This window comes from Malus sylvestris, chromosome 15, assembly GCF_916048215.2.
Source record: "Malus sylvestris chromosome 15, drMalSylv7.2, whole genome shotgun sequence".
Classification (NCBI taxonomy): domain Eukaryota; kingdom Viridiplantae; phylum Streptophyta; class Magnoliopsida; order Rosales; family Rosaceae; genus Malus; species Malus sylvestris.
In genome coordinates this window covers 26316497-26377444 of record NC_062274.1, presented here as the reverse complement: position 1 = coordinate 26377444, position 60948 = coordinate 26316497, and the positions used below count along the sequence as shown (strand labels likewise).

The window sequence follows — 60948 nt, the reverse complement described above, 5'->3', positions numbered from 1 at the left end:
AATAAGCAACCTTAGAAGCCAAGGTTGTGTTATTAGAAATGAGCCTTCCAGGGATAAAGCGCTCTGCTGATAAAAAACGAGGCGGGAATGATTAGTTTCAAACGATTGGTCAAAACCTTGGATGTGATCTTGTAAACTACGTTGCACAAACTGATGGGGTGGAGGTGAGCCATCTCGGTTGGTTTCTTTTTGCTTAGGGATTAAAGCCATATAAGTGTAATTAATCTTCTTTAGCATTCTACCCAAGCCCAGAAATGAAAGAACAACTGAGAAAATATCTGGGCGGACGATACCCCAGAATTTTTTGAAGAACAGGGGAGGAATACCATCCTTATATGAGTTGTCTTGTCAAGAGAATGCACCCGTTACACTTGAGTTTTTCTCACTCAATTGACCAAAATAAAGGATGAGGATCCCTAGGATCCTCATATCCTATATCGTACATCGTGTGACCAATTTTCGTTGGGTACTATTTGTGTTTAATTTAAAATAAAAAATTCAAAATGATTTATGGCCGCACAACGTTCGATGAATGGATAGGATGTGAGGATCCTCACAAAGAGGGTCCGGATGGGATCCAAATCCAATAAAAAGCACATAGATCATCAACATCAACAACTATACATGTAAAGGGGAATTCAAGACATCTACAAACATAAATTCAAGACCACATATACAAACCTAAAGCTAGCCACCGCCACATGTAACGGCATAGCAAAAAGCAAAATTCTAGTACTCATTTGAAAGTTTTTCTAAAATGACTGAAAGCGTTTTTAATAAAAATGCTTTTAGAATCAATCATTAATAAAAACGCTTTCAGAATCAATCATTAATAAAAACGCAAGTGAATCCTGAAAGAAACACATACTTCAAGTACTTTTGAAACCCAAAATCATTTTCTCTAAAAGCTATGCCAGTCATTTTAAAAGTACTTTTAAAATGAACCCGTTGCTGAACCGAAAATGTGATCAGGTAAATATGGTTAGAAAATATAATCCATTCGTTACTCTTTTGAGTTCTCGACATATATATGGACCCAAAGAGGAAAAAAATTTCTTTGATGCATGACGGAATGTGACAATAGCTACAACATGTAACGTTAGAAGGTACCTGGTAGAAATGAAAAAGAATATGAACAACAATTTAAACGTCGGCTAAAAAAAAAGGACCTTATTGGGGAAAACTATTGATTCACTTGTATGTTACAACATTCACATACAACTTCAATGATGTTTACAGAACCAAAGTGTGAGTAGTTCTACGTATACCTCTCGTTCTACTATCTGGGTTTTATGGGTATTGCAAAGAATGATTCATCATATGGCACAAGAATCTTGACCAATCGAGCAAATTGTGATTCCAGAATTTTGGTTTTGGTTATCATGTGAATCAAAATGCAAATGGCAGACGTGCCAACCACGAGCAAAGACAACTCCCGAATTTTCATAGGGGCTGGAGTTCTTGCTCTGGTACGGCAACATTGACAGGCTTGTAGGGATTGACTGTTTGTTGGCGACGTTTCCACATAAACCAAAATCCAACAACTGCTAGTGCAATAACTAGAATTCCTAACATTGATAGAATCACCAGATAACTCCGCTGCCACCATGACCTGTTGAATTTTGGGAAGAACAAGATATTACAAAAGAGGCTACTTATGATACTGTGATCTGTATATAGATAGCTAATTCGTTATCTATATGCCAACATTCATGTGGGAGATTCTGTTTAGATTCTTGTATAGAATGGGAAATCATCACAAAAGAAATAATGTGATCTCAGACAAAAAAGACCTTAGAAAGTAAAAATAATATAACGTACCGTTTGTCCTTAGTCTCAACATTCCATCCAAGCAACTCATAAGTTCCAAACATAACAGGAAACTTCAAATGATGTTCGGAAAGCTTGGAAATTATACCCTGCAGGCAGAACAGATCATCAAGCTTGCAAACAGTTATAAACCTCGGCAATGGCACAGTCACTAACTGCAATTCATCAGGGCAAACTTACCACCGCAGTTGTATTAGAAATACTGTCAGTAGAACCTGCAGGAAATATGGCCCATCTAACGAGGGAGTCGTTTCCACTGGTAGTAAATTTCAACAAATGGACCTGAAACCATCAATTCGAAATTGACAACTTAAGGTTAAGGTGGACTTAAACATCATAAAACTTCATTATATACAGATATGAACTTGAACTGTTAGTAAGAAATTATAAAGCAAATATCAATTGAATGTTCGCATATGGTTTTTTGCCAGACCTGTGATGTATTAACTTCTAATTCCTGAGCTATAAATTCAGCTAGTTCTGTGATGTGGGGCTTCAGATCAGAGTAGCTGATGTTCAATGACATGTCAAATGTTATTTTTCCAATTTTCTGTTCCCCTGTTCATCAAGGTTAAGAAGTATTATAATTCTGTCTTAACACAAAACAAAAAAGAGGTTGCAAACAGACGTACTTTCATTTATGAAAACAGTGCAGCACAAAATCACAAAAAAAATATAAAGATAATGAGAAATAATTAACAGACTGGTGCAAAAGTAGAACTGAAGTAGAGAAGAGTGTCCACAAAAATATAATTTTCACTTTAATCTCGTTTTATAATGTATCTCCATTTTCACAATTTGATTTGGGTAAATGGAAAAGACACCTAATAACTTTGATTAAACTGCTATAACAACTACAGTATGTTATAAATAAAAGTTTACTTTAAGGTCAAGTGACAGATGAATCATCCACATCTGCGAAAAGAGACTCAGAATAGTTTAGAACCAATGTAGCATAAAAGCCTACTCAAAAGGTCGCAAGTTTACACCACCTGGAAGTGCATAAGGTGGTGCTCCATTTGGAGCTAATGTAGGCATTCCTTCTGTAGTTGAATTATTTTCATCTGAAGCAGGAGGCATTGGCCGAGGCGAAACAGATTCGTTAAGTCTTTCCCACAACTCTGAACAATTAGTTTTCCAGAAACCAATCTTGGAATGCTCACGGTCATACGTTACAAGAGTATTGCGGACAACAATTCCTATCAAGAAAATGATTTTTGCATGACAAAATTAATTAAAAGTACTGTAAAAACCTAAACGAGACAAATTTGATACTATTACATGAAACAGGCAACACATGTACACACACACACACACACATACAAGTGGGATGGAGAACTATGGACCTTTCTAAAGCATATACCTCCAAGAAGAGTAGTTGGATCCTTTCCGTTTTGAAAAATCCCCAGGCAGTATGCACCCGGGACCTTTGAATGCTTCATAATTGATAATAATACAACACAGCAGAAAAACAAATAATTAGTGACAAAACCAATGGAAAAAGCACAAAGTTCTATAATAAAAATTACAAATCGTGTTTACATTTCCAAAAAACAACTATATTCAGAGAGGTACAGAGCTTAAACTTCAATCACTTACCCTGAATAAATAATTTTCAGGAGATAGTGTCAGCTTCTGCCCATTGCCAAATACCATGTCAACTGCTGGAAAGGTGTCTGATGGGTAGGAGATATCACTGAACCAACATTGAGAAATCATTAGAAAGAAACTTGAGCATTTAGTGGTTGGACCTTACACACAATTTATTTGCATATTTAAGCAAATAAAAATTTAACTCCGCCTGTGTAAGTTTATCTTACATTGCCGGTCCCAAGCCTGGATAAAGGAGGAGGAGGAGGGCGTCAGGTAGTCGACAGCCGGCACTCCTAGTTTACGTCGAATTCTTATGGAAATGAATCTAGAACGAAATCGCGCTAAAGCTAGGGCGTCACCCGTAAGTGGCGCGTTGTGTGGCCCGAGCACAATGATAAGTGAGTAAGGGTCGCTGTATCTCCATCGGCACCCGGATGCAGTGTTAAATGAGCAAGGGGGCCATAGAAACTTCTTCTCGAACGACTCCACTCAAAGTTGTTTGGGAGCATATGCTCCTATCAACTTTACACAGGACACACAAAAGAAGTACTTTGATCCTATTAGACGAGGGAGGTTGAAGAAGTTAGGACAGAAGGGTAGAGTTCAAGAGAGTAGAATGCGTTTAGGAACATCGAATATAGGAACCCTAACGGGAAAATCTATGGAAGTAGTGGAAGTTATGGTGAGGAGAAGGATAAATATTATGTGCCTACAAGAAACTAAGTGGGTTGGTCTTAAGGCAAAGGATCTAGAAAACTCAGGGTTTAAACTCTGGTATTCGGGGCACATATAGAACGAGAAACGGTGTTGGCATCATCGTGGACAAGACCTTGACATAAGATGTTGTAAATGTTAAGAGGGTAGGAGATAGAATCATGACAATCAAGATTGTAATAGGACAAGAACTCATCAATGTGATTAGTGCGTACGCACCTCAAGTAGGGTTGGATACGAGTTCGAAGGAGAAATTTTGGGAAGACCTTGGAGACTTGGTGCAAGGAATTGCTCAGATGGAAAAGTTATTTATAGAAGGAGATTTAAATGGACACGTGGGCAAGGAGACACGCAACTATGGAGGTTTTCATGGTGGCCATGGTTTTGGGGAGAGAAACGAGGATGGGGAAGCTATCTTGGATTTTGCAATGACATATGATCTCTTCTTAGCCAACACCTTCTTTAAGAAGAGAGAAGAACATGTGATCACCTACAAGAGTGGGTCGTCAAAAACACAAATAGATTTTCTTCTAATGAGGAAAGGGGATCGTATAACTTGTAAGGATTGCAAAGTTATACCGGGAGAGAGCTTGGCTAATCAACATCGCTTGTTGGTGATGGATGTACATATCAAAAGAGTGAGAAAAAAGAACAAGACTTGGAAGTGCCCAAGGACTAGATGGTGGAATCTAAAAGGAGAAAAACAAGCCATTTTCAAAGAGAAAGTAATCACCCAGTGTGTGTGGGATAGAGAGGCGGAAGATAGCCAAAGGTGGGATTCCATGGATAGTTGTATCCGAAAAATAGCAAAAGAGGTATTAGGAGAATCCAAGGGCTTTGCTCCACACCAAAAGGAATCTTGGTGGTGGAATGAGGAGGTACAAACAAAGATGAAGGTTAAGAAGGAATGTTGTAAAGTCTTATACAAGGATAGGACCGATGAAAATGGTGAAAGGTATAGAAGAGCGAAGCAAGAGGCGAAGAAAGCTGTGAGAGAAGCTAAGTTAGTGGCTTATGATGATATGTATAAGCGACTAGATACCAAAGAAGGAGAGTTGGATATCTATAAACTAGCTAGAGCAAAGGAAAAGAAGACAAGGGACCTAAACCAAGTGAGGTGCATCAAGGATGAGGATGGAAAGGTTCTTGCTATAGAGAACGCGATCAAAGACAGATGGAGAGGTTATTTTCATAATCTTTCAATGAAGGACATGAAAGGAGTACTTCTTTAGGGGAGTTGAGTAACTCAGAAAAGTGTAGAAACTACTCATTTTATCGTCGAATCAGGAAGGAAGAAGTGGTTGTAGCTTTGAAGAAGATGAAGCATAGAAAAGCAGTGGGCCCAGATGATATACCGATCGAAGTGTGGAAAGTCTTGGGAAAGACAAGTATAGCATGGCTCACTGACCTTTTCAATAGGATTTTGAAAACGAAAAAGATGCCAAATGAGTGGCGAAAGAGCACTTTGGTGCCTATCTACAAGAATAAGGGCGACGTACAAAATTGCATGAACTATAGGGGTATTAAGCTAATGAGTCATACAATGAAGCTCTGGGAGAGAGTCATTGAGCATAGATTGAGGCAAGAGACATGGGTTTTGGACAACCAATTCGGGTTCATGCCAGGACGCTCAACCATGGAGGTAATCTATCTCTTACGAAGATTGATGGAAAGATATAGAGGGAAAAAGGATTTACACATGGTCTTTATAGATTTGGAAAAAGCGTATGATATGGTCCCAAGAGACATTCTCTGGAGGATTTTGGAGAAGAAAGGAGTACGAGTAGCATATATCCAAGCTATAAAGAATATGTATGAAGGAGCAAAGACTGCCGTAAGAACTCATGAAGGACAAACCGAAAGCTTCCCCATAACTATAGGATTACATCAAGGCTCATCCTTAAGTCCTTACCTTTTTGCGTTGGTAATGGATGAGTTAACAGGACATATTCAAGATGATATTCCTTGGTGTATGCTTTTCACAGACGATATAGTGTTGATAGATGAAACTCAGGAAGGGGTAAATGTGAAGCTTAACTTTTGGAGAGAAATGTTGGAATCTAAAGGTCTTCGCCTAAGCCGATCAAAGACAGAATATATGGAGTGCAAGTTCAGTGCAAATGGAGGCCAAAATGAGTTAGGGGTGAGGATCGGAGATCAAGAAATACCAAAGAGCGACTGCTTTCGCTACCTAGGATCTATCTTGCAAAAGAACGGAGAATTAGATGGAGATCTCAACCATAGAATACAAGTTGGATGGATGAAGTGAAAGAGTGCATCCGGCGTGTTGTGTGACCGCCGTATGCCACTGAAGCTCAAGGGAAAATTTTATAGGATGGCAATAAGGCCGGCGATGCTGTATGGCACAGAATGTTGGGCGGTGAAGCATTAACACGTACACAAAATGGGTGTAGCAGAGATGAGGATGTTTCGTTGAATGTGTGGGCACACGAGAAAGGATAAGATTAGGAATGAGGATGTCCGAGGTAAAGTAGGAGTAGTCGAAATTGTAGGAAAGCTGAGAGAAAATCGGTTATGGTGGTTTGGACATGTGCAAAGAAGGCTTACTGACGCTCCGGTTAGAAGATGCGACTACGGGATAAGAGGTTCAGGGCCGAAGGGGTAGAGGAAGGCCTAGGAAAACTTTGGAAGAGACTCTAAGAAAAGACTTAGAGTACTTGGATCTAACGGAGGACATGACACAGGATCGAGCACAATGACGTTCTAAGATTCATATAGCCGACCCCACTCAGTGACTTGGATTTTTCAAGTCTCCAACCGAGAAGTTTTCCTCATTCGAGAAATTAAGGGAATACTACCTCAACCTATATGCTTCACTCACAAAGCTTCAACATACAAGCTTCAACAAAAGAAAAATTCAAAGAACTTAGTGAAGAAGGCTTTGGTGTATTTAACACAATACGTTGAAATGAAGCAAAGCTTATTTATTGATATCTCCGATAAGTTACAAATATGTACATATACATGAGTCAAAATAAACAAACAAGAGGGGGCCTTCACAAAGGTTGTTTAGGAGAAGTCTCAGCAGTCGGTAGAGCCCCATAAAGAGAAGGCACTGGAGGGTGATCATTCGAAGCCTCAGTACTGAACAAAACCCTAGAAGGAAGAGGCATCGGAGGCTGATCATTTGGAGCTTCATTACGTGGTACAGCCCCAGAAGACGAAGGCAATAAATGCCTTTAGAACAAACCCACAAACCTCTGATGATCAAGTAAAATCAGACCATCAGATTCCTTCATATGGTCAAGCTTCCTCTTCATGTTTGTAGCATAGTCATGTGCGAGCCTGTGCAACTGTTTATTCTCATGCTTGAGCCCTCTAATCTCCTGCTTGAGACTCATTACTTCAGCCACCAATGATTCAACTTGGCGGGTTCGAGCAAATAGACGTTGGGCCATATTCGACACAGAACCTGCACACTGAACATTGAGAGCCAGAGAATCCTTAACAGCCAACTCATCAGACCGTTTGGAAAGAAATATGTTATCTTTGGGAGTGAGAATGTTCCTGGCCACCACCGCAGTGGTCATATCATTCTTTATCACGGAATCCCCAATAGTAAGAGGACCAGTAGGGGATAAGAAGGATGGGCGCCATATGTTGTCTAGAGAAGGCGCGGCTGCGTCTTCACCAAGGTTCAAGTCAAAACGACGGTCGGAAGGGCCAGACATTTTCAAACGTGTTGAAAAGAGAAGAGGTCGGACAAATCAAGATCTTATAAGTGCAAGAAGGGAGCTTCTACTGGTGGAGATTCATATGTGCTTTGGAACTTAATGCCAGCCTCTATAAAAATCTGCACTCGACGGAGATTCAGAAATCGAAGAGGCGCCTGCTCAGAAATCGAAGAGGCGTTTGCTTTCTCAAAAGCTGGGCTGCTCAAAGACCACGAGGGCTGATCTCAGAGATCGAAGAGGCGTTTGCTTTCTCAAAAGCTGGGCTGCTCAAAGACCACGACGACCGATCTCAAAAATCGAAGAGGCTTGCTTTCTCAAAAGCTGGGCTGCTCAGAGACCACAAGGGCCGATCAGAGAAATCAAAGAGGCACCTGCTTTCTCAACTTCGAGAGCCAGATCTCCTTAGATAAAGCTTGTCTGTAATCTTCACATGCAACATCAGCTTTCCAGATACCACAGACCACTTTTTCAAAGTGCTCTGACAGAGTTAAAACACGTGAAACTAGCAGCTCCCACTACAGTGCTATGACCAAGAAGGGTAAATGAATAGCATTAGTACTTGTTGTTAGGGACTGACTGCCTGGAACCCCTTACCTGATTACTTACTTGGCATTGCTCTCGAGTACTCATCTTCAACATCTTATGCTTCCAGAGAAGATACCACATCTGCCTGAGGAATAGATAGGGCAAGTGAGAAGGATACAAGGAAGCATGTGGAGACAAGCATAACAGAACACGTGCCGATACTTCCACTACTTTGTCAACAGCAAAAGTATCCCATATCAGCAGGGTCGAACGTACTCTAGATTTGATGGACTTGTTTTGACCCTCAAATTCTTCAGTCGGCCTTATACTCTGGAGGTAACCAGAAAACCCTCCAGCCCAATTCAAGAATAAGCTTGTGGAAAGTTACTTCTTCAAAAGCAAAAGTATCTCATATCATCTCTTCTCATTTTCTTCTCTTTATCCTTCATGCTGCCTGCAAGATAAGAAGAATGAAAACAATCAGCCGGAACTCGAAATCAAACTTCTGATCTGGGACTGATTGCTTGGAGCTCTGATTGCTTACCTTGTCTGTCACCTCTTTCAGCAGATCCCCTAGCTCGGTGACTTGGGGGACTCCTACTACATGGTTTGTATCGCGCTTGACCAAGCCTGAAATTACAAGCTTCAAGTGAAATTGATACATTAACTTGTGCATCTCCACCAGTTAAAGATACCACCCCTGGACGGAGGAAGAGTACTTCCAGAGAAGATGCCACATCTACCTACGAGACAGATAAGGCAAGTGAAGACGATACCACACTTCGATACTTAGAAGCTTGGATCTTGCAAGTCCCCAACCGAGGAGCTTCCTCTCCAACCAGGAGGCCAATCACAGAGCGACACGTGTTAACATCAGAAGCAAATCATAGCGTGACACGTGTTAACATCGAAAGCCAATCACAACACGACACGTGTCAATGTCAGAATAAGGCTAGAAACTCTCTTCTATTAAAGGAGATCATTCTCCCAAAATATTTCCTAATGCCATTTGTACTAAATCATTCACTTGTACCCACTAAAGGAGAGCTTGAACCTATGTACTTGTGTAAACCCTTCACAATTAATGAGAACTCCTCTACTCCGTGGACGTAGCCAATCTGGGTGAACCACGTACATCTTGTGTTTGCTCTCCTGTCTCTATCCTTTTACATACTTATCCACACTAATGACCGGAGCAATCTAGCGAAGGTCACAAACTTAATACTTTCTGTTGTACCAAAGTCCTCACTGATTTTGTGCATCAACAATCCTTAAGTCCTTACCTTTTTGCATTGGTAATGGATGAGTTAACAGGACATATTCAAGATGTTATTCCTTGGTGTATGCTTTTCGCAGACGATATAGGGTTGATAGATGAAACTCAGGAAGGGGTAAATGCGAAGCTTAACCTTGGAGAGAAGTGTTGGAATCTAAAGGTTTTCGCCTAAGCCGATCAAAGACAAAATATATGGAATACAAGCTGGATGAATGAAGTGGAAGAGTGCATCCGGCGGGTTGTGTGACCGTCGTATACCACTAAAGCTCAATGGAAAATTTTATAGGACAACAATAAGGTCGGCGATGCTATATGGCACAGAATGTTGGGCGGTGAAGCATCAACACGTACACAAAATGGGTGTAGCGGAGATGAGGATGCTTTGTTGGAGGTGTGGGCTCACGAGAAAGGATAAGATTAGGAATGAGTGGGTTGCACATGTGCAAAGAAGGCCTACTGACGCTCTAGTTCGAAGATGTGACTACGGGACAGAGGTTCAGAGCCGAAGGGGTAGAGGAAGACCTAGGACAACTTTGGAAGAGACCCTAAGAAAAGACTTAGAGTACTTGGATCTAACGGAGGACATGACACAAAATCGAGCGCCATGGCATTCTAGGATTCACATAGCCGACCCCACTTAGTGGGAAAAGGCTTTGTTGTTGTTGTTGTATTTAAGCAAATAAAAATTTGAAAATGTTGATTTTACATTTGTGGCCTCAATACAGTTTCTTATAATTTGGTTTTCACTAGAAAAGGCATTTAAATTATCTGAACCATTTAAACTTGTATACCTTCCAGCAGTTGAAAAACATATATCGTTATAATTTGGATCAGGGCCACGGATTTGCTCGAGGGAATTAAGCTCTTTCATGATCTGCACACATGCATACCAGGGAGAAAAAGAAGTAAAAACAATAAATTTTGAGACCCTGATAATACTCTGATTGTGCACTCAATGAAAAAAAGAAATTGAATAATACGATGAAATAAATGATAACTAAACCTGCATGCAGCCAGCCAAAAATAAACAGGAAGGAATTTTCAGATAAACCAAAGTGTTTCATATGCTATGATTCATTTCAAATGAGGAAGTGCAAGTATTCCACCCTAACTACAATGAAGTGTATAATGTAATTTCTAGTTGATTTAATTATTTCCATTAACTCAGACCAGATCGTCCTTTCTGTCAGTTCTAGTTGACCAAATGCTCATTTACTTAAAATTCAAAAAGTGAATTTTCAATCATTATCAATTAGAAATAAATGCAAGGTATCATCTAAAAGATTGAGTATTAGTAAAAATATTGTATTATATGGTCTTGTATGAAGATTAAGTTAAAATTTAATCTAAAGGGCAGAAAAATCTTACAGCATCCTTAAATGCAAGAAATGCTGCTTCTGGTAGGTATGCATATGTTGTACCACTGTCCAAGACTGTTCCATGTTTTCCATCAAAGACATTTGGATTCAAAGGCAATCGCTTTCCCGCGACATGCATCTCCTTCAAATCAATATTGTAGTATGGACTGTTGCCATCCCGAAACTAGAGTAAATGTGTGAGATGTATAGATTGTAGTTTTTAGGAAATTGGACATTTTGCAATCTATGTAAGATAAATTTTTCAAAACCACACACCTTCGTACTGGGTTTGAATGAGTGAAGACCATGTCTGATGGGGCTGAAAAACCACCAAGAACCATTGCACCTCCACCAATGTCCATTCCACCATAACATAATGAGAAAGAATCACTTATTACACTTTTATCAACTAGTTGGTCAACCACACTAAGATCACCACGGCCCAATCCCATTATGCCATCAGCAGGCTGGCTGTAAAGGTCACCAGTTTCAAAATTTTCACAACCGAAAACTGCACGTTGAGGTGGTAGTTCACTTTGATTGCCAAATGATATAAGATCCTCACCAAGCACCCCACTGCTACTACTCATTTCGGCATATTGCCTCTCGTAAATACAATTCACCCTCTGATTATCACAATTGCAATCTATGTTGCATTTGACAGCTTGGTAAGTGTTCGAGGCTTCTGGATCAAATTTGGGGTCCTGATGGAAAATTAAAAACAGAACATTAACAGAGTTTAAAACCTGAAATCTATCGAGTTTCCCCTGCATACAAAAGGTACTAAGTATTCAAGAAACTTTTACTAAACAGAAATAAGCAACTTCAATGTTGTTAATCTGACTATTGTATTTGGTTATAGAGTGATCATGATCGACTGCCTTCACCCAAAAATAGTCCGCCGAGTCTTCGGTCTAGTTTTTCCGTGTGATTATGTAATATCTTGGGTTATGTTTCTTAGCCTTAACAAGGTGAGCATCATTTACATTAGCCTCATTACTCAGTGTAAGACTAAGATCTGATGAGAGACTCACAATGTAGCTAGCTGCAACTAACGGCTTTGAAATCAACAGAAGACCCTACATCAACATTCCTATTTCGCATCACTACATGAACGTTTCCAGAGTAGAGAAAATTCAGTAGTGGATGAAGAAATTACCTGGTGTCTGCCGCACTGTTTGCAAGAAGAGCAAGGTACATAGGTCACAGTGCTCCCGGTATCCACAATTAGAGCAAACTTCTGCGGAGGCGTTCCGATCCAGAGCCGCGTTGTATAGTACCTGTCTCCGCCACCACCACCACACAAATTTCAATCCCAATCCAAAAATTACCGATCATAAACTCAAACCGAAAATTAAAAGGAGAAATGTAGCGTACCCGTTGCGGAGGAGATCGTCGTAGAGGCTCATGCGGGCATTGGGCCGGCTGAGGGACTCCGATCTCCCGAGGAGGCGCCGAGGATTGGATAACGATGAGGTCCGGGACGACGAATTGGGAGTGAAGTGGTAGAGAGGTAAGACCATGGCTGGGAGTGAGTGGAGAAGGGGGGCGGGGCTGCTGGGATTGGGCGAGACCAGACACAAAAGCTCCATCTCTAAGAAGAATAGGAGGAGGACGGCGGAGGTGGGGAGGTGGAGCGGTGTTGCTACCATTGGTGCAGCTGGAAAATGAGGAGTGGTGGCGGAAATGCCAGATCAGAAATCGAGTGGAAAGAAGAGAGCTTTTTGAGAAGGGAGGGAAGAGGGAAGCCAGCGTGGTCGTGCACAACACCAAATTTCGTTTTTTCAGTTTCTGACCAAATTAAGATTACTCACATAAAAAAAGATGTTGTAAATATTATGTGGATGTCCACATGAATAGTTTGTTACTATTTATGCACAGTATTATCACTATTCATTTGTGGAAAATTTGTAAAGTGAATAGTGCTTTATTTTGTTTATATAAAGGAAGAAGAGGAGATGAAGTGAGAGGAGTTTACGGGAAAGGAAGAGAGGAAGGAAGGAAGAGGAAGAGAGAGAATAGAGGAAGATAAGAGGAGATAATAGAGAGAGTTATCTTTGTACTCCTATTATTCTAAATTATAATGAAAGCACCACTGCCCCGAAGACGTACTCCAGTCACACTGACTGTAGAGGAACCTCGTAAATTTTGTGTCTTGTTTCATTTATTCCACTGCACCCACAGTCGATTTTACAACACGTTATCAGCACGAGAAGCTCTCATGTCGGTGGAAAGCACTACTTACCTCTCACATCTATCGGCTGGAATCTCACAGATAAGAAAATCTTTTCATTTCATTCTCATATCTCTAAATGACTAATTTTCTTGAAGTAAATATACATGTGGTTATATAAGTATTGTCATTATTATTGGCAGAAAATCCGACGATCATATGAGCTTTGAAACTTCAACTTCCAGTGCTCATACAGAAACCATTCCTTCATAAAAGTTGTTCCTTATCCTCTCTCCCATAACATATCAAAATTCCAGAACCATCCAACGGTTAAATCATTCCATATCTTAGAAATAATACTACAGACTCAAAATCCGCAGAAAATTTGGCAGCCATGTAAATAGCCACTGAACTCCAACTTCCTGACATCCGATTGAAATACTTTCTTCTTGAAAGTTGTTTGTCCGCCTAGTACCTAGAACATATCCAAATTTCAGAAATTGTCAACGGTGCGATCGTCGTAGATGACTGAAACTTCAACTCAGCTTCCATTTCCGCAGAAAACTGGACAGCCATCTTATGAGTACCAAACCTTCATTTTCAGAATCTCAGCTCGAAACTGTTTCTTCACGAAAGTTGTTTGGTATCTTCTTATCCATATCATACTAAATTTTGAGTTAAATCTAACGGTTTGATCTTCTTATAAGTGGCAGACAAAGAAAAGTGTGATTATTTTGGGTAGTTGGAAAGAAAGAAAAATATACATATATAAATTGAAAAAGGGAGCAAATGGATGGTGTGTCGGTTGGACTATTTAAAGAAAACAAAAAGGTTTTGGAAGTGAGTTGCACCATTCTGAAAAGAAAAAAAAAATAAAAAAAATAAAAAAAAAATTGGAAAGGTGGATTTTTGGTGCATGATGTTGTCACAAAAGGAGAAAAGAACAAATATTATTGGATGGTACACGGCACCATGTGAATGAATAAGAAACGAAAATATATATTTATTTATGTGAATGGTGTTGGCTTAAAACACTTTCACAAGCTCTATTTATTTAAAGCAATTTATTTACAGTGGGTAGCATTATTACCCTGTGCTTTAAAGCTTTGATATTTATGTGCATGGTGTTGGTTTAAAGCCCATGTCACAAGTTCTATTTACTTTAAAGCAATTTATTTATCATGGACGGTTTTACCACCTACTGCTTTAAGTTTTGATTTATGTGAATGGTGCTGAATTAAAGCCCTTGTCACAAGCTTTATTTACTTAAATGCAATTTATTTACTATGGTTGGAATTACCGCCTAGTGCTTTAATTTATTTATTGTACTTATCTTTTGTTACTATGAGTATATACAGGACCTGAAGTTCCTTGATCAGATCAGAACCTGCAGTTTCTTGATCCTCATCATATAAAATGATTGGACCCGAAGTTCCATCATACAAAAGGATCTGGCATGAAGTCCCTTGATCCTGAAGATCAGGACATGAAGTTCCTAGATGAGTACCGTAAGTTTGAAGTGCCGCAGTGCCTTAACTTAATTGTAATAAAAGCCATAAGAGTCTTAGTTTACAGACTATTAAATAAGGACCAGAAGTTCCTTATGTCCATACTCAAAATGGTTTAGCAGAAGCCTTTATTAAGCGAATGAAATTGATTTCCCGCGCTCTGCTCATGAAAACGAAATTGCCAATTTTCTACATGAGGACATGTAAACTTTACATGATGCATTATTAATTCGGTTGAGACATGTTACCGACCATCAATACTTCTCAGTACAACTCGGGTTTGGAACCAACCAAACATTATACATTTACGAGTTTTTAGTTGTGTTGTCTATGTGCCTGTAAGACTGCCACAACGTACTGAAATGAGGCATCATTGCAGATTAGGCATTGATGTTGAACACCATCTATCATTCAATATTTGGAATTCTTGATTGGGGATATGTTTACCGCATGGTTTGCGGACTGTCATTTTGATAAGACAATTTTCCTGCCATTAGGGGGAGAAAATAATATTGTTCCAGAAGAACGATGAGAAAATATCATTCCAAAAGAATGATGAGAAAAGACCGTTCCAGAAGAACGAAGAGAATTTGTCTTATTTTGATTCACGAAGCAATCAATAAGAAAATGAAATATGAATAATTGAATGATGCAACGAAAGTGATGAAATCATATATACTTACTGCAAATGTGCCTACAAGAATTGATGTCTCTGTTGGATAAAATAATGAGACAGTAAATGATTTATCTGTTGCACGCCTGAAGCGTGGCAGATTTTTAGACTCAAAAGGTTCAGTTATTCGAAAAAGAATAATATGGCACTACTGAACTATTGCATTCCCGAAGCATAACTGTTGCATGCCAGAAGCATGACAGTCGCCGCGTGGATACACGTCCCAGATAGGACAATCCACAGACATGGGAATATTGATGTCTCATGCATGAAGCATGATTGACGTATAGGTTCTAAATGACTCAACTCTTGGAAGTGGAGATTAAAATCCAAGCTCTATAACGCTCAAGAAGAGGTTATGATCCGCATTCTCTAAACTATGACTATCCTGGAAGAGATAGTGTAATGCCCTTGAAGAGGCAATGGATATCCAAAGAAATGAAAAGCTTTTATGCATGCGCATGCACATGAGAATATGGGATCACGGATTGATGATAACCAATGGTAATTTTGGTTTTTACAAGTAGCTACTAAATTCATCAATGAGCTGTGTTAATATTGAGTCACGTTCTTTTGTTCGTCGACAAAAGGAAAATTATTGGCCAAAATGGAGAAAGGTAATTCCATTACAATTTTGTAAGAACGTGGGCAAATGAACCTATATATATTTGAATACAATACAAATAGCCAAAAGATGTTGAATCAAGGAGATTATATATGGCATTTGTAATACAGTGTAATACACTTACATGATATGACACAAGGTTGTAAACGAGTTCATATAAATGGAGAATTATATATGAAGGATTGTGAGTCACCCACATCATATCTTCATAAGTAAATCCCTCAAATATACATGGGAGCAAATTGCTCTGTATAAATTCCAAAGGAAAATGTGTCATGAAGTGTAGAAAATCCCTGAATGATTCAAATTGCTTGAAGTAAGCCCCCGAAGGGTAAAGCATAAATTATGTACTCAATATCAATGGATGATATAAATTGCCTTAGTGAGTACTATCATTATGATATTGTTGCAACATACTAAAATCTCTTGCAAGAGTCAATGACATTAAATTAGAACTCTTGAAGAGTTGATGATATTAAATTGGGACTCCTGAAGAGTCTAGAAAAATTATAAAGTGTTGAAGGAATTATTGTCTCGAGCTGCAGATCGAACAATCTACCAACACGAATCTTATCCATGATATTTATGATATTAAAAGAACCATATGGATTGAAGATTATGAGTTGAATACTCATATGATGAAGACATTAAGAATAATCATTTATCTTCGTGAGGGTAAAGATAAATTAATACTTGGTCCAGAAGTACCACATCTTAGTGAAGTATATGCTTTATTGTATTTGGCACAATACATTGAATGAAATAAAGCTTATTTATTAATATCTCCAAGAAATTACAGATATATACATACACATGAGTTAAAATAAACAAACAGGATGAAGCCTTCACAAAGGTTGCTCATGTGCAGCCTCAGTACTCGGAAGTACCCCAGAAGGGGGAGGCACTGGAGATTGATCATGTGGCACCCCAGTACTTAGCAAAACACCAGAAGGGGAAGGCATCAGTTGCTTTCGGAATCTAGCAACGAACCTCTGGTGATCACTTTGAATCCGACTTTCGGATTCCTGCAGTTGGACGAGCTTTCTTTTCATGCTCGTAGAGTAACTATTTGCAAGCACGTGTAACACCCTATTCTCGTGCTTGAGCCCTCTGATCTCTTGTTTAAGACTTGCCACCTCCGCCATCAATGATTCAACTTGGCGAGTTTGAGCAAGTAGGCGTTGGCCCATATTGGACACAGAGCCAGCACACTGAACACTGAGAGCCAAGGAGTCTTGAACGGCCGACTCTTCAGACCGTTCTGAAAGGATCTTGTTATCCCTTGGAGTGAGAAGATTCCTAGCTACCACAGTAGCGGTTATGTTATTCTTCATCATAGAGTCCCCAACCGTAAGAGGACCATTAGAAGATAAGAAGGACGGGCGCCATATATTATCTTGACGCTGCTCGTCTGTATCACTCCTAAGACTCAAATCTAAGCAAATGTTAGATGGGCAAGTCATTTTTCAGAAATGATGAAGGAAAAACAGAGGTCAAATAAAATTTCAGAAGTGCAAGAGGTGGAAATTTCTCAGGCAGCAACTTTCTGAGCATACTCTTGAACGCAATTGATGTCTCTATAAAAGAAGAGGCAACAGAGCCGCTTGTTCAAAGATCGAAGCGACACGGCTCTCCGAATTTCAAAAAGCCAGATTTTCCTGAATAAAGTTCGTTGGCATTTTTCAGACATAATCCCAGCTTTTCAGATATCGCGTGCAACTTTGTCAAAGATCTCTGACAAAGTTGAAAACGCGTAAATCTTACTGTTCTATTTACACCACAGTTGCTGACAAGAGTAAAAGCACAGCACCACCACTTGCTATTGAGAAATCTCTATATATGTCGACCTCTGTTCTCCATAACAAGGCAGACCTGCAACACTACAAGAATACCTAACTCTTCCTCATCTCCGAGAATGCATCTTCAACATAGCATCTCGAAATATTCAGTTTTCTTCCTCTCCGAGAATACCTCTTCAAACATGTCACACCAGAGCAAGATTATCACATATCTTCAGGGACCAAAGCAAGATTATCTCATATCATGCAATCTCCCTGTCATTTCTTTTGTCCTTGTTCTTGCCTACGAAGACAAGGATAAAGAAAGCAATATGTCGGAACTTCCACTCAAACTCCCGGTAAGGAACCGACTGCCTGGAACCTTTCCTGATTGCTTACCTAGTGTTGCTCTCGAGTAGTCATCTTCAACGGTTGGAGCTGGGTCTCCAGTCACCAAGAAGTGATGAACCATTCAAATGCAAGGGTTTGCATTCCTCTCCTGCATCAGGGGACAAATCCTACAAGAGAAGATGCCACACATGCATAGGGGAAAAGCAAGGAAAATACTACTTAAGCAAGGGGAGCAAGTAAGGAAAGTGAAAATGATACATTGAAGCATGTGGAGACAAGGGCAACAAACGCGTGCTGATTCATCCCTAACAAAACTGAAGATCACTTGCCACATGAAGCTCCTCATGGTCCAATTTCATTCAAGATCAAGCCTCGAAGGTCCTTGAAGAAATCACAAGTCCGATTCAAGATCAAGTGTCCACCACTTTTGAATCAAATTCCGCTCCAGATAAAAGGAGTAAATTCCGATCTTCGATGCTAGTCTAGCAGAAAGTCCTACAACCCAGTTCAAGAAAAAGGCTGTGGAAAGTTAACAATAAGTAAAGTAACTCTTTTAGCAACTCTTCTTACTAAGAGACTAAAGCAGAACAATCAACGATCAACCTAAATGATTTGAAATCAGGGGGAGATACTCATCAGGGGGAGCATCCAAGACATATCAAGATTTTAACGAGTCAATCGAAGACTTGTGGCCATCCAAGGGGGAGTGTTGTAAATATTATGTGGATGGTCCACATGAATAGTTTGTTACTATTTATGCACAGTATTATCACTATTCATTTGTGGAAAATTTGTAAAGTGAATAGTGCTTTATTTTGTTTATATAAAGGAAGAAGAGGAGATGAAGTGAGAGGAGTTTACGGGAAAGGAAGAGAGGAAGGAAGGAAGAGGAAGAGAGAGAATAGAGGAAGATAAGAGGAGATAATAGAGAGAGTTATCTTTGTACTCCTATTATTCTAAATTATAATGAAAGCACCACTGCTGCCCCGAGGACGTACTCCAGTCACACTGACTGTAGAGGAACCTCGTAAATTTTGTGTCTTGTTTCATTTATTCCACTGCACCCACAGTCGATTTTACAACAAAAGAGAATTTTTATTTTGTTTGTTAGTAATTTTTTAATTTATGTTTGTTTGAGTTGGACACTTAAACCGAAGTTGATTGATCAACGACTTTTTCTGGAATATATATATATATATATATATATATATATATATATATATATATATGAAAAGATACTCATGAGCGAAAATATCCTATTTTATATTGTAGCGATATTATAATGTAGTTTAAATCACATTAACAAATTTTAGGAATTGACTACAATATGTATTAGATACTTCCCAAATCACCGAGTAGCGATTAACTATAATCAATGAGAGCTCTCCATTTCTCCAACTCGAAGCCCACTTGCTCAAGGACATGGGGCAACACTGCAACAACGTTCGTAGTGTCCCACATCAACTACGGACAAGAATGGCGACTCTCCTCACGTATAAGAGGAGACTCTTTCCCATAATCAAGCTCTTTTGAATCTTAGGACCCCTAATCCAAGCTTAGTCCTGTACTTATACTTAAATATTGTAACATGTAAACACTACATTATTAACAAGAACTTATATACCCTCGTGGATGTAATTCTAAGTTGAATGAACTACATACATCTCATGTATACTTCTCTACCCTTACCTTTTTATATATCACCATTACTTAGCGATTAAAGCACCCTCACGAAGGTCACTTTACTAACCTTTGCGTTGACTCAAGGTCCACCTCAATATCTAGCATTCTCTTGTTACGTAAACACCACAAAATCTTTGTTATTAGTGAACCACGGTGATCAAAACAACCAACAAACAAAGAAAGTTTGAACATACAAAAGAAAACATGTACACAGGAAAGGTGAATTTGGAAAAGAAAAGGACACATGGCGACGTGTATTAAATTTTGGAATTAAAAAAAGTAGGGATTTTTAAATCCCACAAAAAGTTGGATGTTAATCTCATTAAATGGGGTAATGCTAAGGAGATTAAATTTATAGATAAAATTTTGAAAGCTAAAGAACATGAAAGTTGATAATTGATTTATTATTTAAACGTTGATAAACATGTTCATTCTTATTGGAGATACTTCATTTAGTTTGCAAATTTAGTTTACTAGCATTACCTCATAAAATAATATCAAAGTTAATTTTGAAAGGAAAAAATACAAGTGTGAACACATTAAATTTTGGACTTGAATCAAAAGCTAAAAACAAAGCAAGTAACCCTCTACTACAGTGGTGGAGAGCAGTGTTGTCTTTGCACCACAGCATGGCGTGACCGTGATATTGAACCCCGTCACTTCCCTAATTTAATATCTAATTTATTTTAATTATTATTATTATTATTATTATTATTATTTTTTTTTTTTGTAAATGAAAAATGTTAAATGTTGATTTCCCACTTAATTTTTATAGTTTATTTATTTATTTTTTAACGAAAGGTGCGATATTCATTAAGATACGAAAAACCATACAAAGTGAGGATAGGTTGCATACATAGGCTTCGATAAAAATCTTGCCGCGACTTTCAGCCCAGTCAAAGAAAAAAAGAACGTCCCGCACAAACAAACTAAAGTTAGCCATCCTCACAAACCAAATCAAATAATACATTTTAATTTGAAAAATCTTCAAATAGCGCATCCAAAATTAATCCCGAAGGTTCATCACGCCACACAATCTCCTAAGCACACCCTATTCCAGCACGTGCAAGTCTGTGAGCAACTTGATTTGCCTCCCTTCTAATACGGCATGGCTTCGCATGAGAAAAATCTTTGAAGAAAGACCACATATCATTAATTATAGGACCTAGAGGAGATGTATCTTCTCCTTGGCCATTCATGGCTGCGATGGTGATGACTGAATCTCCTTCGAAGATACGATTATACCGATGCCAAATTAAAACATACCAACGCAGATATGATATGTACCCATATCAATTTGAAATGTACAAATATATCGTCTAGAAATGTACTTTTGATGCTAATATGAAATGTATCCATGCCAACTTAAAACTTACCAACATATCGGCTAGAAACGTCTCAATACTAAATGGAAACATACACAATACCATCTACCACTAGAATCTATTTTCCAAATGTACCATAGTACGAATACTCAAATCAAAAGGTTTGCATAAAATGAAAATAGAAAGGGAATGAACATGACAGCAAACAAATGGCACAAAAAGATTGTGGAATGTTCATGAAAGAAGATGACATAAAAATATATATCACGTTAGAAGCATAAATAAATCAAATTTGATATGTTTTAGATTTTTAAAACATACGTCTACTAGATTCTAGAAGATTTGGATAATTATTAACTAATTGGTACATTATATATGGCAAATTGTGTAATTTTATTTTAAAAATGCTGTAAGAAAAGTTTAATAAAAATTCTAAAAAATATAGATGTTTAATCTAACAAATAGAACAACGAAGTATTTAAATCTAAACGCCTTCATATATTAAAATTTGGCAGCAAATAATTCTCGCGGGTCAAGTAATTAAAGGCCCAGGTTACGCCAGATTCTAGCAGAAAAAGAAGTATATATTCTAGGGTTTAAACTCCACCCTCAAATATAACAATAGGAGAGTAGGAGAGTTGTTTCAGGGGTACAAAATCTAGATAGCAATGCCGTCCTTACGTCGTATCTCATGGCAATCCGACGGAGCGTGAAACTGTTTTCCTCCTTCAACACGCGACCTCTTTCTCCTCCTCTTTTACCCTCCTCTATTCACAACAGCAGCATACAAACTCTTACCACCACTGCGGCTCCTCCAGCAACAAAAACGGAGCTCCAAAATCCATAAGCATCCAAACCGACGTCGGATTAAGAATCACAAAGCAGTTGTTTCTCACTCAAGTCCAAGTCCACCGCCGACCTCAACTCCCTTGCCTCTGATATCGTCCCTCTGGTCTTTGCTGACCGATCTCCCAGAGGCGGGCCTTGTTTGTCCTTTGTCAATGGCCTCTGGGTGGACTAGTCAACCCCTCTCAAGCCTTGTTTCAAAGAGGTGGTGGACAGTTTTTACAAGGCGGCTCGAAAAGAAGTCGATTTCCAGACCAATGCCGAAGAAGTGAGAATCAAAGTGAATTTGTGGGCCAAAAAGGAAATTAGGGGACTGATCACAGAGGTTCTTCCTTTTGGATCGGTTAACAACATAACGAGGCTCATCTTTGGGAATGCATTGTACTTCAAAGGAGTTTGGGATGACCAGTTTAATGCATCAAAAACAAAGAAGTACGACTTCTACCGTCTCAATGGCAAACCATCGGTTAAGGCACCTTTCATGACCAACTATCAGCACCAATATGTTAAAGCCCTTGACGGCTTAAAAGTCTTAAAACTCCTATACCAAAAGGGAGATTCTCCATGTGCTTGTTTCTTCCGCATGAAAAAGATGGGCTGCCAGCTTTGGTTGAGAGGGTTTGTACTGAGCCCGGCTTCTTGGATCACCATCTTCCGAACACAAGAGTTAGAGTGGGTGACTTCAGAATTCCAAAGTTTAAGATTACTTCCAGTTTTGAAGCTTCCCAAGTTCTCAAGGAATTAGGGCTGGTGTTGCCTTTCGAAGTTGATCCATATAATGGAGGTAATTTGACAGAGATGGTGGACTTACCTCCGGGTGAGGTCCCCTTGGTTTCAAGTTTATTTCATAAATCCTTCATCGAAGTTAATGAAAATGGATATTTCATAAATCCTTCATCGAAGTTAATGAAAATGGAGCGGAAGCTGCCGCCGTTACTTTCTCCTCAAAGGTGGCTGGGTCATGCCGCCCTTGTCATCGTCCAAAGCCGATAGAGACTTTGTGGCAGATCACCCGCTTCGAGTCTGACTGTTACTGGAGGAGCGACGATGCTGTTCCTGTCGATTCAGTTCTGATTTACCCGCTGAAAATAAGTTGTTTAAATTTGAAGATCCTTATTTAATCTAATTTCATCGTCGATACAGAAGTTAGTTTGGGGGTGGTTTAATCTTTAACATGCATTGAAAATTTGCAATAGCTTGTTTCTAACTTTCTGCATTTCAATCAAACAAGCATAATACTATATTCTATATATAGATTTCGAATATACAATGGGCAATCATGACTTTGAATAAGCACTTTTGCTGAAAGCACTTTTATTTGAAGCATAATAAAAAAATTATGAGACATCTAACTGCTTGAAAAATATAACCATTTTGTTCTTTAGTACAAAAGAAACATAGCGCTTATGCTTCTAAATCAGCAACGTACTGAGTATATGCAGTCCGACAACCTTTGAGGTGCGTCGATTACTAATACAGCGCGATTCTTTTGCATCTGAAGTCAGCATTGGTGATTACTCAGTTCACTGTATTTGCGATCTCCTTGATCCACACAAACTTGATACGTTGATGTCACGCAACACAAGGTAAACTATAAATGCTACATACCCGGCAGTAAAAGCAAACACTCCGACACTAAACAACCACCCAGTCACTTCAGAGGCGAAGAAGTCGAACAGAAGGTATCCGTTGATTACCATCACTAGGGCCGCCACAAGCCATGCAACCATCTTCATAAAATAAAAATATGTGAGCATTCTAATGCATGAACAATATAAAAACAAAATCAAAAGTCAAAGAAAAGGGAAGAACGGCTTGAACACATAATTCACGGTGTTTTCATTTAATAAGGAACTGAAAACTGCCTCAGCACAATAAGAAACTGATATATCAAGCAACTATTCACCTCAAATGTAATATTTCCTTTGATTCTTGATCAAATAGATCCACTCACTAATAAAGTTTATCTAACACGAGGGCAAGAAAGAGTAATCTAGATTCCATTTTCAGCTAGACTATGAAATTCAATGCAGGGAGACGGTTTCTTTTCTCAAAACACTAAGCGAAAAGTGGCATTACAAAAAACTAAACGAAAAGCTTGAATGCTGGAGCAACTACCAAATTAGTGGTCTAAAATGCTGTTCTATCGTCAAATCTGCAGCAAATAGTCATCATTTATCTTAAAATTAGACTACATTGACTGTCACCATAGTATCCTATTTGTGCACGAGTATATGATAGATTATCGAGTCCGTAGAAAGAAACTACCAGTAATCTATCATATACAAATAGGAAGCAGAAAGAGTATAGTGGCACCATCCTTAAAGACACCATAGACCAATGGGTCCAAAAAAGCCAAACCTAACTTGATTCATTTGCATAGCCAAAAAAATCACTAGGCATTATTTTTCAAATCTAGACATTGGAAATGCAAACGCCATCATTGACCTTACGGCCTAAATGAAGTAGAAAGGAAATGACAACATACCTTGAGAACAGGGCCAATTTTAAAAGATCCCATGAGTTGCTCCTTTGACACCAAGAAAAGCAAGGGAATAAGTGCAAAAGGGATCTGAACTGACTGTAACACATTAAGCCACTCATTTAAAACATCCAGTGTGTCCTCCGAGGAGTCAAATATAAGAGCAACTGTTATAGTTGGGATAATTGCACAGCTTCGTGTAATCAATGACCTCATCCATTTTTTCAATCTCAAGTCTAAGAAACCTCCCATGATGAACTGCCCAGCATAGGTACCTGTAATAGTACTACTCTGGCCAGCTGCTAATAACCCGATACCCCAAATGTACATAATTGGGAACAACCCACCCCCATACTTCTCTTGAAGATACTGCCCTGCATTTACAAGTCCTATACTATCTGCTATCTTCGTACCATAAAACCCCTTAGCAAACACAGTGGTAACAAAAAGGTTGATGACGAAGGAGATGACAAGGGCGACGGTTGACTCTATGGAGTAGTAATTGAGAGCTTCTTGAACTCGTCCTTTCTTGCTGTGGTCAACCTCCCTTGACTGTACTAGAGCTGAATGCAAAAATACATTGTGAGGCATAATTATGCAACCCACAACTCCAACAGCCTGCTTTATTGTTCTGGAGCTAAGTTTCGGGACAATTATACCTACAAAGAGGAAAACACATGACAGTTAATTAGATGCAGAGGAACATTGTAGTATGTTAGTTCGAAACTTTGTGGCCTGAAACAACCATTTAAAACATAAAAACGCAATCAAAAATCATAAATAGAGGAGTAAATCAATTACCAATCAGAAGTTCAATGCCGCTAGGCTTGGCTTCACCGAACATCCACGCAAATGAGAGCGCCATTGTTGCAATTAGAACCGCAAAAACAGCTTCCAGCTTCCTCACTCCATAGTTCTCAAGAAACAGGAAGATGAAACTGTAACATGGCAACATAAGAATTAGTTTAAAAGTTAACAATGCCAATATAGTTGCAGGTTCTTCAAACCGCAAGGCTTCGGTTCAAGTCAAACACAACGCAGGAACAGAAGAAATTTTGTTTTTTTTATACCTCAAAAAATAAAAAATAAAAATCTCAGTAACAAATATAGAAATATGCAGAAAAAATTATAGAAATCAGAGACTTTCCAGGCAACCAAACAGAGTCAACAGATTGATTAAGAGCTTCAAAAAATTAGCACAGTAATTCTTTACTAATTTCTCAAAATTGGTAAATAATCAAACCAATCCTCAACCAAAAAATGTAAATTCTCGGAAGAAAAAAAAACTTGACCACTGAAACCCAGAAAATCAAATTCAGAACAGAAAACCCAATTTCTAAAACCCAGAAAAATTCAAAGAAAACGATCAAAAAACACAAAAGGGTAAATTCCAAAATATTCGAAAAATACCAATCCAAAGCAGTTATGAGGACTCCAGACCAGAGCGGCAAAGCCCCATTACTCAAAATTTTAATAGCAATCGCACTCCCAATCACCTCCTGTATATCCGCCCCAATCAGCGCCAGCTCCGCCATCACCCACAGCACCATCCTCGCCCACGTCGGGTACTCCTCCCTACACAGCTCCGCCAAGTGCCGCCCAGTCGCCACCCCGAGCCGAGCCGACAGCAGCTGAACCAACAGCCCCATCGCCGTCGCCCACATCAGTAGCCACAGCAGTGAGTTCCCAGCTATCGCCCCCGCCTGAAGATCGCCCTCCAAATTTCCCGGGTCCAGAAACGCGATGCTCATCAGGAACCCGGGTCCGGTAAACAGCCACAGCTTCTTCCATGAAAACGGCGGCGTTCTGCAGTCGTCGTCTCCGACCTCGTCGATCCCCACGACGTGGACCTTATTGGCCTCGTCGTAGGCCGCCTCGGGATGGTCTTGGTCCGAGGCGAGTAACAGTGGCTGCGAGTGGTCGTGAGTCGAAACCATCGCGCCGTGTGGTGTATGAATTCCCTGCGGGCGGTTGTACGGAGTGTCGCCGTGCGCTCGCGGGAAGGTCGCTTGTGTGTTTTTTTGTGCTGCTCTGCTTTTCTCTTCAGCTTGGAAACGAAGCTCTCTGAAAACTGCCAGTCCTCCCCTTCCTCCCTATTATTTATTTCTTTTGCTTTTCACTTTTTTGTTTGTATTTTTTTTTTCTGAGACTTATAATTTATAAATGTTTTGTCCAATTGAACGGGCTTATTTCAAATATAGTTTTATACGAACGATGTTGCTCCACGTGGATTTGTAGATGGTCTGCCCCCACTAAGATGGCACACGTCATCTCTCCACATCGTGAAAGTTTCATTTGCTCTTTGTGACTAGGGCTGGGAAAAATATCCGAGAAAATCTAACCCAACTCGAATCATGCCAAATTCGACTCGAACCAAATTGAGCTCGGCCCGATAAAAATCAAACTCGATATAAACCGAATCCTTTCGTATTTGGTTTACGTGAAGGATTTGTTTAGTAAAATCGAATAGAACTGAAATATTTTTTATTTACATATTTATTAAATAAATAAACATTAGCCGTTGAATTTCATTGAACAACTCTATCTCCCTTAGGGTTTAGGAACGGAAAAATTAGGGACTTTCACCCTAAATAATTTCGTGTTTTTTTATTGGATTAAAGTATGTAAGGTTTCTTTTAAATATTACTATAGTAATATTTCCCTAACTCTATGTTTGGATGAAGAAATTTAAGATTACTAATGAATTTTAAAATGACGGAAATTGAAATGACAAGATTTTATTTTCGAGAATTTGTAAATTTTCTTGTTTGGTTAATCTAAAACAACAATGGAATTGAATACGGAATTTGTTATTTTTAAACTCTCAATCATAGAAATTGGGAAATGACATATATTTACATGGAATTTGAACTTGGGAATTGGAGGTCCCAAATTCCAAGTTTTTTTTCCACATGGAAATTCTAAATTTCTATGTTTATGAATCCAAACAAGGGAATTAGTGCATGTCAATTTATAAATTCTAACTTTTACCAAAATTTCAAATTTATTTCACTCATCCAAACATAGCGTAAGTTTCTTGGTTGACCTAAATGAGAAGGGTATAAATTGTTTGTAGAACCAAAATATATATATATATATATATATATATATATATATATATATATATATTAAAGAGATTGGCACGCTAAAGCTTGGTGTTAATGATTGCATCTTATATATTTTAATAAAAAAATATTATTACTTACATATCATAATTAAGTAAATTACAATATTGAATCACAGTTTAACAAGTTAAATTGTCAATATAAATGATGACCGAAAAATTATAAAACTCCGACGGAGACATAATTGCGCCTAGTCATCCAATCAAAGCGTTGTCTCTAAATTCTGTTATACATCATACATCCACTTCAATACACCTTAATTGCACCAGCATTATTCCACATGCAAATCCTCAGTGGACCCCACAAAATAGTGATGTAGCCAATGTTATCCACGGTTTATCCGTAATTGGATTTTGAGCACCATCGTAACTATAATGTATATTCACCATATTCACCATATATGTTATAGACTTATTTAACTGAGCTATTTTAAGGGAATAGAGAGGGAAGGCCGGCGGCAATAAGAGAGAAATTTGAGAGATTTAATTGTGAGGTGTGTGTTGTATCACCTCATTATGCCTTTATTTATAGTAGTAGGATATGTTAAATCCTTACCCTTTTAGGATTACAATTCTTAATAGGAATTAAACTACTAAAGAGAATATAAAAGATATCCCTAGATACACTAGGATTTACACAATCACATTCATATTCCAAATATGATTGAAACACTCTCCCTTGAGTGTTTAAATACTCAAACAAAACATCGCATCAGATCTTCAGCAGATAAGGTAGAATAGTTGATGAAGTCGGCGATACAACGGATGAATGCGAGTCTCAAATTAAAAGAAAGTATACATTGGTAGTAAAACTCATAAAATCTCGCTATGGTAAAACCTAAGGTATAGGGAAGTATGCATAATGTATAAAACAAACGTCAAACAGGATGAAAGTAGTCAACTCAACGGAGTATGATCATCCCAGGATGGGTGCCTCATCAAAACCTCGTTAGGTAGCAAAAATCCAGTGGGAAAAATGCTCCTAATCATAGGAAAAAGAGTACATTAAGATCAAGTGAGTATGCTTCAGGATACTCCCCCTGAGTTAAACATAACTTCCAAATAAGAGAACTACAAGCAATTCAATTCAGATAATTTACACATATCGATTTCTTGGACGAGCTTCTGAAAAGTAGACTTGGGCAATGACTTGGTAAAGAGATCGACCAGGTTGTCCTGGGAACGGATTTGCTTGACTTTAATGTTCTGATGCTGTTGTTGCTGGCAAGAATAAAAGAACATTGACGCTATATGCTTGGTGTTGTCTCCCTTGATGTATCCCTTCTTTAACTCCTCGATACATGCTCCATTATCTTCAAAGATTGTCGTAGGAAGGTCAACGACGGAAGTAAGGCTACTAATGTTTCGAATATGTGCTATGACTGCTCTCAACCAAAAGCACTTACCCAATGCTTCATGCAGGGCGAGAATCTCAGCATGGTTCGAAGAAGTTGCAACTAGCGTTTGCTTGGTAGACCTCCAAGATATAGCGGTGTCTCCAACGATAAAGATATAGCCTGTTTGAGAACATGCCCTATGTGGGTCAGACAGATATCCAGCATTTGCGTAACTAATAAGGTAGGAATAAATCCGAGGACCGATGGGGTAGCAACTCTCGAAAATTCATGGGTATAGAACAAGCCTAAATCTGTAGTACCTTTGAGGTAGCAGAAAATGTCTTTAACACCATTCCAGTGTCTGCGTGTAGGCGCATTGCTATATCTAGTCAAGAGAGTAACAGCGAATTAGATTTTGGGTCTAGTGCATTGAGCTAAGTACAATAAAGCCCCAATTGCACTTAAGTATGGAACTTCGGGTTCCAAAATCTCTTCCTCATCCTCCTTTGGACATAGGGGATCTTGTTCAGCATCTAGAGTCTGAACGACCATAGATGTACTCGACGGCTTCGCTTTATCTTCATTAAAACGTCGTAACACCTTTTGGGTGTAGTTCGATTGATGTACTAGGATTCTATCAGAACAATGCTTGATCTTCAGGCTGAGACAATATCGAGTTTTTCCAAGATCTTTCATCTCAAATTCCGATTTCAAGTGAGTGGTAATTTCCTCAAGCTCTACGGTAGTTCTAATGAGGTTCATGTCGTCGACATAAACTGCAACGATCGAAAATCCAAAATGTGACTTCTTTATGAACACGTATGGGCATAATTCGTTGTTCACATGACCTTGAATTGTCAAATATCCACTTAGACGGTTATACCACATCCGCCCGGATTATTTCAATTCGTAGAGTGATTTCCTCAATCTAATAGGGAGAGTGTTCCATGGTTTAAAACTATTTGAACCAGTCAATGGAAGTCTTTATGGAACTTTCATGTAGATTTTTGTATCTAGATCCTCATAGAGATACGCGGTTACCACGTCCATAAGCTGCACATTCAGTTTTTCGAAAACTACCAAACTGATTAGGTAGCAGAACGTTATGACGTCCATTACGGGAGAATACTCCTCCTCATAATCAATCCCAAGGTGCTTAGAGAAGCCTTACATTACGAGGCATGCTTTGTATCGCACTATTTCATTCTTCTCATTACGCTTCCTCACAAAAAACCCACTTGTAACCAACGGGCTTCACATGTGATGGAGTATGAGCTATAGGTCCAAACACCTTACGTTTCGCAAGCAAATCGAGTTCGACCTGGATTGCTTGTTTCCAGTTTGACCAATCCATTCTAAGTTGGCATTCATCAACGGAATGTGGTTCAATGTCATCACTAAGCATGATGTCAGTAGCTATTGTGTACGCAAATGCAACATCGACGATTATCTCATTCTGATTCCAAACCTCATCTAATACTGCGTAGTGGACCAAAATCTCACGATTCTCGAGAAACCGGTTTGTCTCGTTTAAGACATCACCGTAATCTAGAATAACCTCAAGCGTTGGAATGGATGAGTGACCGACGGTCGAATTTAAACTAGGGTCACTAGTTGGTGCCGATTTCCTCTTCTGGGGTTGTGAATCTTTTGAACCAAGGGGTCTGCCGCACTTCAAGGTTGGAGTAGATGATTGGCTAGCCGCCAATGTACCATGTCGCATGGAAGTTGCGGCTTCCCCTCATTCAGGGACGGTCTAGCCTTCCCAGGTGGGATTGTGACGTACACGGGGTACATCTATCTTTGCAGGTGCGTTTGCAGCAAGTATATGTGATATTGTCACCTTAGCTAGATCAGTAAAAGCATCTGGCATGCTTTGACCAATGATCTGAAGATCTATAATTCGTTGTACCTCAGTTTCAAACTGGTAGTGCGGGGATCTAAATGAGACATAGTGGGAGCATACCACGATAATTTACGGCATTATCTAGGAATGTTAGCATGCTTATCTCCCCTTAACGACGTGAAAACTATCTCATCAAAGTGACAATCCACAAAATATGCGGTAAAGAGATCTCCTGTCAAAGGTTATATATAGTGAACAATTGATGGCGAATCATAACCGACATAGATTCCCATTTTGGTACGTATTGGCGGTGCTATTGGCACATAAAATGCCCACCAAACACACGTAAATGAAAGACGTCAGACTCGTATCCAGTAAACAACTGTAATGGTGAATAAGGTTGGGTAGCGGTAAGCCTCAGACGGACCAACATAGTTGCGTGTAATATTGCATAGCCCCAGGCAGATACCAGCAGTTTGGTTCACATAACCAAAGTCCAAGCTATTAATTGAATGAGCTTTATGAAAGCTTTTGCCAGGCCATTTTGGATGTAAACATGAGGTACATGATGTTACACTTCAATCCATACTGACATGCAATAATCATCAAAAGTCTATAACGTAAACTCTCTAGCGTTATCTACTCGAATCGACTTGATCGAATAATCAGGGTGGTGAGCCCTTAGCTTAATAATTTGTGCTAGGAGTTTCGCAAATCTAGCGTTGCGTGTGAACAACAAGAAAACATATGACCATCGTGTTGATGCATCAACCAACACCATAAAGTATCTAAATGGTCTGTATGTTAGTTAGCTAGGTCCACAAATATCCCCTTGAATCCTTTGAAGAAACTTAGAAGGGTCGTGAATTATTTTTGTAATCGAGGGTTGAGTATTTAACTTCCCTAAAGAACACGCTTTGCATGACAGGAATCCAATGTAAAGAGGTAAATGATGCCCATGTGATGATTTGAGGATACGGCGCATCATGTCACGTCTGGGATGTCCCATACGGTCATGCCAAATGAGCAAAGTGCTTCGGAACTCAGGCATAGGGTCGGCCACATGGTGGGCTTCTATGTTACGAATGGTTGTGATGTACAACCCACTCGGGAGACGTTCTAACTTCTCATGCATACGCTTTTGGCCATATTCGTATGAAATGATAAAAAGAAATTCAGAACCATTATCTTTAGTGGTTTCAATATGATATTGATTATCTTAAATATCTCTAAAACTCAGCAACGTTCTTCCGGAACGTAGAGAATAAAGGGCCTCTTTAATGGTTAAGACAGTACCATTGGACAACATGATACGGGCATTTCCATATCATTCAATCAGGTTTGATGAGCCTGAGAGAGTTGTCAGAGGTGCTTTCTTAGGTGCATAGTTAGTAAAATAGTATCGCTCACGCAATATGGTGTGCATGGTAGCACTATCAGCTAGACAACTAACTTCCCCAATAGACATATACCTAGAAATAAATTGATTGAATTGGTCACATGCATAAATATAAATCCATTCATTCAATTAATCAATTCGAGAAATAATATCCATAAAATAACAATCCATAGTTCAAAACAAACCAAAACCAAACAAATTATTCCAAATACTTAGAAAAACTATCCAAAATTAAACCATATACCTAGAAAAATAAAGGGGGGGGGGGTGAGGGGAAGGTCTGGCCACTCCTAGTGAGTTCGACCACTAAGGGTAAAACACCTTAAAAACATGTCTAAAATTTATTCGTCCATAGGAGCTTATGCCTCCTGAAAATCTAATATCTCCATGGATATAGTAGCATCTTTCGGATGTTCTACACGTGCAAAGTTAGACTCACAACAAGAATGATACTTGACAATGGCCTCAGGGGTAGCTCGGCATACACATGACCAATGATCCTTTAATCCATAGCGGTAGTGCATGTCCATTTCAATGGAAGCTGATTGAACAGTAGCTTTTCCCTTGTTCTTGAAGTTTGAGGCCTTAGGAGCAAGGGGTTGGCGCTTCTAGGTCAAATTTCCTCCCTTGGGTGGGCCTTGATTTTGTGGACCTTAGGCCTGTGGTTGGGCTTGCCACCCATTGCCACGGCCACGATGGTTTTTACGTCGTTTGTGGTTGCTATAATTGGTCGCATATGCTTCAGACGTAACGTTCGAGCCAATGGGTCGAGCTTGATGATTCTTCATCAAAAGCTGGTTCAGTTTTTCATCCGAAAATTCGGTGAACTTTTGTTCCGTATATTGTTGCTATATGACAATATTGGTGGCATAAAATGTTGAATAAGTCTTCTCCAAGAGATCTGATTTGGTTAGTTCCATTTTACACAACTTCAGTAGTGATCAGATTCTACAAACTTCAGAGTTGTATTCATTCACGGACTTAAAGTCTTGGAAGCGAAGATGCTATCAATCGTGTCTTACTTCAGGTAAGAAGATGTCTTTCTGGTGATCAAAACGGTCGGCCAGACTAAGCCAGAGGGTGCGTGGGTCCTCCTCAGTGAGGTATTCGGTTCATGGATGTGTTTTAAAATGAAGATCATTGCATTAGCTTTTTGAGCTTTGTCGACTAGTTTGTCGTCGATAGGTGCCTCAATGGTGACTCTAATACCCTTTGCAGTAAGATGGAGCTTCACGTCTTGAACCCACTTCAGGTAGTTTCTTTTAGATACTTCAAGAACGGTGAAATCGAGCTTGTTCAAATTCGACATGTCCCTAAAACGGAGGGTACAACAAAACGTGGTTAGTCATATGGTACTTCATAGACATACATCGTAGAACATTCAGGTTCTATAGACTTGTATTGGTTTAATTTATGCATGAAAACTACGGGTTTTATGTGGTAAGTTTTGAATGAAAACTTCGGGTTTCAAAAGCACTAAATATGAAACTACAGGTTCAATTTAGTTTTATGAACGATTAGTTCATAAAGGAAAGGTTCATGCAAGAACATAGAATGCAATATGCTAATTTAAGTGCAGTGGATTTGAGTTGCTTCGGGAACTCAAGTGTGAGAGCTTCGGGACTACGAAAGGATGTCAATGGTTCAAAGTATAAAGATAAATTATTGAATCGTTAATGTCTAAAAGTGATCTTCAGGTCAATAATTTTGGATTAATTATCAGATTAATGGACTGCATGCCACTTTTAATTAATTTAATAAATCGGGACCAAACAGGGTCGATCGTGGAAGCAAAATAATGACATACATGTAGAAAAAAAAGAATGGGCCTACAGTTCGGCTGCAGGCTAATTGGGCCTCGGTGAAGGCAGCATGCCTGGGGCTGAATAATCTGAGAAGCCTAGTAGCTTTGGGCCAAAAATTGGACACGGGTACAGGTCCATTGAAAGCTGGTCTTGGGTTGGTCCGGGAAAACCCAACTGAAGCTGGGTTTCATGTTTTTGGGTCGGGGCAGTTCAAGCCCAGCAGCAAAGCTGCGGGTAAGCGGGCTGAATGCTGGGTCAAAGCCCAGTTAGCTATGGGCTACTGCGGGCAGGCCAAGTCATGGGACAAAAGTAAGCTTATCAATACTGGATTGCTGGAGTTGGGCCAAGGACTCGTGGGACAACTGGCCAAGAAGGCTGTAGGTTTTCTTGGTTGGGCTAAGGGATTTCAGGCCTGTGAAACTTATTAGGCCGAAGGCTTAAGGTGTCTGGGTCAGTGCAGCAAAGCCCAAAAAGTTGCTGCCGTTAGGTCCATGGCGTCAAAACGACACCATTCCATAATATGCTCCACGCGGTTAAGCTTCAGGCCAACAACGGTGGTTTGGCAGAGCCATGGTGGTGGTGCGGTGGCCGTGCCGCACGGTTCCCAGAGTTTTTTTTTTCGGGCTTTTCTAGGGTTTGAAAAACCTTAACATGCTTCTAATTTATGTATATACTTTGACTCACAAATTCCACATAGCAATATAAATGTGTAATGCATGAAACATATATATATATATATATATATATATATTGATAAATATATGAAACATATACAATATATATATATATATATATATATATATATTTATATCGGAAGGAAAATATAAACATAGGGGTTCATGCATCAGGGGAATGCTTTCATACTTCATGGTCATTTCAAATATCTTCATTTATTTTAAGCGTACTGATTGGTAGAAAACAAATAAAAGCCTTTGAATTTTGTAATAGAGAGCCTTCTCTTACGATCCTTCAGTTTCTTAGCTTCTGGCAAGAGCGTGCTGATAACATGTTGTAGGCCTATTTAACTGAGCTATTCTAAGGGAATAGAAAGGGGAGGCCAGTAACAATAAGAGAGAAAAGAGAGAGATTTAATTGTGAGGTGTGTGTAGTATCACCCCTTTGTACCTTCATTTATAGTAGTATGATATGTTAAATCCTTACCCTTTTAGGATTACAACTCTTAATAGGAATTAAACTACTAAAGGGAATATAAAAAATATCCTTATATACATTAGGATTTACACAATTACATTCCTATTCCAAATATGACTACAACAATATAAAAATAATTCACGCACGTCAATATATCATTAACACAAAAGAAATTAGATTTGTTGTGCTTAATTTTCCTTTGCCAACCCAATGACCAACTTAATTTTGTGACACATGTTTCTTCATTTAACTCTTACTTGACGCTGTTAATTTAAATGAGAAAAAAGGTTAGAATGAGAAACCAAGCACAAAAGCCTCCACTGACCCAACCCCGAAAGCGACCCTACGAACCAACTTCCACAACAAGTCAACAACCAACCAAAGTCCGAATCTCCTCATTCCTCTTTGTCTATCCCTTCATTGCCTTCTTTCTTTCTTTCTTTTTCCTACGTCAATTCATGATTTATACAAAGTTTCAAAGATTGTTTTTCATTTACTTATTAGTTTTTATTTTTCAAATTTAAAAAAGTTACCTAATTGTGAAGCAAAAAATAATTTAGAAAATTATAGAGTTGTCACGTGGATTTTTTACAAAAAAAAAAAACAAGAATACCCTTATTAAATTGGCGAGGCTCGCGTTTAATGCACGCGTTGTTCAGCCTCTATGAAAACATGAGCAGCTGACTATGACATCATCAACCCCTCCTGCCCATGATAAGGAGAAATATCAAAGACATTAAAGATAAGATTAATGATATGATTGATTAATCACTAAATCTTATCTTTAATATTCTCTTTATTGAAGTATTTTGTAGCCACGATTTCGTTAAAACTGAAGGGGTTAATCTCAGTTTTCTACTATGAAATTTCTTGGTTTTCAATATTTAATACATGAAGTTTTTTTCATCCCAGAGTGGTACATAAAGTCATAATTTTGGGACACTTTCATATATCCGTTAAGTTTTCTATTAAATCAGCCGGTTAACTAGTGATGTGGCGCTCACATAGACAGTGACTAGGCTTCACGTGTCATAGGGACCAACATAAATATTAAAAATTTAAAAAAAATTAAAATTAAAAAAAAAAGTTTCTGCAACCTACAATCTGTAATCCCTCTCCTCTGTATACCTTCTTTGCATACACCATTTCTTCCCCCATCCACCTCTTTCTTTCTCTCTCTCTCTCTAAAATCCCTCTCTGTAATCTGCCATGCCATTTTCCCCTTCAGATCTACCCACCTCCACCCCAATCTGATCTCTTTCTCCTTCTCTCTCCGTCCCAATCCCACCCATAATCCCCAACCGATACGATGTTGTCTCTGCGCTCAGATCTAACATTCTCCTCCAGAGTTTACCCAAAACCCTACTACTCCATCGACGACAACCTTTTCGATTGCCTCTCGGACTCCCTATTCCTCCTCGTCTTCAACAAGATCGACGACGTCAAGGCCTTCGGCCATTGCTTTTTTCGTTTCCCGCCGCTTCCACTCCCTCGTCCCCCAGGTCGAAAAGGTTGTCGTTTGCGTCAACTGTGTCATCTCCGACGATGATTCCTCCCCCTCCGCCTCCTTGTCTTCCTCATCTGATTAGTCTCGGACCCCCTTCTCTGCCCTCTTCTGCCTTGTTCTCATATGCAGACGCTCAGGCAAACAGCCCAGAAACTTTTTTTTTTAATTTTTTAATTTTTTTAATTTTTTAATATTTATGCGGGCCCCTATAACACGTGACGCCTAGTCACTGTCCACGTGAACGTCACATCACCAGTTAACGACTGATTTAATAGCAAACTTAACGGATGTATGAAAGTACCCTAAAATTATGACTTTATGTACCACTCTGAGATGAAAAAACACTTCATGTATTAAATGTTGAAAATCAAGAAACTTTAAGATAGTAAACTGAGATTTCTCTAGTACTATACAGAAAGAAACTTCATGTATTAAATTATAACAGAACTTTTCTACCACAATAACTTAGACGTGAATCTTAAATGTTTGAGTAAATGTAGAATTATGGAGAATAATCCGAATAATGACTTTGAGGTACGACTTGAATCGTTTCCTTAAAGTGTTATTTGCCCCCACTCGAATGAGTTTGCTAAAGGGTTCTTGGCAAATCACTTCCAGGATACAACAAAGTATGGAATATTCGATTAGCAAAACCGAATTATATTCCCTTAGAAATAACTAGAAAGAAATTGTATGAATGTGATGTGGAGACAAGAGAGAGTAAAGAAATTGTGTAGACAACAAATATCTGAATGATTCTTTTCTACTAATGTCACCACTATATATAAAGAGAATTACACCTTTTAGACATATCCTTTGATTTAAGTATGTCTTTTCATCATGGGATACAACACATTGCAGCATTATGTCCAATGGACATATCTGATACAAACACCAATTTCCCAAAGGTCATATATGTTGTAAAACATGCAGCAACCGTTGGGTATTAGCAAAAAAGGTTGCAATGCTAATTTGAAAAGATATAATTGTTGGGTCAATGACCCAACTTTCCGTCAAACAACCTCATATATATATATATATATATATATATATATATATATATATTATATTTTTTTAAATATTCAACAATCCTTCCCTATTTTAAAAATATATAGAAAATGATATTACAACTCTCTCTCTTTATAATTATCACAAACATACTGATATAATCATGCATACAATAAATGTGTCTTTCGAATTAAACCTTTAATTAGTGTAAGTAATTCAAAGTTATAACGAATGCAATGGTAACCTAAGTTTAAACCACCTATTCTTATGTTAAAACCGGAATCACTACACACATGATTATGTCTTATTTCTTTAAAGAAATTTCTGAACTAATTAAGCACTATTATGGCCTTGTGCTTCATCCTGGTTTCATGAACATTTATAAGAGAAAACCCAACTCTTGGTAGAAGCGGCACCATTTCTTATGTTCATATAGGTGAGGTTCTTTCCCATGTCCCTGCTACTATAGACATAACTACAAATAACCTCATTAAGAGATAAAACTCATCCTTCTAAACGTAGCAGTGCACTGATCATCCTGGAATGAGCTATATAATAATTTTCAGTGCTTTCACAACCACTTAACAATAACTTGTTATTACCCATTAAACTTTTAAACTAGTGATGTTCTAGAGAAAGTTGGGTTACCATTATTGGTGGCTAATTTTCAGTAAAGGGTTTTAGCCCCATTCCACTAGATGTACTAACTACCAAAGCTCTTGAAAGTGCTTTCGTTAACAGATCCGCCAAGTTATTACTTGATTTAACATAAACAATATTAATAACTCCATCAGTTATTAATTGCTTGACATATTCATGTCTCAAGCTAATATGTCTAGACTTTCCATTGTATACCTTATTGTATGCTCTAGACAAAGTAGCCTCACTATCACAGTATAAAGAAATGGATGGCATTGGTTGTGGCCACAACTCTATTTCCAATAACAAATTTATAATCCATTCCGCTTCTTTACCTGTTGCTGCTAATGCTATAAATTCAGATTCCATAGTTGAATGTGCTATACATGTTTGCTTCTTCGAAGCCCAAGAAATTGCTTCTCCGGCAATTGTAAAAATCCACCCTGATGTAGACTTATTATCATTAGCACTTGTTATCCAACTTGCATCTAAATATCCTTCAAGTACTGCTGAAAACTCAGAGTAAGTTAAACTCAGGTTAATAGTTCTTTTAAGATAACCAAAAATTCTATTTATTGCTTTCCAATGAGCTGTACACGGATGACTAATGTATCTAGAAAGTTTGCTTACTGCAAATGTGATATCTGGCCTGGTACAATGCATAACATACATTAAACTTCCGATTACATTAGCATACTCAAGCTGTGCAACAGACCTACCAGAATTATTAAGCAAAATCTCATTAGGGTCATAAGGGGTATTTGCTTCTTTTATTTGTATATGCTTAAACTTAAGAAGCAAATTTTCTATATAATGTGATTGACACAAAACGTAACCCCCACTATGCTTCTTTACTTTAATTCCCAAGATAGTATCTAGTTCATTCAAGTTCTTCATCTTGAATTTAGAATTTAGATACTCTTTAGTTTCAGATACACCTTTCATGTTTGTACCAAAAATTAGCAAGTCGTCGATATATAAACATATAACAACACCATAATCATTTGTGAATTTAGAGTATATGCATTTATCAGCACTGTTATGTCTAAATCCATATGATAAAATGACAAAATCAAACTTTTCATGCCATTGTTTTGGTGCTTGCTTCAATCCATATAATGACTTTACTAATTTATAAACCTTCTTTTCATTCCCAGGGAGAACAAACCCTTTTAGTTGTTCCATATAGACTTCTTCATGTAAATCACCATTTAAAAAGGCCGTTTTCACATCCATTTGATGCACATGCAAATTAAATAAAGATGACAATGCAAACAATATTCTAATTGATGTGAGCCTAGCTACTGGTGCATATGTATCGAAATAGTGTATTCCTTTTTTTTGCTTAAAACCTTTGGCAACTAGCCTGGCTTTAAATGTATGAATAGACCCGTTTGTGTTGTATTTTCTTCTAAATACCCACTTACAACCTATTGCTTTTGATCCTTGGGGCAAGTCTACTAATACCCATGTCTGATTAGATATTAATGATTCAAATTCATCATCTATAGCCTCTTTCCAAAAGGCTGCATCTCTTGAAGTCATTGCTTCGCTTAGACTTTTAGGATCATCCTCAACATTTAACAATATGGGTATTTTCTTAAGAACCTTTGTTCTATTTCCTTCAACTAAAAATACAATAGATTGAGATGAAATAAAATCAGGGCCTAAAGTCTTTTCTTTTCTTACTCTTTGGCTTTTCCTTGGTTCATTAACAGTTTCAGACTGTTTTCTTTTCTCACCTTGAGAATGACTACTAGCCGGATTAGAAAAAAGTGTTTGATCATTCTCTTTTCCAGACATTGAGTAGTCGTTATAGAATTTATTTTCTATAAATTTGACATCTCTAGACTCAACTATTATGTTCGAGTCTAAATTAAGCAACCTATATGCCTTTGAATTTTCTGCATATTTGTTGACCCTAAAAACTACCAAGCCTACGTGGCGCGCAGGCCGAGTAATCTATAAGCTAACTACGTCATTCGGTGAATGCGGGGCGTGCCAACTCGTCGGCCGAGCTTAGCCGATGAGTAAATTTGTTGATGTTGCGTTGGGTGCATTGCTGACTTCTTGATCTTGCGATTGTGGTCGAGGAAGGAACACGTCTCGGCCTTCGGGTTCTAGAGCCTGAAGACAAGGGTGCTAACTTAGCGAAGTTCAATATCCAATTCGACTTCCAATGTGCCGAATGTAGTAACTCGTAACACCTCACTTCGCCGAGAAGGTTGATGAGATGACCTCGACCAATAAGGATTCAGAAATCCTTCTCGACCAAGACTTGGATAGGTAATCAACCGTCCTCGTCGCAGTGATGTTGATGCTAACGGAAGATGCTGCGAGATCAGCTAATTCTACGGTGACAGAGCTATCTATGCCGACTTAAGATATCACCGGTTGCTTTCACAGTATTGTTGATGCCAACGGAATATGTGTCAGCGAAAAGAGAAAATAAAAATCTCAGTTGTTGAGAGAGTTTGCGCAGGGCAGTTGTGTGTTGAATTGGAGGTCCTCGAATGATGCATGACCCCTTTGTATTTGTAATAGCTGAACACTAGGAATGTCGATGTAAATAATAGGAATATTCTCTCAAGTATGCATGATCCCTTAACCCTAGAAACCAACCGAGACTAAACCTCTCGAATTATCCCATATTTTCCTTATACTCTTGTGCTGATTACCCCACACATGCATGAATTGCATGAGATTGGCTCATTTCCCACGAAAGTACATGATTATTCCATCATCTTGATCAACACCAAGCCACGTGCATGATAACATTTAATCATTATCACCAATCCTGAACTGGATAATAACAATTTCAAGAAATCCATTCCCATCCTGCTTGCATCTCATTACCTTTCTCCACGTATAGGTAATCTTTCAAATTAGACTCCACCTTGGTTACTAATTGATGCCACCACGTGCTAGGACTATCCTCACCCGTGTTGAATGCTAAGAATCCCAAATTAAATCTAACTGTTATGCTTGCTTCAATACAGCTTGCGCCGCATTTATCTCGTACAAGAAAAGTGTCAAGATAATTCATTATTAAAAGATAATTATTATGATTAAAAGTCATAATATTATCCCATAACAACAACAAAATTATCTTAACTTTTCCTACCCGACGGTGTGAAGCTATACTTACTCAACGGCCTCGATTACTCGAGCCGATGGTGTAAATTTGGGTCCAAACAATATCCTACAAATATGTTTTTAATTCCTCTTGGACCCAACTTGGATCTCTTAGGATCGAGTGCCGTATAAAAAGCTACACAACCCCATACTCTCAAATATGACAAATTTGGTTTTCTTCCTTTCCAAATTTCATATGGTGACACATGTGTCTTCATAGATGTAATTCTATTGTGTATATGGCATGCAGTAAACAATGCTTCACCCCATAAATATTTTGGAGTATTAGCATTAATCATCATAGAATTAATCATTTCAGTGAGTGTCCTATTTTTTCTTTTTTGCCAAACCATTTTGTTGTAGTGTATAGGGTGCAGTTCTTTGATGTACAACACCATGCTCCTCACAAAAAAATATCAAATTCATGTGAAAAATATTCACCACCTCTATCACTACGAGGGCATTTAATTTTCCTTCCCTTTTAGTTTTCAACTTCAGCCTTATAGTGCTTAAAACACTCAAAAGTTTCATCTTTATTAGACAATAAATAAACATAAGTAAATTTAGAACAATCATCTATAAATGTGATAAAATATCTTTTTCCTCCTCTTGTTAAAACACCATTAAATTCACATATGTCAGAATGTATTAAGTCTAATAAATTTGTATTTCTTGCGGTAGTTGGAAAAGGTTTCTTAGTCATTTTCGTTTGAATACATGTTTCACATTTATCATTATAATCATCATTGCTAGTAATAAAACCAAGTGTGCGCATGTATTTTAAAGATCTAAAATTTATATGTGCTAAACGTAAATGCCATAAATGAGAGGAAGATTCAACAATATAAGCAGAAGAATTCACTTTATTATTAATACTTAGTTTGAACATCCCATCACAAGAATACCCATTCCCAACAAACATCCCATTTTTCGACATTATTAACTTGTCGGACTCTAGAACAATCTTTATACCTTTCTTACATAATAAATTTGCAGACACAAGATTCTTTCTAATTTCTGGAACATGCAGAACATTAAGCAACGTCAATTTCTTTCCAAAAGTAAATTGAAGTTCAACGGTTCCTTTTCCTAGAACTTTGGCGGAATTATGATTCCCCATTAAAACTTCTTGATTGTCCGTTGATGCTTCATATGTCTTGAATTGTGCCTTATCATTGCACACATGTATAATAGCTCCTGAGTCAAGCCACCAATCAGAGGATTTTATTACCGCTACCATATTCAGTTCGGTAATCATGCCAATATGCATCATTGATACCATTGCAACAATGTTATCAATTCTAGAGTTTTCCACCATATTTGCGCTATTGGTCTTATTGGCATATTCCTCACTTGCTTTTCTGTGTCTGCAATCACGAATTTAATGGCCTTTCTTTCCACAATGGTAGCATAAACCATTTGCATTATTTTGATTGTTGTTGGAATTTGTCTTCTTAAACTTCCCTTTGTCAATTTTGACTTTGAAGTTCTTTTTATATTTGTTTCCTTCGACAATGTGAACTTTAGAGAAATCTTGATTTGCAAAATTCTTATCACGATTTATAGTTTCCTCTTCAATTTGAATTCCCTTTTGCAAATTCTCTAAACTAATATCTTCCACATGTGTAGAAGTTTCTTTCTATAGTTATTCCATGTTTGGGGTAATTTTGCCATAATAACCCCAACTATCATAGGATCCGGAATAACTATTTTAAGTTCACGAAGCTTTGAGATCAAGACCAATAATTCATGAAATTGGTCTAGGATGGGTTTGTTATCGAACATAGTGAATTCATAATATTTGAACATTAAAAATTTATCGGTACCTCTTTTTTCCGTTGTGTACTTGTGTTCAAGTGCTTCCCAAATTTCCTTTGGAGATTGAATGTGTGCATACAGGTCATATAAACGATTAGATAATGTGCCCAAGATGTGTCCTTGACATACCAATTCATCTTCTTCACGCTTCTTTCGATTTGCAACTATATTGTCCGAGTCTTTGTCATTTGGTTCACAAATAGGCTCCAATTTCGGGTCCAACACATATATGACATTTAGAACAGTAAGCATGAAACGCATCTTGTCCTTCCATCGGGTGAAATTTGATCCATTAAATTTGTCTAACTTGTAGACATCTTGATTGATAATCTTCAAAGCCATGTTATCAGATTTGTTATCCATGACGAAAATAACACTTTAAGCTTGTTTGAGTAAATGTAGAATTATGGAGAATAATCCGAATAATGATTTTGAGGTACGACTTGAATCGTTTCCTTAAAGTGTTATTTGCCCCCACTTGAATGAGTTTGCTAAAGGGTTCTTGGCAAATCACTTACAGGATACAACAAAGTATGGAATATTCGATTAGCAAAACCGAATTATATTCCCTTAGAAATAACTAGAAAAAAATTGTATGAATGTGATGTGGAGACAAGAGAGAGTAAAGAAATTGTGTAGACAACAAATATCTGAATGATTCTTTTCTACTAATGTCACCACTATATATAGAGAGAATTACACCTTTTAGACATATCCTTTGATTTGAGTATGTCTTTTCATCATGGGATACAACACATTGCAGCATTATGTCCAATGGACATATCTGATACAAACACCAATTTCCCAAAGGTCATATATGTTGTAAAACATGCAGCAACCGTTGGGTATTAGCAAAAAAGGTTGCAATGCTAATTTGAAAAGATATAATTGTTGGGTCAATGACCCAACTTTCCGTCAAACAACCTCATATATATATATATATATATATATATATATATATATATATATATATATATATATTATTTTTTTAAATATTCAACATTAAAAACATGTAGAGAAAGAAGAATGCAGGCAGAGGATCGACATAGGCTTCTCTAGTACTGTAAAACTGAACTCTGACACAAAGCACTATGTGCACACAAACAAGACTACGTGACTAGTTTATGCTTATGGAATGGCATTTCTTTGCTCATGAGGGTATGGGGGAAGTGACGTTGAAACTTTCTGTATTCGTTCACTTCATGCTAAAAAAATGATGACATGCATTGAATATTTCTTAATTTTCCATGTGATGTTACACTCTCATTTATCAAACCAATTGGGGAGAACTAATTAATTGAGAATTAAGTAGATGTCAAAAATGTAGATGTTCCACTAAAATAAAATAATTTCTTTATTTCACTAAATAAAATTTAATAATTCAATTTTATATATCAAGACTTTGTCTTACACATATATGCCTATATATAAGGTTAGGATCTAGGACATACATATAGACACTGGCGAAGTCACAGAAGGGCAAGAAGGTGTAGTTGCACTTCCTTTCGTCGGAAATCAAGTCTAGGAGCGATGAACTGCTCCTATGGTAAAAAAACCTGCAACACCGCCTCTTGATTCGCTGCTGCTGCGCAACCCGCGCTACGCGTAGCCCCTTCTTGTTTTTAAATACTCAAGCCAAACGACATCGTTTTGGCGCAAAAAAAAAAAAAAAAAAAAACAAGTTGAGCAATGTCCTTTTGCCTTATAAAAAAAAGTAGGGTAAAAGACTGTTTACTACCCTCATGTTTTGTGGTTTTCAACATTTAGTATATCAAGTTTTTTTCGTCTCAGATTCATACCTAAAGTGTAAATTTTGGAACAGTCTCATAAATCCGTTAGTCAAACTGTTAAATCTGCCATTAATTGTGACTTGGCGCCATGATTGGGCGCCACATGTCATCCACGTTTTTTTTTTCTTTTCTTTTCTTCTTTCTTCTTCTTCCTTCTTCTTCCTTCTTCTGCAACTTTTTTTTTCTTCCTCCTTCTCCTTCTCCCTTCCGCCTTCTTCCTTCCCCTTCTTCTCCTTCTTCCTTCTTCTTCCTTCTTCTTCCTTCTTCTTCCGTCTTCTTCTCCTTCTTCTTCTTCTTCCTCCGAATCTAGGGAATTTTTTTTTTCTTCTTTCTTCTTCTTCCTCCTTCCTCTTTCTTCCTCCGACTGCAACTTCTTTTTTTTGTTTTTTTTTTCTTCCTCCTTCTCCTTATTCCTTCCCCTTCTTCTCCTTCTTCCTTCTTCTTTCTTCTTCTTCCAAATCTAAGGAAGATGAAGGTTTTTTGTTTTTGTTTTTTTCTTCCTCCTTCTTCTCCTTCTTCTCCTTCTTCTCCTTCTTCTCCTTATTCCTTCCTCCTTCTTCCTTCCCCTTCTTCTTCTTCTTCCGAATCTGGGGAAGATGAAGGTTTTTTTTTTCTTTTTTTCTTTCTTCTTTCTTCTTCTTCCTCCTCATTCCTCCTTCTTCTTCCTTCTTCTTCTTCTTCCTCCGACTGCAACTTCTTTTTTTTTTTCTTCTTCTTCCTCCTTCTTCTTCTTCTTCCTCATTCTTCCTCCTTCTTCTTCTCCTTCTTCCTTCCTCCTTCTTCCTTCCCCTTCTTCTCCTTCTTCCTTCTTCTTCATCTTCCTCAAAAAAAAAAAAAAAAACCTTCATCTTCCCCAGATTTGAGGAAGAAGAAGAAGAAGAAGGAGAAGAAGGGGAAGGAAGAAGGAGGAAGAAAGAAGGAGAAGAAGGAGGAAGAAAAAAAAAGAAAAGGTTGCAGTCGGAGGAAGAAGAAGAAGAAGAAGAAGAAGAAAGAAGAAGAAGGAGGAAAAAGGAGGAAGAAGAAGAAAGAAGAAAAAAAAAAAAAACTTCTCCATATTCGGAGGAAGAAGGAGAAGAAGAAGAAGGAGAAGGAAGAAGAAGGAAGAAGGAGAAGAAGGGGAAGGAAGAAGGAAGGAAGAAGGGGAAGGAGGAAGAAAAAAAAAAGTTGCAGAAGAAGGAAGAAGAAGATAGAAGAAAAGAAAAGAAAAAAAACCGTGGATGACACGTGACGCCCAATCATGACGCCACGTCACAATTAACGGTAGATTTAACAGTTTGACTAACGGATGTATGAGACTGTTCCAAAATTTACACTTTAGGTATGAATCTAAGACGAAAAAAACTTGATGTACTAAATGTTGAAAACCACAAAACATGAGGGTAGTAAACATTCTTTTACCAAAAAAAGTAATACAAGCATGGAGGACGTCGTCTTGTTTTTATTTTATTTTATTTTTTTTAATATATATGTAACATAAAGGGAACTCTCCTATTAATCATTCACTAGACAAAATCCTTTCTGCCATTGGTTCAGCAGCCAACAGCTTCCAAGCCAGAAGCCATCGCCCTGCCGTCGTCAGCTGCCAGTCCCAATCGCTGGGCATTGTCAATTTTGAGGTAAATACCTAAATTTTCATCCCTGATTGATAATTTAATAAAATTTTGTTTAAATGATACAGAATTATAGCGTAATATGATTATTGATTACTGATAGGAATATATATTTATGTAATAGATAAATACCGATGAGCAAAGTATATGATAGCGTCTAAGTGCATGCAAATAATGACCAAAATATACTCGTCAAATAGGTTTGGAAGAAAAAGAAAATAGATAAAGGTATTGAATAAAACGAAGGGAAGTGATTTTCCCATTCTCTTTTGTTCTTTTACACTTTTTTTCTAGTATTTATAGAAAGGATAATGCTAAGATCATTTTCAAAGGAGATGTCAAAAAAGTTATATAGATATAACATTAACAAATGACATATCATTTACTCCAAGCGAGATGTCAAAAATGACATGGAAAATAAGGCTAAGCTGACATGGACAAAGAGATGTCATATTTGAAGCTACCTTCAAATTTGATTTTTGCTATTTCCAAAGGTATTCTACTTACTTTACCTTAAATGCTAGCATATTTAAATATTATTTTATTATTTTTAAACAAACAACAACCCAATTTTTATTATTTAAAAAAAAAAAAAAATAAATGAAGCAATAAATTTGGCATATCGGGTGAAAGGAAAATATTGACAATATGTCAAATTGTCAAATCAGCCATCAAATTGAAATTTGATGTTTTGAATTTAACGTTTCCTTTGGAGATGTTCTAAGGAGACTAAATTTGTAAATAAAATTTTAAAAACTAAAGGACATGGAAGTTGATAATTGATTTATTACTTAAGTCTTGAGAAATGTGCTCATTTTTATTGGTGACACATAATTTAGTTTGTAATTTTTGTCTCCAAATTTAATCTTTTTAATATTACCCTTGTACAAAAATGTACCTTCAAAATCGCATTCCATTGGAAATTGGATCTCGCATACAAATTAAGTCCACAATTTATTTCCAAAATTGTGTTCTAGAGTCTTCCACTTCATCTATTAAAAACACGTCAAGACTGGGTTTCTTTGTGCACAATTCTAAACAAGTCAGCTCTTGATATGTTGTGCCTTAGGTTTTGGTTTTCATTAAAAACAAAAAAAAAAAGATGTTAATTTTAGGGGCCTTTAAAGACCAAGGGGCATCGAAAGATAGTTCTGCTTACCAGAGGTACATATTAAATAATGACAATGATATGCTTTGCTTATCTTTTTGTTATTGATTTTGTTCGTGTTTTGTTAATATATCAATCTTGGCCCTCATAAAGAGAAATTCTTGATGCACCACTGTAAGGGACCACATTTGCTCTGATTGATGTGGTCATGGCCTATGTGATAGTGTATCTATTTTTAATAATTAATAAACCCTAATTCGAGAGGACTTAGTTGATTTGCAATTTATGTTTTGTCTTTCGTTTGTTTCGATAAGTATATCGATCAATTCCGATTCTCTTTTTTCTATTGATTCTTTTTCAATTGAGATATATGGATCCATGGGTCTATGTTGTCTATATAGGAACTGGTCATGGATTAACAAAAATGTGCAAAAGCTCTATTTGCCTATGCCATTCTATGAGCCTCTTCTTTTTAGCTTATGGCATCACCACTTCCATTGGCAACATCCAACTCGAAACTTAATTTGAAAACCATATTTGGACCTAAGATTTTGTTGTTGTCGTAAACGTGTATGAACTGTGCAGGGGTGGAAGGGACCTTACCGGGAAGAAGTGGACAAGTAATCGATCTTCTGAACATAAGGTGAGCGATTGAGTGCGTACTTATCAAATAAAACAAATCTGCCAGTGAGAACATAATTTTATTTTTTCCACATAAAGACTGTAATTTTTTTTTTGGCTTTTTATATTAGCACTTCTACAAAATATTGACTTTTTTTATTTTTTATTTTTTGGTACAACTACGTTTGGCACCAGGACATCTCATGCCACTTATTGCACAAAATTGGCATACCCTTGCAGTAAATAACGCTCGACACTTTTACGCCAACTACCAAGATTGTGTGAAACAATTTAAGCTATTACCAGGTCTAAATAATGTAGCCACCACCGAAAGGATATGTCTTGATTGTGATTGAGTTATGTTTTAGAAACTGAACTGAAATATATTGAGTGCCAGGCGAGAGTACATTTTTAAAAAGAAGGCTTTTTTAAGGGTGGTTTTCAACTAGGCAGTGGTTGCAGTGAGAGTCAGTACAAAGATTTGTACAAGAAAAAATTTAGTTGCCAATGTGCTTTCTTACACTACTAAGATGCTTTCTTGTAGGTCGACTTGGTTTGACCAAAATATGCATAGAAAATGGAAACAACATGGTAGCTTTGAAATTATTATTATTATTATTATTATTATTGAAAAACGTTCAAATAAATCAAACAATTTTCAAATCATTCAATTTGAAAATATATGGCAAACTAAACGTTCAGATGATTTGAAATCATTCGGCAAACTAAATGTTCAAATGTTTAGATTCAGTCCCTAAAAATTAAAAATGGGTGTTATAAGATTTGAGAAATGAGAGGTGTATATAGAAAATGTAAGGTGTAGTTTGAAAATGTGGAGTGTGAGGGTATTATGGGGAAGTATGGAGGTGTATTAAGATAATTTTTAATTGAAAAAGTAAATGTGAGGTGTATTACGTATGTGAAGTTTATTCAATAATTTGTGGGATGTTAATATAATAAGCTTTTTGTTTGTACCATATTTAGGGCCTCCGTATTTAGACCTCATATAAATACTCGGGGGACTTAAATATAATTATGTAATAAAGGAAGGGGCAAATATGTAATAAGTGAGGAGCCCTTATTCTATAAAACGACCCCTCACTCTCCTCATTAAAGGAGGCCATTTTCTTAAGCCCCCTCATCCTCTCAAAGCTCTCACTTTCATATTCATAGCTTTCTCTCCCTCAGAAATACAATATCAGTGTGGACGTAGCCCAAACCTTGAGGTGAACCACAATACATCTTGTGTTATTTACTTTCTTGCAGATTCAAGGTCGGATTTATGTTGTTCCAAGACCCCTCTGGTTTTGTGCATCAACATTTGGCATCGTCTGTGGGAATCGATACGAAAAATTGTGTCGATTCTCTTTCATTTTTTCACCTCCACTATGAATCTGCAAAATCACAAAAACCCATAAACAGAAAAGATCCAAATCTGAAACACTCCTCAGATCCCTTTCTCTCTCTTCAATCCCGAAAGCTCCAAACTTTCTCTCTCTAGAGTCTGCAGAGTCTGCGCTATATGAATGTCTCTGTACTCCCTCATTTCTGTTGTGTGATGAAGGTGAGGTTGAGCAGTTTTGCAGCTGAGTCTTGAGTATTTCACAAACCTCCCACCATTAAAGCTCACTTGAAAAACTTCAAGCTTCCATCTTTTTTCACTCTCTTCACTCCCCAAGATCGCCATGGAAATGGACCTCCGCTTCAATCAGAACCCGAACCCGAACCCAAATCCCAAAATCCCATGGCCCTCACTCGACAATCTACTAGAAAACCCTAATTAACAATCTGTGACAAAACCTTATTTCTCTTCATCTCTTTCCAGAAGCACTTTGAGTAAAAAGCCACTTCTGTAACTTTCAGCCTGGAATTAAGCAACTGATCACAGAGCACGAAGTTAATTAAGAAGCCTTTTTGTTTGATCAATAATTGCAATGGCAAAGCAGATGCAAATGAGATTGTTGTGTTCTTGGATGGAAGTTCTGGTGAAACCCATCGAAGGCCTGCACGACCAAGTGCTGGGTCTGAGAATAATGTTGAGTGCCGCTTGTGGGACCCCCTCGTACACGGCACCCAAACTGTTTACCGTCACGGCTACGATGTTCTGATCCAGGAAATCCTTCCCTTGGCGAAGTTCTCAAACCTGGTCGACCCCCCCGAGTCGTGCGCTGGGTGCCTATACAAGTAACCAGGTCGGGATCTTGTCGCTGCCGAGCTCCTTTTGCAAAAGCCGGCGTTGAATTCCTCTGCCATTCAAGGCCTTGTCCTTAACTTTGACACTGAACATGCCGAGGACATTGATGATCTCACCAACGATGGCCAATGCATTATCTATGTTGGCAAAAGCGTTGCTGATGGGGTCCTTCAATGCCTTATAGAGGTTGTGGTCGTTTTTCGCCAATTATATCAAGGTAGGTGGTGGAATAACTGATAACGCTTCCAATCCAGGCCTTGAGCTCCATCACGCGATCCTCCATGGTGTGCATGTCAGCATCGCCCACCAGATCCCGGAATCCGGCAGCCTTATGGGGCAGTTGGTGGTGATCCAGTGCATCATCTGGTACATTATCCTCCTCTTCCTGTTTAAGTACCGCGGGGCCAAGCTCTTAATCATGGAGCTGTTTCTGAGCTTACCATTATTAACCGACCCCACCAAGGATAACATGCTATGTTGATGTCTGCCATCTGCCAAAAGAGAAAAGAGAAAGAAATGGAGTGGGAAAAGCAAAGCAGAAAAGAAAAGAGAAAACGAAAGCAAAAGCAGAAAGCAAAAAGGATAAAAAGAAGCAAACATAATTGCGGTGATGATGACATTATGGACGTGACCCATTGAGCAGAGGGTCAGATTTATTTTTTAATGATGTAATTTATTTTTCTTATCTTTCGGAGACATTTGTATAAACCCCATCAGAGGGTAATAATAATAATAAAAAAAAAAGGGCAAGCCCAAAATAATGGGCTGCATTGTCATGTGGAGGGCGAAGACCCATATGCCCAAAAGAGCCAGGCCCTATGGCTCCAAAATTATTCGGCAACCTGCCTCTATTATCACCAACCAGGTGATCAAAAGTACGCCCAGTACTCCAAAATTATTCGGCAACCTGCCGTTATTATCACCAACCAGTTGATCAAAAGTACACCCAATACTCCAAAATTATTCGGCATCATGCTGCTATTATCACCAACCAGGTGATCAAAAGTACGTCTAGTACTCCCAAAATTATTCGGCAACCTACCGCTATTATCACCAACTAGGTGATCAAAAGTACGCCCGGTACTCCAAAATTATATATGAGCAACACTCATATCAATCATACATAAATATACATGAGCATCACTCATGTCAATCATACATACACATTCATGAGCATCACTCATGTCAATCATACATAAACATTCATGACCATCATTCATGTCAACATTCATGAGCATCACTCATGTTAATATTCATGAACATCACTCATGTCAACATCCATGAGCATCACTCATGGCAATCAACATAAACATTCATGAGCATCACTTATGTCAATCTAGCTTCGAAAGCTTCATTTACAGATCTCTAGCTTTGAAAGCTTCATTTACAAAAGCTCTAGCTTCAAAAGCTTAATTTACAGAGCTCTAGCTTCAAAAGCTTCATTTACAAAAGCTCTAGTTTCGAAAGCTTCATTTACAGAGCTCTAGCTTCAAAAGCTTCATTTACAAAAGCTCTAGCTTCGAAAGCTTCATTTACAGAGCTCTAGCTTCAAAGCTTCACTTGCAAAGCTTCACCTACAAAGCGTCAGTGCAAGGTATATAAATACGGCATCCAAACAACTGCCACTTCGGCCCATACATGGATTCAATTTGAAGTCTTCAGCCAACAGATCCTATTTACTGAAGACTTGGGGGACTACATTATGTACCATATATTGGGCCTCAACTGGGCCTCATAAAAAATACTTGGGGGACTTAGCCCATTATTTATGTATTGAGGAGCGAACCCTTATTCTATAAAATGGACTCCCTTACTTTCATTAGAGAGCACCCATTATTCATGTATTGAGGAGCGAGCCTGTATTCCATAAAAGGGACTCCCTCACTTTCATTAGAGAGCACCCATCACTTAAGTATTGAGGAGCGAGCCCTTATTCTATAAAAGGGACTCCCTCACCTTCATTAGAGAGCATCGCCTCCTGCTCAGCAACCGCCTAGCCGCGAACACCAACTCTAGCCCATCATTTTTTGTATTAAGGAACGAGCCCTTATTCTATAAAAGGGACTCCTTCACCTTCAACGCCACAAGCCGAGCCAACCAAGGCAACATGAGCCACAAGCAGAGCAACCTCGCAACATGTGCTACTTCTAGTTGAGCATCATTTCAGATTGAGCACCGCCTCATATCGAGTATTCAGTTCTAGACAATATCTAGTTACTTTGGCCCACGCATGGATTGAATTTCAAGTCTCCAGTCAAACGACTCTCTTGACTGAAGACTTAGGGGACTACTATTTGTACCATACTTAGGGCCTCCGTATTTAGACCTCATATAAATACTCGGGGGACTTAAATATAATTATGTAATAAAGGAATGGGAAAATATGTAATAAGTGATGAGCCCCTATTCTATAAAAGAACCCTTCACTCTCCTCATTAAAGGAGGCCATTTTCTTAAGCCCCCTCATCCTCTCAAAGCTCTCACTCTCATATTCAGAGCTCTCTCTCCCTCAGAAATACAATATCAGTGTGGACGTAGCCCAAACCTTGGGGTGAACCACTATACATCTTGTGTTATTTACTTTCTTGCAGATTCACGGTCAGATTTACGTTGTCCCAAGACCCCTCCGGTTTTGTGCATCAACATTTTCTTTTTTTCTTTAACATCAAGAAACTTCCATTTGCTGCCTCACTTATTGATTATTCTTTTTGGGCAGATCCTCTATTGAGAAGCACTCCTCTCTTGCTCCGCCAAAAAGGACTACGATATGATGGGGTTTACCTGAGTCGAAAAATGTTGGAGGAAGGTTGGCATACAAGTAAGAGCATGTTTTGGGAATAGGATCATCTCCGGATTCTTTTTTATGATTCAGATGATCAATCAATCGTATCCGTTTATTATATATCATGCGGTTATAAATCATTTTGAATTTTTATTTAAAATTGAATATAAATAGTACTTAATCAAACTGACCGCACAATGTTCGATAAACGGACATAATTTATTGATCCCCGGATCCTAACAAAGAGGATCCATTGAGGATCCTCGTCCAATTTTTTGTACCTTTCTTGTATCTAAATTTTTTTATTTTTGAAATTATGATTACAAGTTATTTAGTTACACTCATCGTTTTTAAAAATAATAAATTATTTGTAAATTGAATACCAAACAACTCCTACAACTCTTTGTGATTGCAATATGATTATTCACAATTATATTCGAGATTTGAATTTTCAGTTAGTATGTCCTTTGACATAATTTTTGTAACGTACATGTTAGGTTTTACCGCATGTGCTCAGGTTTCTTTTTGTTGGGTGTGACAATGAAATTGCCTCTCAGACAGCGTCTGAATCCTTCTTGTCTTTTTAGAAAAATCTATTTATCTTTAAGTCTATATCTTTGTTTCTCTATACTCTCAAAAAAGCAATCGCTAGTGATTCTCAAAGTGACCGTCCAAGACCTCTGTCGCTAATCGAAGAAACACGACGAACGTCACCACAAAGACCAGAATCTCATTCATGGGACTATGATGTAATTGTATCATTGCTGTTTTATATGATTTTAGTTACGCCATTTTAATTGATTTAGTTGAATACTATCACTAAATATGTTCTTTGTGTGCATTTTAGCAATAAAAAAATTGTTGGATGTGGATAAAGTATGCACAAGCTAGCAAAAAGGGGCAAGACTGGAGGGCAAAAAATTAAGAAGAAAAACGAGGAAAGTTAGCCTAAAAAACACAAATATGATGTGGTAAAAGATCTGAACGGTATAGCTTTCCGATCAATTGTGTATGTGTTGACCCTAAAAGCTACTTAAGCCTATATGGTGTGCAAGCCGAATAATTAATGAGTTAACTATGTCATTCGATTGAATGCAAGGCATTCCAACTCGATGACCGAGCATGGTTGGTGAGTGAATGAATGTGGTGGTGGTGGTGTCGAACGGCCAAGGATGGAACTTGTCTCGGCCTTTGGGTTCTAGAGCCTAAAGACAAGGCTGCTAGTTACTTCGAAGTTCACGAATCATTGGCACTGGGCTCGGCTGCTTCAATTATATTTGCGCAAATATAAGTGCGCCAAATCTATACCAGACTATATACATGAACACAAATACTCAAAAGAGATAAATGTCTTGATTGTAAATGTGGTTAAACCGTCGAAATGTTGAACTCTGAAATGTACTTGTGAATATCCAATCATAAAATAGGTTCAACTTTCAATGTCCCATATGATGTCACCTGGTAACACCTCACTTCACTAAGAAAACTAATGAAGTGACCTCTTCCAACAAGGATTCAAAGAACCCTTGTTGATAGAAACTTGGATAAGTTTTCAACTGAACTTGGAGTAGAGTGTTGTCCAATACAACTATAAGATATTCCACGACTGTCTGACTCTACGGTGCCAGTGTTGTCCAATACAAACTGTAAGATGTTGCTAGTTGCCGAGCACAGTGATCTCTACTACAAACTGTAAGATGCACTCGATGATGTTGCCAAACACAGTGTTATCCAATACAAACTGTAAGATGTGTTTGACAACGTCAGGGAGGTTAGTGTTTTTCAAAGATGATAGGTTTTTTTTTAGAGCGAGAAATTGCGTAAGGCAGATTTGTGTGTTAAGTTGAAGGTCATTTGAATGTTGCAAACCCTCTTCTATTTATAGGAGTGATTCTCAACTATGCTGAGGTAGAGTACCACTCGGACTAAATCTCCTCGGCTTGTCTTGACCCAATAATGAATTATCTTCCCATTTGAATCAAACTCAGTCACTCTTACTAGACTTAGGACTCTGAACCTAGTCATCTCTTGGTATCCAATTCACTCCTTGTTTTAACCAGATCCTTAGACTATTACGAATCTTACTATGCCATCCTGATCTTTGAAGACTCATGATTGAATCAAGACTTAGCTAAATCCATCCTTGATTTTCAAGTGTCCATTATTAATTCAAATTCAACTAAACTACTTTGGAGTGGGCTTCTTATTCAAACAGACCTAGGATTCAAGTTTGTCTAACTATGGACCAAGCCTATAGTCTTACTCGGCCTAAATCTAATATTTTGGGCCCAAACAGTATGTGATTCGTACAATGATAAAGCTAGTTATGTAGATAACCTATGGGTATGGTAGGCTGCTTTGGTACAAGAACATCATTGCAATTTTCTTATGAGTGTTGTTAAGCCCACCCCAGTATCTTATTTCCACACCCACTATAAAATGATATTCTTATGACAAATTTATCCTAGTATAAAATAACCTTTAAAGACCTAAAGACCAACCAATCATATAAAAAAAACCTAAAATATCATAAATAAGAAAAAGAAAAAGATATAATGAACCCCACAAGCTTTCTTGGGGAAGGAAGTTCAGAAATTAAACTTATTAGGAAGAGCGTGAATTCGGACTTGACAAAGCAAAGCCTCGAGGCTTGCAATAAAGCTCATGTTGTGAAAGGTGTGATCAAGCTTCACCAAATAGTAGAGCAAGTTAGTCTTCAAGACTATTATAATGTTGAGATAGATGAGGAGAGAAGCTCATAGTCTAGATTACACTAGGGGACTCACGGATCCGACACTTGTTGAACTCCGATTGTGTTTGGTGTTTTGGAACAATTTGGATACCTACCATATACTGAATTTGAGGAATTTGATGTTAGGGAAAGCCAGTGAAGCACCAAACTATGAGTGAAGCTCTTCCAATTTAATCACACTCTCTCTTGTGTGGTATAAATTCAAATTAGAAACGATAGAAATTGGGTACTTGAGCGGGTTTCGAGATGTGGTGGTGTTGCGATGGTTGGCGATAGAGGGGGGGCGCTTGGTGTTGGGGATTTGGGGAGTCGATAATTATGGTTTTGCAACTTTTCTGGGGAGAGGGTTGCTGTTGGTGATATTTGGAGTTCTTGGGTATTTTCATTTAGTGATAATTGTTTTTTTTTTAATTTGTAATAATTTTTTTAAAGCAAGAAAAAATTGAAAAAGAAATATGTAGGGTTATTTTGGAAATAATGGTGGGTGGAAAAAGAGTTGATGTATTTTTTTCACTTTTTATGGTGGGTGTAAATATAAGGTGAGTGGGAAAATAAGACATTGGGGTGAGCATATCACCACTTTTTTCTTATTTGTACTCTGAGATGCATGTGTACCAGTTACATCGCATCAAAGTGAATGCATATATCCTAACCCTAAGTGCTGCATGAGTTGCAGTTTCTCCATTAAACTGAAAGACAATTTAGTACAAAATGCCATGAGCACTACTCTCGAACGATAACAGAGATGAAAAGGGATTTTATTTTTTTCACTTTTATACAACTAAATCAATTGGAAAATTACCTTGATCGGATGAGTGAACTTCCTTCCAACAATAATTAGAAACAGGGCCATGCATGAACCAAGCAAAGAAAAGTTTGCTCCATCTGAATTAGCCCTCTTCTATTTTTACCTTTCATGAAGACTAGTCTTGTAACCCAAGGTCATATCCTAACTGTTACCTAGTTCATAATGAGCTTCTACAGCTCATAATCACTTTTACGTTTTGGTTCAAACGAATCAGCTGTGAATGCTACCGATGCCGATACAAGAGCTGCTAAACTAAACGAAATGCGAAATGAAATACACTTTTGATTGTCCAAAAGCGTTTTTAGATTTTTCAAAAGTAATCACAAACATACCAAAATTTTTAGTATACAAAAACAACATAAGTTTAGTTTTCTAGTGGCAATAATGCCCGTGAGTCACTTTACTAAAATATTAACCTTATCAAAATATGATCATATTGGAAAAATAATGCAAAAAATTAACAAAAAAGGTTAGCATAGACTAAAGAGTAAGGGAATGTTTACATGTTCGATACTTCGAGCTGGTGAGTATGCTTAACTGTGGCCATGGGCAGGGTGAAATTTGCCATTACCTTTCCGGGCCCAGAAGGAGTGGATAACCGTGGTTTGCCACCAGTTGTCCCCCTTTGAAAAAAAAACCCCTAAGGGAATGTTTACCTTGTTGGGAATGCGTTACCAATGATCTTATCATTTTGTATTCTCAGATTTTCTTTTGCAAGACCCTCCTTTTAAGGTCATAGTGATTCTTTTATTGTAATTTTATTACCCATTTAATAAATGATTATTCACACAATGCGGCAATTAATGATAATAAATCAGAGGCTCCTAGTAACCCCAACAACAACAATAACGACAACAAATTCTTAGAACATCACTACGCTCGGTTTTATGCCATGTCTTTCATTAGATCCAAGTAGTCCAAGTCTTTTCTTAGAGTCACTTTCCAAGTCTTTCTAGGTCTTCCCCTATCCCTTTAGCTATAAGCATGTCTCGTAATCACATCTTCTAACCCAAGCGTCTGTAGGTCTTCGTTTCACATGTCCAAACCACCTTGACTGATTTTCTCTTATCTTATCTTCAATTTTGGCTACTCCTAATTTACCTCAAATATCCTCGTTCTTAATTTTGTCATTTCTCGTGTGCCCACACATCTAACGAAACATTCTCATCTCTGCTATACTCATTTTGTGTACATGTTGATGTTTCATCACCAAACATTTCGTACCATAAAACATTATTGGCTTTATTGTCGTCCTATAAAATTTTGGGAGTTTTAACGAAACACTCCTGGTACTATTTACTTTTAACGAAAAACTACATTTTTACCTTTTCCTGGTACTATTCACTACACCTTTATTTGTCATTTTTCATTAAAGTTTTTATTGGACTTTTCGTTAGTTTTCCTTAAAATTTTCCCAATGCACTCTTCCATTTCATCCATCTAGTTTGTATTCTATGATTGAGGTCTCCATCCAATTCTCTGTTATTTTGCAAGATAGCGAAAGAAATTGTTCTTTGGTACTTCTTGATCCTCAATCCTCACCTCTAACTCATTTTAACCTTTGTTCCCACTGTACTTGCACTCTATATACTTTGTCTTTGACCTACTTTAGTGAAAACTTTTAGATTCCAACACTTCTGGCCAAATGTTAAACTATGCATTTACTTCCTCCTGAGTTTCATCTATCAACACTATATCGTATGCAAAAAGCATACACCAAGTTATATCATCTTGGATATGTCTCATTAACTCATCCATTACCAATGCAAAAGGGTAAGGACTTAAAGATGAGCCTTGATGTAACCCTACAATTATGAGAAAGTTTTCGGTTTGTCTTTCATGAATTCTTATGGTAGTCTTTGCTCCATCATACATATCCTTTATAGCTTGGATATATGCTACTCATACTTCTTCATTCTCTAAAATCCTCCAAGGAATATCTCTTGGGACCCTATCATATGCTTTTTCCAAATCTATACACACCATATTTAATGCTACATGAAAATTCAAGGTATCAGCTGCACAAACTTAACATATCTAAGCCTAAATGCTCACAAAATCAATCATTCATCAATGCACCATAACTATCATTTTAACTTAAACATCAAACAACCTATAGTAATACGTTAGGAGGAAATATATCAATCCATAATACAACCATCATCAGAAGAATGATTCAACATTCAGCACAAAGAATTCATTACTACTATATTTGGTATAATAGTATTGTATCACAAAGATTAAACATGATATATAGACTTATCATCGGGAATTAGGATCCCTACCTCGTGTCCGCTTAGCTAAAATATCAACATAAGCCTCCAAAGTGTCCGGATCCACTCCAAGCCTAGAACATATACAAATAATAATGAAAGATAGTAATTTAACTGAAACACAAACTCAATTCCCGCTCAACGAAAATTTACCAAACTTTACCCAACTTCTATGTCACCAACTCTTAATAATCCAAGTTCAAGACCCCATTCATTACTACTATATTTGGTATAATAGTATTGTATCACAAAGATTAAACGTGATATATAGACTTATCATCGGAAATTAGGATCCCTACCTCGTGGCCGCTTAGCTAAAATATCAACATAAGCCTCCAAAGTGTCCGGATCCACTCCCAAGCGTAGAACATATACAAATAATAATGAAAGATAGTAATTTAACTGAAACACAAACTCAATTCCCGCTCAACGAAAAGTTACCAAACTTTACCTAACTTCTATGTCACCGACTCTTAATAATCCAAGTTCGAGACCCCATTTTGTGACTGTCACATCCCGGCCCAGGCCCCCACTACATTCCGAGCTCGACTTGGCCCGGGCCCCACCACATTCCGGGCTCGACTCCACTGTAGCACGATATTGTCTGCTTTGGGCCTCGATCACGCCCTCACGGTTTTGTTTCTGGAACTCACACAAGAACTTCCAAGTGGGTCACCCATCATGGGATTGCTCTCGCGCGAACTCGCATAACTTCGGAGTTCCGATGGAACTCGAAGCCAGTGAGCTCCCAAAAGGCCTCGTGCTAGGAAGAGATGAAATATACATATAAGGCTCAGAGGATCCATATCCCTGGGCGATGTGGGATGTTACAATCCACCCCCTTAGGGGCCCGACGTCTTCGTTGGCACACATCCGGCTAGGGATTGGCTCTGATACCAAATTGTCATATCCCGGCCCCCACCACATCCATGACTCGACTCTGCCGTAGCACGATATTGTCCGCTTTGGGCCCTGACCACACCCTCACGGTTTTGTTTATACCTGTAGCCAATTCCAATTTGGCCCAGAAAAGCCCCAAATTCACTCAAACCTGCTAGAAACCCTAAGATGGGTGTTCTTCGATTCGACTTCCTCGATGTTCCAACGCCCCTACAACTGATTGGGTCTTGTTCCTAGGTCCAAGGGGAGTTGATTAAGGGTGAGTGTGAATGGTGATACTCACCGGAATGATGAAACGCCAACGAGAACCCCCGGGTTCTCCGGTGGAGTTCTACCCAAAGTAGGCCTTAAAACCCTTGATTTTTTGGCATAAATGGTAGATGGAAGGTGGTGCAAGAAGTTACAGGTGGAGGATGGATGAAACTCGCCTGAAAAAATGGTGGAATTGGCCGGCATTCACCCGGGTCGAAACCGGGTTGGTGGTGCACGGGTTGACAAAATGGGGGGGGGGGGTTTTAGCTTTTCTCTCCCTTCCTAAGGTCCTTTTTCCTCCCTCTAAAAATTTGATTGGTCTCCTTTATTTTAACTAATTTAACCTTTAACCAACATGTAGAAATTAAATAATTCCCACAATCTATAGTTTTATAACTTCAAACGTCCGTAACTATACCGATACCATCCGGACTCGCAAACGGCTTTCACCTATGCGTTCGTACCAACGAATACTACACAAATGCACTAAGTGAATAAGTCATACGTTTCTCTACACGTTGGTCAATGAAAGTCAAAACCTTCACCTCTAGGGCATTTTCGTAAATTCATTCTTTTAAAATTTATAAAATCGTAGAACTAAGGACGGGTTGTCACCGTAACTCAGTTTTCACCCCTCAAAACTCCATGAAAAT

General features: G+C 38.0%; 2 protein-coding genes, 2 long non-coding RNA genes and 1 pseudogene across 5 annotated transcripts; 2 read left to right on the top strand and 3 right to left on the bottom strand.

Moving 5' to 3' along the window:
• Positions 1 to 1142: 1142 nt before the first annotated feature.
• On the bottom strand, positions 1143 to 12777 carry LOC126603131 (aspartic proteinase 36-like). 2 transcript variants are annotated; one of them, XM_050269875.1, is made up of 13 exons: positions 12369 to 12777; positions 12151 to 12271; positions 12026 to 12070; positions 11268 to 11695; positions 11002 to 11158; positions 10425 to 10507; positions 3430 to 3526; positions 3194 to 3266; positions 2823 to 3029; positions 2264 to 2388; positions 2011 to 2112; positions 1822 to 1919; positions 1143 to 1612 (listed from the first exon to the last, which is right to left on the bottom strand). In XM_050269875.1, exons 1-13 carry the CDS (start codon positions 12641 to 12643, stop codon positions 1444 to 1446), a joined length of 1980 nt encoding a protein of 659 aa, XP_050125832.1. In that variant the 5' UTR covers positions 12644 to 12777; the 3' UTR covers positions 1143 to 1443. The 2 variants fall into 2 exon arrangements, with proteins under 2 accessions (XP_050125832.1, XP_050125833.1); XM_050269876.1 differs by lacking the exon at positions 12026 to 12070.
• On the bottom strand, positions 7068 to 10417 carry LOC126603134 (uncharacterized). Its single transcript, XR_007616181.1, has 2 exons — positions 8634 to 10417; positions 7068 to 8502 (listed from the first exon to the last, which is right to left on the bottom strand). It is a non-coding gene; the product is annotated as an uncharacterized LOC126603134 (long non-coding RNA).
• A 113-nt stretch (positions 12778 to 12890) lies between the features above and the next one.
• Positions 12891 to 15112, top strand: LOC126603133 (uncharacterized). Its single transcript, XR_007616180.1, has 2 exons — positions 12891 to 13807; positions 14523 to 15112. It is a non-coding gene; the product is annotated as an uncharacterized LOC126603133 (long non-coding RNA).
• Positions 15113 to 21775: 6663 nt separating this feature from the next.
• LOC126602869 (serpin-ZX-like) lies at positions 21776 to 22946 on the top strand (annotated as a pseudogene).
• A 223-nt stretch (positions 22947 to 23169) lies between these two features.
• On the bottom strand, positions 23170 to 26568 carry LOC126603132 (metal transporter Nramp3-like). Its single transcript, XM_050269877.1, has 4 exons — positions 25846 to 26568; positions 25237 to 25373; positions 24442 to 25094; positions 23170 to 23683 (listed from the first exon to the last, which is right to left on the bottom strand). The coding sequence occupies exons 1-4, from the start codon at positions 26370 to 26372 to the stop codon at positions 23477 to 23479; spliced, it is 1524 nt and encodes a 507-aa protein (XP_050125834.1). The 5' UTR covers positions 26373 to 26568; the 3' UTR covers positions 23170 to 23476.
• Between the last annotated feature and the right edge of the window lie 34380 nt (positions 26569 to 60948).

Coding starts and splice junctions, on each gene's coding strand:
- LOC126603131 (XM_050269875.1), bottom strand. CDS start 12,643: ATGGTAGCAACACCGCTCCACCTCCCCACCTCCGCCGTCCTCCTCCTA. Junction 12,272..12,368: donor GACGATCTCCTCCGCAACGG/GTACGCTACATT, acceptor TGGCGGAGACAG/GTACTATACAACGCGGCTCT. Junction 3,527..10,424: donor TGTTTTTCAACTGCTGGAAG/GTATACAAGTTT, acceptor ATGTTGGTTCAG/TGATATCTCCTACCCATCAG.
- LOC126603132 (XM_050269877.1), bottom strand. CDS start 26,372: ATGGTTTCGACTCACGACCACTCGCAGCCACTGTTACTCGCCTCGGAC. Junction 25,374..25,845: donor CTCATAACTGCTTTGGATTG/GTATTTTTCGAA, acceptor GCCATGTTACAG/TTTCATCTTCCTGTTTCTTG. Junction 23,684..24,441: donor AAATTGGCCCTGTTCTCAAG/GTATGTTGTCAT, acceptor TATTTTATGAAG/ATGGTTGCATGGCTTGTGGC.